This window comes from Apium graveolens, chromosome 10, assembly GCF_009905375.1.
Source record: "Apium graveolens cultivar Ventura chromosome 10, ASM990537v1, whole genome shotgun sequence".
Lineage (NCBI taxonomy): Eukaryota > Viridiplantae > Streptophyta > Magnoliopsida > Apiales > Apiaceae > Apium > Apium graveolens.
Genome location: NC_133656.1, coordinates 237,756,504 through 237,828,592, shown reverse-complemented (window position 1 = coordinate 237,828,592; position 72,089 = coordinate 237,756,504). Strand labels below are relative to the sequence as shown.

The 72,089-nt window shown below is 36.9% G+C and overlaps 3 protein-coding genes and 1 long non-coding RNA gene across 9 annotated transcripts in view; 3 read left to right on the top strand and 1 right to left on the bottom strand.

Moving 5' to 3' along the window:
• LOC141689413 (uncharacterized) overlaps positions 1-708 on the top strand; it is a 6,709-nt gene extending 6,001 nt beyond the window's left edge. Inside the window, exons 6-7 of the mRNA XM_074493694.1 lie at positions 1-37; positions 122-708. The exon at positions 1-37 is cut by the window's left edge and continues 113 nt beyond it. Coding sequence (XP_074349795.1) covers positions 1-37; positions 122-501 — 417 coding nt within the window. The 3' untranslated portion in view covers positions 502-708. The remainder of the gene's footprint in view (positions 38-121) is intronic.
• A 16,883-nt stretch (positions 709-17,591) lies between these two features.
• Positions 17,592-45,754, bottom strand: LOC141689181 (uncharacterized). 5 transcript variants are annotated; one of them, XR_012562280.1, is made up of 11 exons: positions 45,620-45,754; positions 44,512-44,600; positions 35,975-36,149; positions 32,469-32,557; positions 22,491-22,664; positions 21,056-21,913; positions 18,674-18,733; positions 18,309-18,540; positions 18,144-18,201; positions 18,004-18,053; positions 17,592-17,802 (listed from the first exon to the last, which is right to left on the bottom strand). It is a non-coding gene; the product is annotated as an uncharacterized LOC141689181 (long non-coding RNA). The 5 variants fall into 5 exon arrangements; XR_012562282.1 differs by lacking the exon at positions 21,056-21,913 and having other exon boundaries at positions 18,309-18,387; XR_012562279.1 differs by lacking the exons at positions 18,674-18,733; positions 21,056-21,913 and having other exon boundaries at positions 18,309-18,387; positions 22,487-22,664.
• Positions 25,057-30,579, top strand: LOC141689287 (protein SUPPRESSOR OF GENE SILENCING 3-like). The gene is made up of 6 exons (XM_074493535.1): positions 25,057-25,176; positions 26,994-28,098; positions 28,258-28,552; positions 28,651-28,895; positions 29,143-29,300; positions 29,930-30,579. Exons 2-6 carry the CDS (start codon positions 27,043-27,045, stop codon positions 30,129-30,131), a joined length of 1,956 nt encoding a protein of 651 aa, XP_074349636.1. The 5' UTR covers positions 25,057-25,176; positions 26,994-27,042; the 3' UTR covers positions 30,132-30,579.
• Positions 38,064-43,543, top strand: LOC141689409 (protein SUPPRESSOR OF GENE SILENCING 3-like). Of its 2 annotated transcripts, none has more exons than XM_074493690.1 (6): positions 38,064-38,241; positions 39,835-40,938; positions 41,097-41,391; positions 41,489-41,733; positions 41,989-42,146; positions 42,575-42,616. In XM_074493690.1, the coding sequence occupies exons 2-6, from the start codon at positions 39,883-39,885 to the stop codon at positions 42,591-42,593; spliced, it is 1,773 nt and encodes a 590-aa protein (XP_074349791.1). In that variant the 5' UTR covers positions 38,064-38,241; positions 39,835-39,882; the 3' UTR covers positions 42,594-42,616. The 2 variants fall into 2 exon arrangements, with proteins under 2 accessions (XP_074349791.1, XP_074349790.1); XM_074493689.1 differs by lacking the exon at positions 42,575-42,616 and adding an exon at positions 42,786-43,543 and having other exon boundaries at positions 38,070-38,241.
• Positions 45,755-72,089: the final 26,335 nt, after the last annotated feature.

Genomic DNA, 72,089 nt, shown 5'->3' with positions numbered 1-72,089 from the left:
ATCAGTGCAAAAACATTTTATGTTACTAATATGCCAAGTTAGTGAATTGAGTCTCTGATAGTTAAGCATATGTTGATTTGGATCTTTCTCAGAGTTTTAAAGTTACCGTTTTCAATTGTAGGGGACTTCAAGCTCTACCACGAGCGTAAGGACGGTGGCTTGGACCTGTTTGTCCTGTATTTCGAGTATGTTTACAACAAATCAGTGAAGGATGATTGTTACCTCGAGTTTGAGAGTAGTAAGTGTCGTAATCCAAGCAAGCTCTGCTTCTATCTGGCTGCTACTGGACTCGAATACAAAGAAGAGAACATCATGAAATTACGCAGACACGTTAAGCAATTTCGCGAGTCCGGTCAAATGGAGATGGACATGGGCATGACATCCTGTTCGGCTGCACCAGATATCAGCAATGGAGAATCAAGGAGCAAGTATGTCAGAGAATGTTATTATGTAGTTGCTCTTATACTTTTCGTATTATCGGTTAAACTCGTTATTATGTAAATACGGAGAAGAATGGGGTGACACAACGAATATATGAATATGTAACGAGTGATGGTCCAGGATATACGATTTTTATAACATGGTATATTGCGGTAAAAAATCGCATTACGTATCCCCATTTTACATGAACGGTAATAAATTACCGCAAAACAAGTTTCTCCGGACAACAAATTTAATCATTGTTTTTTCCTTTAATTTTTGTTTGATTGTATCAGTAGCTACTTGTTAAAATTACTGAAATACCGAATAATAGTAAAAATTATAACTGAATTAAAAATCGAATTATTTCAGTTATTTTAGTTTGGTATTCGGTTAACGGTACCGAATGCTCAGCCCCGGTTAAAGTACCTTCTATTGCTTCGGTTATGAAAGTTCCTGATTATGCTATGGCTGGTCTTGTTAATAAAATTCCAATCTTATTTGTGAACTCCAGTCAAAGGTTGTTAACAGATTTAGTAGTTATAATGATTAAGTTGGTTAATTACACTTATTAAACTCATTAAAAAACTTGCATTCATGGGTTGGTTGTTGGGTGGTGGGGGAACAATTATAATTGAAATTTTTATATTTTTTATGAAATCCGTAAACAAATTTTTTATACATAGAAAGTGTATCAAATTTTAAAAACTGAATTGACGAAAGATTTCACAATTGATTGTATGATTATAAGGGATATTCAATAAATACGTAAATGGAAATCCAATTCAATCCGATTTGGAAAAAGTTTGAATAATTCAATCCAGAGAAAAACCTAACTCGACTTGTATTCGAAAATCTGGATAAATGAACCTTCTTTTTTCTTGAAAATCGGGATCGGCTCATACCTAAAAATCCAAATAAAACCCAGATTTAAAAAATTAGTCTAATTTTAACAATGATTTTAAGCCCGGGTTTAAGGGTTATACAAATAGACTCTTGATCTTTTCCGCTTTGTACCTCGAATTATATATTCTTTTTTAACATTATTATTAGGTTAATATTTACATTCGTAACACGTCGAACTTATACTGATAACATTATTTTTAAAATAATCGATCAAATAACATTAGCTCTTACATACTTAAACTAAAAGATGATTGTTTTTTATTTATGAGATTCATATCCACATATAAAAACAAGATAATAACTAAGTAGTTCGAAACAATAGGGAACATTTTTGTAACCCTAGCATTTCTTGTATTATTACATCACTTAAATTAAATTTAAATTTTAAGTTGATATTCATTGTTATAAGTTGGTAAATGGGCTTCCGGTAAATGGGCTCCCTTTGGGGAGAAAGTTTATTTGAAATATCGGGGTAGAATTAGAAAACAGCTCTTGGGCCAAAATTGGTCTCCTGTTTGGGTCTTAAACAGAGAATTCCATTGGGCTGGGCTTTTGCGAACGAGGCCCAATAAATTAAACGATTTTTTTGAATTTGAGTCCAGTAGAAAAGCCAGATAGAAACATCTTGCTTGGATTACGACACTTGCGAACCTTCATCATCCTTGACGCATTTCTTGTAAAATCGCCGATGCACTCTGAAAAATTGATGATTTTGAATTTACCGACCCGGAATTTTAAATTTTGATTTGAATAATGATCACGATTTTTTCAAGAGCATCCGGGCCGCCTCCCTCCCCTCTCCTAGGATTTGTCCATTTTCAAGTAAATTGATGGTCTTCCACTATTTTTCTCCGGTGGAAAGTCCCGATCCCTTCATTTTCTTTTATTCTGGTTGTTTTCTTTTCAATAAAATCCAATTCTTTTGGGTATTTGCGTGTCTCTCCTCTTGGAGTGTGTGTTTGTCTCTCCTTTTGGAGTGTTTGTTATGTTTTTGTTTAGTCATGGTTGGGTTAATCTGGTATTGGATCTGTTGAGGACGAAATTACTGATATTTTTGGTGATCTGCAAAACCTGTATCGAATCCGGGCCGGTGATGCAAGAGCTCATCTTTTACAGCCAAAGATTGTTCATCTTTTATGGGTTTACACTTTCGGCATTTCTATAGCTGGTATCCGGCATGTAGATAGCTGGGATACCTTCGGCATGTCTATAGCTGGTATCCGACATGTAGATAGCTGGGGTGCCGCTTCTCCAATCTCATTTTATGCGATTGTTGTGTCTGAACAATGTGCTAACTGATAACTCTGGTGAGCGGGCGGCTCCGTCTGACGGCGTTCCTGGACCTTCTGTGCGGGGGTGAGGTGTAGCTGCTGGTTGGACGCCTGCAAAATAACACCGGAAGGGGGGTTTGGCTCCCACGGCGCCTCCGGTGTGAGAATAAGAACAGGCTTTGGAGAAGATGAAGGTATATATGTTTATGTAATCTGATGGCTGCTGTATGTTTTTGAGTGTATGAGAGTGTGTGAGTGTAAGAGAAAATATTTTCCAACCCCTAAACCCTTCAGTCTTGGGGGTATATATAGCCCCAAGGTAGGGTTTAGGGGTAGTTACCTCTAAATCTGGGCCGTCGGATCTTGGGAGCGGAGGACGCCTGGCTTGGGCAGATTGCTTACACGTGTCCAGGGGAGGACCACCTCCAGAGTGTCCTAACGGCCTCTGACACGCGCCGTGCTTATCTGGGGTGTTGGTTGTTGATAGCTGTCATAGTCACGTGCCCACGTACCCCTCCTTGGCGGGTTGTGGGATGTGATGTGTCTGCTGAGACCTCCCTCACTGTGGTTTTGGCCCCGATCCGGATCCAAGTATGCAGGCGGATCCGGATCCGGGAAGTAGGATAGACCCGGGCCTGGGCTCCTATGTTTGATTGGCCTGGGAGAGGGGGGTCTTAGCAGGTCGGTTGAGCCTGACCCCTTTAGTCCAGGTTGACTCCTGCCCGGGTCTCTTATGCCCTATCATTTGCCCCCCACTCCCTTATGCAGATTTTCTGGATGAGGGAGTAGAGTAGGGTTGCATATTTGGCTTAGTAAAGAAAAATTCCTGCTCCTGTTGGCTCCCAATCCGGATCTGGTGTAATGGATACCAATCCGGATTAAGGTAGAATAGTTGCTTCAGAAAAATTCCTGCTCCTGGTTGCCCTCCAATCCGGATCTGGTGTAATGGATGCCAATCCGGATTAAGGTAGAATAGTTTCTTCAGAAAAATTTGTGCTCCTGGTTGCCCCCCAACCCGGATCTGGTGTAATGGATGCCAATCCGGATTAAGGTAGAATAGTTTCTTCAGAAAAATTCCTGCTCCTGGTTGCCCCCAATCTGGATCTTGTGTAATGGATGCCAATCCGGATTAAGGTAGAATGGTTGATGCCTTAGAAAAATTCCTGCTCCTGGTTGCCCCCCAATCTGGATCTGGTGTGGTAGATGCCAATCCGGATTGAGGTAGAATAGTTGCTTAGGAAAAATTTCTGCTCCTGGTTGCCCTCCAATCCGGATCTGGTGTGGTAGATGCCAATCCGGATTAAGGTAGAATAGTAGAATAATCCTGGTTGATAATGATCCGGATTTTTGCTATTGATCCGGGTATTGGGCTGTGAAATTCGAAAAGTTTGGGATTTGTAACGTCTTTCAGTTTATTCCCTCCCACGAATTTGAATTTTTGGGCAGTTATTTCCTAAAAACTCGGCCCATAATCATTATTAGTTTAATTTGCATTTATATGTGTGTAATTACACATATATATGTATTAAATTTTTTTTTTGTAACTGCTTCTGGAACCAGTAGGATCCTGCCACGTGGCAGGGGTAGTTTTCCTCATTTATGCCTATAAAAGGCCGACCCCCTTTCTTCCTCTTTTCTTTTTTATTCACCATCAAAAGGAAAATCAACAGTCATTTAGTTCTCTCTTCATTTTCTCTCATTTTTCTACGAAGTGTCGTGCTCTTGGTTGATTCTTGTCGCCGTGTGTCGCTGGTTTCTCCGTCCATCTTCAATTGACTTGTAAGATCTCTTCTTTCTTGTTTTTTCCATTTGTTCTCCGATTTTGCTTTTCGGATTTTGATTTTGCATGCTTGAGATTCGGTTATATTTCTTCGAATGGGAAATCGAGGTTTTTGGTTGTTTTTGTTGCTTGGTTTTTTGTTTATTTGTAGATCTGTATGTGTCTTTGTGTTTTAGGCTCGATTTTTGTTGATTTGTATGGGTTTTTCATTTGATTTTTCTGGGTTTTTTCCACCGTTGTTCTTCGTGTTCTTGGGTGAAATATATGTGTGTATAGGTAAAGGGTGCTAATTTCGCTGTTTGATTCTTGGGTTCACTGTTTGTGGGTTAGGGTTTTGATTTTGATCCGGGTTGGGTGTGTAGGATTCGGATTTGGGGGAGGTTTATGGCAGGATTGTATGACTTAGGTTTTTTGATCTGTTTTTGGTTGCTTTTGATTCGGGCGTGGTTGTTTGTCGTTGGGGTCCGGGTATACGGGCTTTGCTTTAAGTTTTTTGTTGTTATGGAGCCGGATCTGGGTATTTGCCATCAAGATCCGGGTCCATGGTGGTTTACTTTTGTGGATTGTAGTTAACATGATCCGGATCGTTGATGTTTTTCCGGGTTGGACTTGCATTGGTGGTCCGGATCATTAGGTTATGGTAAAACTAACATAACGCACCTGATCCGGACCACCTAGTAAGACAAATAAAATATGTAGGGTCCAGACTAACTGACCTTCATTTTAATAGGTATATGGTCCGGATCAAAGAGCGAGCTAGGAAAGTATACAACTGCTATCCCAACTTTTCTGACGAGGAGAGTGATCCGGATTCGACTGGTAGAGAACAGATCCGGGGCGAGATGGTTAGAAAGGGGTCCGGGTCCGTGGGAATAATTACGAGCTTCCGGTTCAAGAGGCTTCCAGAGAACTCTGTTATTTTCACCCCGGATGGCCGCTGGTCCGATATTAAATATCATTTTGTTAGAAAGCCACCCGGGTTTAAAGATAGCATATACTATACCCGAGTCAGATATGAGAGGCACGAGGATGGCCACCCGGGCGTTTATGATCAGGGCGCCCTGGAGGCAGCTTTTGCTTCATTTGGGATCAGCCGGGATCACTACCAGCTGAAGGATTTTTATGCTGAAGCTGACCGGGTGATATGGACAAGGCAATTCGGGCTGCTTTTCAATTGACACCCGATATCGCTTGGAGGTGGCCCGAGCCGTATGAGAGGATCTTCCATCGTCCTGCGGATGGTTTTGTTCCGGTCTGGCCGGAGCATTTAAGGTCCGGGTGGAGCCCACACTGCCATATTTTTCTCAAGCACCTGTGCAAGTATGTCTATAGGATATCCCCCATGCAGATAACCCTAAATGGAATAAAGTCTATGACTTGGTTCATAGCTTGCTGCAACAAGGCCGGGCTCATGCCGACCTTCAAGTTGTTCCACCAGATATTCTATCTTTCTAGGTCAAGCCAGAAACCTTTTTACGAGCTGAGATTTCGGGCAGCAGAGTGCGGATTTGGCCCGGGTAGGTCCAAACCGGTTATGCACCAGACTTCTTTGAAATATTGGAATGGGGAGATATTGATGTTGAAGGGATACGATTTGGAGTATCTTCCATATTTCACAGCTGGGGAGGTTAAGGCGAAGTTCAACCCGGAGGTCTTAGAGGGGGAGGCTGTAGATCAAATTAGAAAATTTTGCGGTAGTCTCGGGTTCCAGCCAACCCGGGATACGTTTATGAACTATAAACTCATGTTCCAACTTGGCTGTAAGTTTTTCTTTAATCTGTTCTGTTAGTGATCCGGGTTCCCGTCCATACTCGGAAATCCGGATCACGTTCCTCTTTCTTTTAGCTTATTTTAGGGAACTGTTTGGTATTTGATCCGGGTCTCTCTGCTTTCCCTGATGATCCGGATCATCGTATATTTTGCTTTTTTACTTGTCGCTTATTTGCATAAATCGTCTTCCCATGATCCGGGCATGCTGCAGTATTTTACTCCCGAATTTGGTAGTATTTGTATTTTTATCAATCCTGTGCTTATAATTTTCCTTTTCCATTTTTCAGGTTTGCCGCATTACAACCCTGCATCCCGGGCCATAATGTCCTCTTCAGCTTATGCAGCAGCTTTTAACTCGTTGGGGTTGGCATACAAGACAACCAAGGGGGCGCCTGGTACCGGATCCGGATCTGCTGATATAGAAGGCGGTGTCGAATCTTCTGCTCCCCGGAATGTTGCTGATCCGGGTAATGCTCCCCTGGCTAAGGACCCTGACGTCCAGGAAATCTCTGATGAGGAACCTCCTTCGAAGAAGAGGAATTCCACCCCGGGAAAGCCTCCTCGCGGAAAAACTGTTGTTGCTGACCGGGTCATATGCGACTCATAGGGGAAGGGACCGGATGGGGAGGCCGTGAAGATAGGAACCAAAACTCTAATCGACTTAGCCGGGTTCATGTCCAGTATCCCCTCCGAGGAAGATTGGGAGGAGGTTGAGGGTTATAATATGACTGCTGCCTTGAAGAGGGTCACAGGCCAATGGGGGCAGGTAACTTCTGAATTTTTATGCCCATAGTTCCGGATTATGCCCCCCAATCCACTTTTTGCTTGTAATAATGTTCTCTCTTTTTTTTTTGTTTCTCAGCTCGGGAGTGCGATATCTGTCTGCTCCGATGTTGCCTTCACTGAGCTTAAGGAGGCTAACAATCGGACTAAAGCGGAGAAAATGCTTTCTGATTCCCTGAGGGGTGAGCTGGAGGAGGCCCGGGAGGGGTTCCGGGTTGTGGAGTCCGGGTTGAACGAGAAACTGAAGAATTCGGAGACCCGGGCTGAGGGGCTGGCCCAGGAAGTTGAGAGGTTCAAGGCCGAGCTTGCTGCTAAAGAGAATCTGAACAAGGAGGCCATCATTGCTGAGTTTAAGGCTAGCGATGTTTATGACTTCGAGGTTGCTCAGGCCGGGGTTCCCGAGGTACGCAGGTCCAGGATTGTTGTCGAGCGCCATATAAAGACTGACCCCTTTGCTTCCTGGGAGAGCTTTATTCAAGAGTTCCTTGCTGCAAAGGCTGCGGTTGAGCAGGGTCAAGGGGAGCCGGAACCCTATGATGGTCCGAGCCCCAGCTTCCTCTAGATCCGGACCAGCTTTGCAAAGCTTCTCGGGCCCAGCCCATGTAATTTCATTTCTAGGATTTCTTGATTTCGTACTTTGATTTGAACTATATGTAATATTTGGATTTGTTCCGGATTGATGTCAATCCGGATCCTGCTTTGAAATTTTCTTCCGTCGTAGAAAATGTTTGCTTTTCTTTTACCTGTTGTTTTTCCTTTTTGAGCAATCCGGATCCTTGTCATTGCCCCTAATCCGGACTGGGTTTACATCGGGTTTGGTCCGGGTATGGGACAGGGTCCGGGTTGATGTTTACTTTTTTACTTTATTTACTTGCTTTTAATTTTGCTTTCAATCCGGGTATGTTGAACCCGGATTGATGTTTGCTTTTTTGCTTTATGTACTTGGAAAATTTAAGTACATAATGTTTTTTTTGCATCCCGGATTTGAATGCTAATCCGGGTTGTTTTTTGCTTTTTTTGCTTTATGTACTTGGTAAATTTTAAGTACATAATGGTTGTTTGCCACCCGGATTTGAATGCTAATCCGGGTTGTTTTTTGCTTTTAAATTTGCTTTCAATCCGGGTATGTCTAACCCGGATTGGTGATTGCTCCATTTACTTAGAATTTTTCTAAGCAAATAGTGGTTGCTTTTATTTTTTGCTTCTAACCCGTGTATGAGAAGGTACCCAGGTTGTTTTTTGCTTCCATAACTGGTAATTTAGAAGTAATAACTTTCTAAGAATGGAAAATTCTTTTCATTGATTTGCAAATTTTTTCATACAAAATATAGGATCATAGATTGGTTGCTTGCCATAGGCTACAAGTTTTTGTTGCTTTTGGTTGTTTTTTCTACTGGTAAAATTTTCTGAGCCTGAGTCCATGCCATGTATTCGGTACGTCAGACTCATCCATGTTCATGAGCTTGTATGTTCCTGGCCTTAGAACTTCCTTGACTTTGTATGGGCCTTCCCACTTTGGCATTAGCTTTCCAGTGTTGGTGGGGTCTGAAGCTTCCGTATCTCGAAGTACCATGTCTCCAACCTGAAAGTTTTTGACCCGGGACTTCTTGCTGAAGTGCTCTCTTGTTTTCTGTTTATATTTTTCCATTCTTACCACTGCCTGGTCTCGGACTTCATCAATTAGCTCAATATTCATTCTGAGCCCCTCCTCATTTGCTATCTCATCAAAGTTGATTGCTCGATGGGAGGGGGATCCTACTTCAATTGGTAGCATGGCTTCAGTTCCATAAGCCAGCTTGAAGGGGGTTTCTCCTGTGCTTGTTCTGGGGCTTGTTCTGTATGCCCAAAGTACATTAGGCAATTCTTCTGGCCATTTGGTTTTGCTTTCCCTGAGTCTCTTCTCTATCCCCCTGAGAAGTATTCGATTAGTTACCTCAACTTGGCCATTTCCTTGAGGGTAGGCTACAGATGACTTCTTGTGTCGGATGCCCCTTTCTTGAAGGTAGGATTCAAATTCTGAACTGACGAACTGTGGACCATTATCTGAGACAAGTACTCTCAGGATCCCAAACCTCATCAATATGTTGTCCATGAACTTGATGCAGTCTTGTTGGTTTATTGTTCTCATTGCCTTCGCCTCTACCCATTTTGTCATATAGTCAATTGAGACTAGTAAGTATCTGAGGTCTCCCCTGGCTCTGGGAAAGGGTCCCATGATATCAATTCCCCATACAGCAAATGGGATTGGTGACAAGACTGAGGAGGGTAGGACCGGGCTCATCCGTGTCACATTGCTGAAGAGTTGGCATGCCTTGCATTTTTTCACAAAGTCTATTGAATCCTGGTGGATAGTAGGCCAGTAGTACCCCTGCCTTATGATTTTGTGAGCTAGTGCTTTTGCGGACATGTGGTCCCCGCAGATTCCTTCGTGAACTTCCATGAGGCAGTATTGTGCCTCTCCTGGGCCTATGCACTTGAGGGTTGGGGAGGAGAAGGTCCGGCGATAGAGTATTCCCTCTTCCATAAAGAATTTCAAAGCTTTTGCTTTTAGCCTTTGAGCCTTCCCTTTATCCTCCGGGAGCTTTCCCTTTTCCAAGTAGTTAATGAATGGAGTCATCCAATTCGGACTGTTTTCTATCTCCATGACTTCCTCAGATTCTGTGTTTGGTTTCCGCAATTCTTCGAAGTAGACGGAGCAATCCAGGTCTGACGAATTTTGAACAAGTTTAGACAATGCATCAGCTTCTGAATTCTCCTCTCTGCTGATTTGGATGACTTGGATTTTTGGTATGGAGGTTAGGCAGCTTTGGACCAGAGCCTGGTACTTGGCTAGAATTGGATCCTTGGCTATGTACTCGCCATTTGTTTTCTTTACGACGATCTGGGAGTCGCTGTAGATTTTGAGATTCTGAATCCTGAGTGTTCTTGCTAGCTTCAATCCTGCAATCAAGGCCTCGTACTCTGCCTGGTTGTTTGTTGCTGAGAATGCAAATGAGATTGTTGTTTGGATTGTGAACCCTTCTGGGCTCTTTAGGATGAGCCCGGCTCCCGATCTTTCATTTGTTGAAGAACCATCAACTTTGAGAGCCCAGGCTTCTGTTTCTTGATCTGTGTTTCTCTCAGGGTCAATGCTCATGGGCACGGGCTCTTCTTCTGGGAAATTGCATTCTATGATGAAATCAGCTAGAGCCTGGGCTTTGATTGCTGTTCTAGGAATGAAACTTAGATTGAACTGACTTAGCTCAACTGACCAATTTACCAACCTCCCTGAGACATCTGGCTTGTGTATTATCTTCCTTAATGGTTGATTTGTTACAACTCGTATCTCCCTTCCCTGGAAGTAGTGTCTGAGTTTCCTGGATGCTGTGACTAAGGCATAAGCAAACTTTTCTAGCCTCGGGTACCGGGTCTCTGCATCTTTTAGCACTTGGCTCACGTAATAAACTGGTTGCTGTTTGCCATTCTCTTCCCTGATCAAGGCTGCTCCAACTGCCAGGGCCCCTGCTGACAGGTAAAGGGATAGGGGTTCCCCGGGTTGAGCTTTTGTTAACACAGGGGGTTGAGAAAGGTACCTTTTGATTTCTTCAAATGCGCTTTGGCATTCCGGGCTCCAATTAACTTCTCTCTTATTGGTTGCTCCTTTTAATAGGTCAAAGAAGGGTAGGCATCTCTCAGCTAGCTTGGAGATGAATCTTCTGAGTGCTGCTAGTGATCCTGCTAGCTTCTGCACATCTTTTTGTGTTCTGGGAGCCTTCATCTCTTGAATTGCCTTTATCTTTTCTGGGTTGGCTTCAATTCCTCGGTTGCTTATCATGAATCCAAGGAATTTTCCTGCCCCTACTCCAAATGTGCATTTTTCTGGATTGAGCCTGAGTGAGTATTTTCTCAAGTTATCGAAGCATTCTCTCAGGTCTCCTATGTGCCCGGGGACGCTTGTGGATTTTGCAATCATATCGTCCACATAGGATTCCAGGTTCCTTCCAATCTGGTCCTTGAAGATTTTATTCATTGCCCTTTGATATGTTGTTCCCGCATTAGTCAATCCGAACGGCAGCATTACATAGGCATAGACCGCCCTGTGGGTGATGAAGGCTGTCTTTAGAATGTCTCTGGGATTCATCTTGATCTGGTTGTAACCCGAGTAGGCGTCCATGAAACTTAGCATCACATGCCCAGAGGTTGCATCGATCAATTGATCAATATTTGGCAAGGGGTAGGGGTCTTTGGGGCATGCACTGTTCAAGTCTGTGTAATCGATACACATTCTCCACTTTCCGTTTGGTTTTTTCACCATCACTACATTTGCCAGCCATTCTGGGTATTTGACTTCGCATATTATTCCAGCTTTCAGTAGTTTCTCAATTTCTTCATCGATTGCTTTCTGCCTTTCCGGGGCAAAATTTCTTCTCTTTTGTTTGACTGGCTTCCTCTCTGGGTTGACGTCCAAACTATGCATCGCTATGGATTCATCCAACCCGGGCCTTTCTTTCGGGGTCCAAGTGAATATATCAGAGTACCCTTGGAGTAGTGACACCAAGTCTTTTCTGAAATTAGCCTCGAGCCCGGATCCTATCTTTATCTTTTTTGAAGGATCGCTTGTACTGATCAGAATTGTTTCTGTTTCAATAGCGGCCTCTATCTTGGATTGATCCGTATCTGATACCATCTTCTGGATCCGAGCCTCTGTGTTCTTTTTCATATAAATCTGAGCCTGGGCTGTCATCTCTTTATTGTTTCTTTCTTCAGTCATTTCTGGGTTGCTTGCTTGCACAGTAGGGTTGGTTTGGTCAATGCCTAGGCCCAATTCAATCCCTTCTGTGACTTGGTTGCTTTTTTGTTCTTTTGAGCCTTGTTTGGTTGCTTTTGGATCTGAGAGGGTCTCTATGACCTGAACTTCTTTTCTCCCATCATCCCTTGATTGTTGGCGATGTTTCTTAATACTTTGCTGTTTCCGGAGCACGACTGCCTTTCTCTTGTTGTCTTGATGGGTCTCAGCCATTACCAGAGCTTGGCTATAACATCTTTCAGCTACCTCATAGTCTCCCTTGATTTGTCCTACCCCGGTTGGGGTTGGGAACTTGATTTTCAAATGTGATATGGAGGTGATTGCTTGGATCCTGGTCAAGGCTGAGCGCCCGATTATGCCGTTGTAAGATGAGGGAGTATTGATCACGTAGAACTTAATCACATGGGTAACTTGGTTTGGGGCCGATCCAAACATCACTGGCAAGTACAAAGTTCCTTGGATCGGGACCAAGTTATTCCCGAACCCATACAGAGGGTCCTCTCGGCATTCATTTGAGCGCACGCTCCCTAGCTTCATCCGGTCCACAGTATGCTTGAAGAGTATGTTTACTGAAGATCCATTATCAATCAGCATCCTTCTCACTTCGTTGTCAAAGATATCAAGTGTTACCACCAAGGCTTCGTTGTGATTTGGGTTGACCCCTTCATAATCCTTGCTGCTGAATGAGATCATCATCTCCGGGTAGGATTGAATTGAGAATACCTCATCTCCTGAGCCCGGGCACCTAGGGGGAGAGTGTGAGCCTCCCAGGACCACATTTACCACATTCTTACCTTTTCTTTGCCTTTCCTCTCTCTGATTTTTCTCCCTTGAGATGTATTAATTCAGGTTGCCTTTCTTGACTTGATCTTCAATGAAGTATTTTAAAGAGAGACAATTCTCAGTCTTGTGCCCATGAGTTTCATGATAGTCGCACTGTCTGTTGTAAGGCCTGCTCTCTGGGGGAGTCTGCATTGGCTTTGGAGGATAGTAGAATGGCTTTCCCTTGATCTCCTTCAATATCTCTTCCCGGGTCCTGTTTAGTTGTGTCCACTCTGGCTCTTGCCTAGGCTCTCTTTGCTGCCTAGGGGGACCGAGATCACTTTTTGACTCTATTTTAGGGCCCAAACTTTGGAATATTGGGGTATTTTGTACAACATTTGTTTGCTGGGTTTGGTTGCTTTGTTTGAACTTTTTCTCCTAATGGTAACCCCCTTTCGGTCGGTCATCAGAAGATTTGTTCCTGTTTCCTCCATTCTGAGTCATTCTCATTGTCTGAAGAACATCCGTTTCTTTTATGAACCGGGCTGCCATAGAATAAGCAGCGGCCAGGCTTTGGGGTTCCTTGTTTATCAATTCCACAATATATCTCTCGTTGTGTTCTGGATCCAGGTTTCTTCGAAATATGCTTAGAGCCTCCCTTTCATCAAGGTTCGAAACTTTGTTGATGGCTTCCTGGAACCTCCGCATGTAGGCTGAGAGTGCTTCGTTATCGTACTGGCGGATTGTCTCCAGGTGGCACATGTGCATTTCATGTATTTTATTGGCTCTGAATCTTCTAAGAAAGGCTTCTCTGAATTCTTTCCAGGAGTGGATGCTTCTTGATGGTATTCTGCTAAACCATCTTTGAGCCCCCCTTTGAGGGTCGAGGCGAAGAATCTGGATTTCGTCAAGTCATTGTAATAGTATATCTGAGCTATCTGTTCGAAGTAGTTGAGGTGCTCTTCCGGATCCCCCAGCCCATCGAAAGAATCGAAGTTGTAGTGTTTGAGATTTTTCTGTCGGGGGATGGCTTCTAGGGAGTGGCTGAAGGGCGTGAGGGTCTCCCCAACTTCCACCCCAGATTCTTTTTTCCATTTTTATCTGGAGCTCGTAGATCATTTCCTTGAGGTCTTTCTGACCCTCCTCTTCGTCATCGGAAATGAGTTCGGGGGTAGGGTCCCTCCGAGTTCTTTTTCCTTTTGTTTTAGCTAGGAGCCTTTCCTCCTCCATCTGCATTCTTTTCTGAATTTTTTGCTCCAGCTTTTTCTCCTCTTCTTTTCTTATCTTTTCTCTGATTTCTTCTAACTTTTTCTTTCTAGTTGCTTCTGTCTCCTTCTTACTAGGCTCTTTTTGATTCTTTTTTGCCTTAGCCCCAATTCGGTCGAAGACAGATCTCCTGGATTGCTGAGAGTCCCCGGACTCTTCTTGCTCATCATCTTGTTCAAATTCCATCTGAGCCCGGGCTTGTTCATCTCTGTAGAGCCTGATTGCTTCAGCAAGTTCATGGCTTGTTAAGTTAGCCATATGCTCCTCTGCAACTGGAACATTGGTGTACTTGTACTGATTTAGCTCTATGACATTTCTAGCATCCCTGATTGGGGTATGCTGTGTCAGTGGTTGCTCCTGGAAGGTCTCCCTGTCTCCCCCAGGTTCTTGAACTTGAGAGGGGTCTTGATCCTGAATATGGGTACTGGCGGAGGGCCTACCAGCTGTACTTTTTCCTGCTCTTGCCATCACCACAAATGTACAAACAACTGACCAAGATTTGAGGCTACAAATGTGGATAGGTTTGAAAGTGGACTCTCTCAAGAGTTTGCTGATGAAGATGAATCCAGGGGCACCGAGACCCAAGGATGGAGCCCCCTCCTTCTAGCGCCAAATGATAACTCCGGTGAGCGGGCGGCTCCGTCTGACGGCGTTCCTGGACCTTCTGTGCGGGGGTGAGGTGTAGCTGCTGGTTGGGCGCCTGCAAAACAACACCGGAAGGGGGGTTTGGCTCCCACGACGCCTCCGGTGTGAGAATAAGAACAGGCTTTGGATAAGATGAAGGTATATATGTTTATGTAATCTGATGGCTGTTGTATGTTTTTGAGTGTATGAGAGTGTGTGAGTGTAAGAGAAAATATTTTCCAACCCCTAAACCCTTCAGTCTTGGGGTATATATAGCCCCAAGGTAGGGTTTAGGGGTAGTTACCTCTAAATCTGGGCCGTCGGATCTTGGGAGCGGAGGACGCTTGGCTTGGGTAGATTGCTTACACGTGTCCAGGGGAGGACCACCTCCAGAGTGTCCTAACGGCCTCTGACACGCGCCGTGCTTGTCTGGGGTGTTGGTTGTTGATAGCTGTCATAGTCACGTGCCCACGTACCCCTCCTTGGCGGGTTGTGGGATGTGATGTGTCTGCTGAGACCTCCCTCACTGTGGTTTTGGCCCCGATCCGGATCCAGGTATGCAGGCGGATCCGGATCCGGGAAGTAGGATAGACCCGGGCCTGGGCTCCTATGTTTGATTGGCCTGGGAGAGGGGGGTCTTAGCAGGTCGGTTGAGCCTGACCCCTTTAGTCCAGGTTGACTCATGCCCGGGTCTCTTATGCCCTATCACTAACCATCGTTTTTATGTGATATGGTCAATTGCGATGTTGTTATCTTCAGAGATGCTGGTGCAATTTGGATCGCTTGGGATGTTTTTGATTTCGTTTTTAGCTTCAAGAATTTTTAAATTCTATGTGTTAAACGATCAGGAAACAAATCATCTAATTGATTTTAGTATGTTATTTGTTTCATCACCTGGTTGTATCGACAGTTAGAGATTTGTCCCGGCTGTATTATATTCAAGTTAATGAAAATTTTCTGCATTTGTCAAAAAAAAATGATCACGATTTTTTCTAAATTAAGTATCGTTATTATCAATATATCTTTTGTTATCCTTGTGAGAATTTATTTCGATGTTAAATGATCGAACGTGAAAATAATAGCACTCGGGAATAATAGCAAGTTACTGTTGGTTTCGTTTCGAAAGAATAATATTTTGAGAAATTATGTAAAATATTGATTTTTTTAATTTTTTTGCAATTTTACTATTTTTCGAAAAAAATTGTAAAAACAATTTGTAACTAAAAACAATCGTATATGCAATTTTTCCGAAAAAATAATGAATTTATTTTGGTTGCATCAGATTGCATTTAAGTTTGAATCTGATTGCACCGGGTTGCAAAATAGTATTTTTGCAAAAAAAATTAAAAAAATATATTTTTACAAATTAAAATTTAAAAAAATCACATTTTTGCAAAAATTTTAATCAATCATATTTTTGAAAACCCCCCTAATATTTTTGTGATTTTTTTTTCTATTTTATTGTATTATTGTCTTAGTATTATATTTATATTTTGTTTTCTCTTATTTTATGAAATAATTGGTATTAAATACTGAAAGAATATATTTATTTCAAAATATGCACAACTACAGAAAGAAAGCACTCGAGGCAAAAAGTAATTAATACAATATGTCCGGGTTTGGAAAAGAATTCTCTCAAATTTTCTAAAGAATACTACAAATTTATTGCTTAATCAACCGATAAACCAAGCCGAAAAAACCAAACTGCTAAAAAACCCGAAGAAAACCGAACCGACAAAAACCGAATTAGAAATTAACTGCACCGCTATATTATATATATGTAATATTATGTATATATACATGTATATATTATCATAACCGGGTTCTAATATTTTGTTAATTAAATATTTACTTAACATTAGTATGATAAATTGTATAATATAATAACTTAAATTAATAATGATTAATATGTAAATACTTTTAAATTATAATTTTTTTTAATATGTATATAATCAATTTTATCATATACTTTGATATATACTATTTTTTTCATTGTTATGAGCATATATTTTTATCATATTTCGTATCTATTATTTAAGATAATATGAATTATACATTCAAAACATAACTTTATGAAATATATCAATTTTATTTAACGAATTCTAAAGTGACAAATTTTTGGTGATTAATGTAATATTATCATTTAACTTGATGTTATTTCTTTATCCAACACATTACCAACAAAAAATCGTACAAATAGAAAATGTATAAAAAACCAGAATAAAAACCGAAACCGATGAATGGTTAACCGAAACCGAAAAACCGTTTTAAGCGGTTTGATGGCTGTTAATAGCAATTAACCGAACCGAACCGAACCGCATGTATTGATTTGGCTACGGTTAATGCTAAAAACCGCACCAAACCGCACCATGCACACCCCTAATCACCCTATTGTTTACACGTTCGATTTTATATAGATTAGAGATGCAAATTTTAATGGAAGATCACAATCCATATATCCATGAAGATCACAATCCAAATATACTAAAATAAGACATGCGTCTTTGAAATACTTATAAATTAGGATCAAGATTTCTTCTTCAGTCATACAAAATCTGAAAAACAAGTCTTGCATATATATGTATTTCACCTCCTTTGTCTCCATATATCCATGAAGCTTTAGCTGCAATGGTTCGTATACAAGCTTCCAATTCCTCGTTCTCATTCAATCATAAGCTCACTAGAACAAAAATTGTTATACGCGTCTCCTCATTTGCGTTTGTTGAAGGCTGAACGGGCACAAAAAATAGTTTTATACGTCTGTTCTAACCTCCACAGACGCATATAGATTATTAGTATAATCATCATAGAGTCATAGTATATTTTCAAAGGTGGACGGGAATGAGCAATTGAAAGCTTGTACACGAACCATTGCGGCTACAGCTTCTTGGACATATGGAGGCAAAAGAGGTGAAATAGAGAGATATGCAAGACTTGTTTTTCAGTTTTGTGTTGAGCACTTTAAAAACCTCCGATATAACTAGATTGAAAAAATTCAAGGTATGCAAAGGTAGCCATCTTCATCTTTGTAGTCATCGTAAATGATATCTGTTTTTTTTTTTTGCCTAATTTTGGCTTATAGCCTTACAAATGAGTATCTGTTCTCAGAAATTCTCGGGGTGAGCCAGGATCGAACCCAGGATCTGGGACGACAGAGGATAAGCCCTTTACCACTTGAGCTATCCAACCGTGCTCTGATATCTGTTTCTTTACTATAACAGCATAATTTATAAATCAGACCAGGAATCCAAAATATATTGTTCTATTTCATTTTAGCAATCACACATTTATATATAAAGGGAACTCACAGACAAGATCCTCGTGTTTCAGAATCATAAATAATGAATGTCTTCGACCTTCTTTCAACTTTAAAGATCTTATTCCAAATCTCAACAAAAAGATCCGCAAAATTGGAATGAGCTCGGATATGTAACCTATATACCAGAAATAAATTGGTGACTGATGAGCATTGACAAAAAATTGTTCAAGAGAAAAGATACTACATGATTAAGTTGAGCACTGATGTAAGAAAGCATTCATATTTGTAAGATATCCCGGAGAATTGATGTGATAAAGCTTCTTATGTTTCAGTTAACCCAAAAAGAGAAACGAAATTAGCAAGGGTATGTAGATACCTATTTCCCGCACAAGGAATTGATCTCCTATCAGCCTTTTCTACAGTCACCTGAACACAAAACTTCGATGTCAGTTAAGAAAAAATGAGTTACAGATAAACCATAATCAATGTAGCTGCAACCTACGAGTAGCTTCTTACGCGGTATTTTATCCGGACTTGTCCCTCTAATGCAAAAAAAATCTTGCTTGCCTCTCTTCTGAAATAAGTAAGATAAAGTTGATACTTAGGCACGAAGAGTAAAATTGTCATTATAGTGATTATATAATAGCAAAATCAATCTTCAATTCATGCATAAGTGTCTACCAATAAATACACCCTCCTCGCCTGCACTTGGATCTAAAATTATGCTCCCTCCGTTTTTTAGACTTGAGTCTTGACTTTCCTGCACACATTTTAAAGTGTTGTGTCCTTAAAAATTTTTGTTATGCAGTCAATGCACTTAAAACTGTGTGGAGTAAATTCAAATGCTTTCATGCCTGTGTGGAGCATTGGTGTGTATGTATATGAAACACGTAACACTTGATCACCAGACTAACTATTCAGCCACAATCGGAAGCACCAAAATTAGACAAAATACTTGATCAGACTAACTAATTCAGACAAAATACAAGAAAGACACGAGGATATACACAGAACAGAAAAGAAAAGAATAACTCATAGTCTCATACCCAATGATTTCTCTTATTTGAAGTTGCAGTTTGCTGACAAAGTCACAACTTTTCTGCAGGCTGCAGGATTATACAAGTTTTTGGTAAATCACATGCATTTGTCATTATACTCCCTACCATATAATTTCCATCAGAACTCAATCCCCCCCCCTCTTATACTTGCATATAATAGTTTTAAAAAATTTCTGTTCTCGATACAAACTTCTACACAAAAAAGAGTAATATTTTATAAATATACTATTCCAGATTTCCAGTAAAAATTAAAGTGACAAAATTATGAGTCCTTAAGCAACAGACAACAGTTAAACCCTAGAAAGATACCTATACTAGTCTTGTAGCTAGCTTGTAGTTTGTACTTGACTAGCTGTAAATTGTTATCAGTATGGATCCAACATAACAATAAAAGCAAAAAAATGTGAAGAGCTATGATGAAGATATTTCAAATTTTTATATGTACACAAAGGGTATGAAATAATTTGCATAACACTTCTTATTCCATCAATACATCAAGAACATATAAAAAAAATTAGGAAAGTTGCAATCAAATTGTATGCAAAAAACCAAAAAACTTACTGTACACGTGCAAATATATATTCTGTGTAGATATCAACAAGCCCTAGTACCTAATAAAATTATATTTTGACATGATATGATAATAAGGTCTGCTATTCCTTGTTAGTTCCTAGGTTTATATTCTGTACAGATATCAATTTCACATAATATATTACATACATATATATCTTTAATTTCGAAGCTTTCCTTTCTTTTCAAATGGTGTCAAAACATAAGATAAAGTTTATGTGAATTAACCTTACAATTTCATAACCTATTTAATAAGAAATAAATCTCATTATATGTCATAGTGTGTTCCGTATTCATTTGCACTGTCTCTGCACTAGGCCTGTATTTGTATCTCGTAGAGTTCACAGTTCAGAGTTCAAAACATACAAACCTCATTTCTCTCCTATATAGTAGAACATATCACTTAATAGTCTGTTAATTGGACAATATTCACAGCAATAACAACTTCTAAGATAGCCAGACAGACTATTAAAGGCTGGAATATTTATGTATTTATGAACCTAGATATCCAGATCTAAATCTAACAATCGGAAGCAAAACTTGCAGAGGCTAATAAACTAGACAACAACCTTGAATATAATCCACAGTTTCAAGAAACAATACAAACTCCATGACCAGAAATCAGCACGCTGAGGCACAAGGATCTCTGTTTGGGGAGGGGGCAGGGGTGAGTATCAAAATGTTTCATCAAGTTGTCATCGAAAGGAGGAATATTTCGTTATGAAAATTAGATACTAGAAAACAGCCTTGCATATATTCCATAGCTTCAAGAACAAACTCTGTGACCAAAAATTCAGCAGGCCGAGGCACAAACCGTATATATATGGATCTCTGTTTGGGGAGGGGGGAGGGATGCGTATCAGAATCTTTCATCACGTTGTTGTCAAAAGGAGGAATAATTTGGTAATGGAAATTAGACCCCTATGCATATTGTCTTAACGGAGATCCATCAAAAAGTACCTTGTCTGATATCTCTTTCAACTAGAGGAGTTAGCAAGTTGGAGACTTGTCAAAGTAAAATAGCTACATTCCCCCTTCATCACATTTACCTCAAAAATAGGATGCCCTCAGACCAACATATTTTAGGCCGATAAAACTTATCAATTGCACAATCGACTACTCCTAAATATCCTGTCTAATAGTATTATATACAGTCTTATCACTGGTTTCATCAAGAAAACAGTTTCAGAACTATATTAATCAATTTAGAAATCATCAGCGACCTTAAACATAAAAAATAAAAAGCTGGTATCATCCTCAAAAGGACCTTGGGTAGGTCTATTACAAAATCGAGTGGGGTCCTCCCCCCCCCCCCCCCCCCCCGACCACCTACAGCTATGCTGCCTAAATTAAAATGGATCATGTGAGTACAAGGATTTTTAGCAGTTTCAAAATTTCTATCTTAATCAATGGCTCGCCTACATGCTACAGATAAATTTTAAACCACTTGGAGGCCTGAGACAAGGGAACTGCTGCCCCCTCCCAACTTCTTAACATCTTAGGCTAAGTATATTGAATATGATACAAAGAGGTAATAACAAAAACCTATATAAAGATATCAGGATAGGCAAGGAAGGTTCGGGATGCATACATCTGCAGTTTGTTTGCAAATGACATTATTTAATCCTCGAGGATACAAAGTCTGTTACAGGGACTAAGAGAATCTCACACTATTTGCAACAATAATGTGGTTTGAAGATTATTTTTTCACAAGAAGTGAACTCTACACAATTAAGTATACTACTCGACAGCCAAAAGAATGGATTGATATATTGGGACACTGGGTTGTAGAATTAGTACCTGGCCACTATCATACCTTGGTATTCGGTTAAATACCTTCGTTTAATCGAAATCTTATTGTTACTCGATCTGGCCTTCAGCATAATACACTGGTTCATGAATTATTCAGGTCGGGTGAATGGCGTCTTCCACTGCCAAACTCCAGACATCACATACATCACTCATAACTACCTGGCTGGCTAAGTTTGACTATCCTGCTTTTGATTTAGAAAAGAACGACCTGTTTCTTTGAAATGGTATGTTACTATCTAAACTCAGAATCTGGAATATTTGGGACACTATCCGGTTACGTTTGCTTGAAGTTCCCTGGCATCAGTTTGTGTGGCACAGACTATCAATCAACAGGTACACACACACCATGAATGGATTCCCAGCTGGCTTCGTTTGGTCTTCAGGTAGATCAGCACTGCTATCTCTGTGTTGGGGGGTGAAAACAAAGTAAACTAAACATAAAAGAGCGTTTGCAGAGGGAAAAGTTTGCATCTATTCATTTTTCCATGATGCTTTACAATGCACCATTTCCTTTTCTTATACAGACCCTTTGCCCTGACATGATAGACAGTTGTCTCTCTTTTGGAGTGATGCTAGACCATGACAAAAATAACGACTACACCCAGGACCACTGCAGTACTACTACAGCTACACATTTATTTCTACTAAATCAAACTAGAACAATGTGCTAACATGTGCACCCTAACTGGAAAAGGCTTTAACTACTTAACTGGACTAGCTCATCAACATAGATGGATTGGGCCTTGGTCCTTAACAGGGGGCATTGAGGATTCGAGTCACTTTTTCATCACATGTCCTTATAGCAGTTTTATTCTTCAAAAGCTAGCTTCCCTCCTTGGTGTCCATCTGGTAAATACATTTTGGACAGATTTGCTAGCAGCTCAGGTTTTTTATTATCATTTGTGGAAAGAACAAAATGAAAGCTCACGATAAAGGCTGTTTAAGTCCTACTAAATTGCTAGATGGTATTATTGTGAATATTAGAACATAATTGTCTAGTTCGAATTGGTTTATTAAGCATGCCAATTCTTTTTTCTTTAGTATTTGGCTAGATGATTCTGTGTAGGGTTCTTGGGGTTTAGGGTTTTTCTTCCCATTTTTTCTTTCTATTATCAATCTTCTTGTTGTAGATTGATGATAGATAGTCCTCTCTATGGTTTGTCATAGAGCACGGGTCAACCCCTGCATATTTTTTTCTTTCTAATATACATACCATTTAGCAAAAAAAGGATGAAAATAACATATAATAAAGAAAGTAAAATTCAATCATAAACTTCAAAATTGGAATAGCAAGCAACTTTCAATGGTCGGCAGAATGGTCCAACATACAAAAATTATCATCACATGTCTCATTCGTCAATATTCAAACAGGACAAAATTCTAACTAATAGCAATTTTAACAAGGCAATATGATAATACCTACATCGAATGTGAACGGAATACTAGGGAGTTTTTCAATCCTCAGACAAAGGAACACGGAAAAATACTTTTTTGGTAGTCCTCTGCTCAAGAAGAATCTTCCACCTACTCTTGCATTTCCTGCTGCAAGTTTTTCAAAAACTCCTCTTTATGTTTAGAAAGCCAGGTAACTCCTCATCTAAAGAAAAATTAAATTTTAAAGTCAGAATTGCACTCAAAATCATAACAAAATTAATATATTTACTGCATTTAAAGAAATGAAGATGACAACTACAACATCTGACATACCATCGAGAATAGATTACAAACGTAAAGAATGATGTGTAGATCAATAGCAATCACAAAAGAACTTAATAGACATAATAATGCAACATAAAAATTATTATACATGATAATGGAGACTAAAGTACAATTAAATTTATCACCGCCCTTCGAAAAAATGAATAAGTTCCGTTCAGCATATACTATGTTACTCGAACTCTTCATTTTACCTCCGAATACCCTCGACACTTGGACATGGACACTCGGACTTGGACACTTATTTTAAGCCAAAAACATGTGTATTTTTCAAAATGTTGCCGAGTCCGATACTGGACACGTGTCCATATCGGACACTTTTAACCGAGTCCGAGTAACATAGACTTTGAGTGTAACTATATATTAGACAAAATCTCAAACATATTACCCCCACTAGTTCCTAGAATTAATTAAAGTATACACCTCACATGAAATGATGATTAGGTCTAGTAGTCCTTCTTAGTTCCAAGGTTTTTATTACATACATATATGTTTCCAGTTTTCTCTGTATATGTCCTAAATTTTCAAGAAGTTGTTTATTCTCTAATGGCTTCAACATTTTGTTATTAAGTTTATATGAATGTATCCATAAATTTAATATATACGGAGTCAATACATCTCATTATATTTCATGGTAACTCTTACACATTATTCCCATTTTAAATTTACAAAGTTGATTTTCCTAATGAAGTGTGTCACAGAATCAAGTTAATTTATCACGAAAAAGTTAAAAATAAAAGAGAAATGCATGATATTGAAAAATACCATTTAAAATTATAGCAAATTATATTTAGGGTTACAATATTCTCATACGGAGTTTTTCCAAACATAAGACAAGAAATCACTAAACTAAAATGTAAAAATATGAAAATATATTAACAATTTTTCCAAACAAACACAATAACCAAACATCACTTAATATATATTTTTTCTCAATACATCAACTAAATATATAGCGATTGATGCTCTCACTAGATCTACAATCTTCATGAGTCTGTCAAACTAGAATGTAGCTAGAATCTCGGAATTACAATCAATGAGCTTTGTATCGTTGAAAATAACCATGATCAAAACCCCATGTGCCATGATAACCAAGCTAATTAAACCAATTGTGTGAATAACATACTTTTAATTTGAATTTGTATAGATTATAAGAATATACTATCCAAAATTTTGTTTCAAATAGAATATAAAATTTAAGAATAAAAACACATATCGGCCCATTTGCTTGAAACTCAAAAATGTCAAATAAGGTAGGGAACTAAAATATTTGGATATTGATATACTCGTTGACTAAACCGTGTTTTGTCACGGCCATATAATAGTTTTTTAGAAATTTCAAATCTAGATAAAAATATTGTACAAAATAAACTATTTACATATTTGTTTTGCCAATTTTGTGTCATATATTCTTAGGATGACTCCCGATATAATAAATATATACAAAATTAATAATTTTTTGGATACATAAACAAGATTTCTAAAAGATCGTGAAATTTGGATTAAAATAGGTCATATTATGTCATGTACTACTGGTGTTCGAACATTTTCATCAAATTTTGAAGTTATTAAAATATATTTTACATTTGCATATCAAAGGGACTTATATTCTTTTATATCATGATCGTAAGAATAAGTGCTTAATCCAAGTCCTAAAATAAATTTCGGGTGTCATTCCCAACTCTGGGAAGCCTCAAGTAAATAGATCTTGTTCTGCTACTCGCGCTAATTAGCCGGGAAATCTCATTGTGGGGAAGGTCGGATCAAGCCTGAGATCTTCTTGAAAATGAGAAGATCTAGGAAAGGCGGCCAACCTCCCGGAGAGAGCGATGTGCATGGACCAACTCTTTACAAGTTGGCCCATTAAGAGTGTCTTGCGAGTGGTACTATTACCAACTAAAGTATTGTGCAACTTTTTAAAGTATGATGAATAAAATTCTTACAACTTATATGATACGATCGAATATCAACTAATAAAAAAATGGTACTTTATTTGAATTTCCTAAAAAGCTTGGAATTATGATTCCATATATAAATCTTTAGTATTCTTTTAAAGGTATACTGAGCATAAAGTAAAGAAAATGAAGAAAGAGAATAATTTCATATTTTAAAAAAATTCTTTTAATAGAAGTACTACAATAAAAAAATTAACTTTCACTGAGATAAAGAAAATACTATGAATGGGGCCCACCATATTTGAGAAGATACACCGAAATACTAAATTTTTTGAAATCTAGAGTCTTCAAGATTATAACACACGCCCCTTGTTTTCACAAAAAGTCATACTTATTTCACCCCTCTCTCTATCTCTCTCTCTAAAATATACATACAACATATTCACGCACACAACCCTTGCCAAAAAACTCTATTTCATCTCTCTCGATCACACTCAGGTATATTTCTCTATCTATTCACTCAATTTTTCTGTCGCAATCTTGTTTTAATGATCATTTTATGTATCTATTATTTGTACCTTTTTCATGTTTTTAGTGTCTTAAAGCTTAATTCATTTGTAGATTCGTGGTTTTAGTGTTTATTTGTTGTTTATATACATGTTTTGTTGATTAAAATGATCTAGCGATTATATGTTAGAGTTTTAATACTGTAAAATGTTTTTATGTGCTTTTAAAGTTATTGTTGATGCGATTGTTGTTTTCGTGTGTCTAGTGAATATATACAACGCCTAGACTTGTCTATTGTTTTTGGTATATTTGTTGTTATATTTTCGTATATTATCTTACAGTTTTCGGGCATTCCAACTATTAATTAGTCATTTTAAAGGGTTCTAATCTTAATTTATGTCCAAATTTGTGTTTATCGTGTTTATTAGTTGTTTATACACAATTTTGTTGATTAAAATAATCCAAGGTTTATATTATCCTAGGTTTAAATACTATAAGGTGTTTTTTGTGAATTTTTTATGGTTTTTTTGGTGCAAGTGTTGTTTCCGTGGGTCAAATGTATGTATACGACATCTAGACTTTTCTATTATTTTTGTTATATATATGTGATGTTATATTTCATATATTGTTTTCTTCATTTTTGTGATTTTAAGGGTTTTAAGCTTAGTTTATGAATATATTTGTGTTCTTAGTGGTGATTATTTGGTCATATACATGTTATATTGATTGCAATGATTTAGAGTACATATACATCGGGATTTTGATGTTGTAAGGTGTTTTTATGGTTTTTGTGTATTAAATGTATGCAAACACTATATAGACTTGTTTAATGTTTTAATTTTATCCTTGTTATGTTTCTATATATTATGCTATTTGTTTCTGTTATTTAAACTTGTTTTTTATTTTCACAATTTTTACGATTTTATGTGTAATTTATGTGTACTTTTGTGCATTTCACTGTCTATTAGTAGTTTATATACATTAACTGAAGATTAGAAAGTTAGTGTGTACATCATTTAGAGGTTAATACTGTCTGTAAGGTGTATGTGCTTGTGTGGTTTTTGTTGGTTTGATTGTTTATTTATCTGTCAAATGTATGTATACACCATCTAGACTTGTTTGATGTATCTGTCATATGTGTGAGTCTGTGCTGTTATACCTTTGTATGTTAACTTATTTGTTTCTGCCTTTCCGGTATCCAAACTTTCTTTAGTGATGTTATAGGTTTTAAGGTTAAAATTTCTGCACATTTGTGTTTTTTGTTTTAATTGTTGTTACTTGTTTGTGTACATGTATTGATAATAGAATTTTTTTAGAGCATGAACATAAATATATAAAAGGTTTTAGATTGTTTATTTTGTGTTTGTAATGTTGTTGTTGCTCTTGTTATATACACTGTACACCTTTGTGTATGCACCTTAAGTAATTCGTTCATATATTTGATTGAATGAGTCTTACATTGTTAGCTTCTGGGGATTTATGTTTATTTAATATACTGACTTTTTCTTGCGGTTCTATTCCCATATAAATCTGGTTATACATTGTTCGAAGGGTCTTAAATGTTTTTTTTCAAACATTTTTCTATAGGCATGGATGATCAAAATTTGGAGTATCTTTGTGTGCGGATTATTGTGCTTTGATTGTGATAGTGTTGTAATGTATAGGGTCTGAGCATGTCTGTTTTTTGTTTATGTTATTGTTATCGTTCCTTTTATGCTAAATGTTGCAGGGTATACCAAATTTTGGTGTAAATAGAAGTTTATAAAAGTCGAGACTTTCTGTCATTTAACATGTTTTTTTTATGATAGGAGTTAAAACAACTACTGTGTCAGGAACTGTGTTTTGGGCATTTAAACGATGAGTTCAAGAATAGGGGGAGGATCTGGTGCGAAACTACCTACTGCTGGTTCAACTGAATCGGCCAAAGGAAAAAATGTCGCTCAAGTTTCTGATCGCTGGGCTGATCAAGTGGTTGATAGGGTATCAGCCGTAAGTCTCGATTCTGAACAGGATGGAGGCTGGGAGGAGGTAGCTAGAAAGCCCAGAAACAGATTTGTAGAAAATGTGGGGAATCAGAACTCCAGTACGAAAGTTTCAGGCAATCCCTGGACAGGAGCTAAGGGGCTTTCTAATTCCCGGACAGGAGCCAAGGGGCCTTCTAATGCCTGGCCAAAAACTAAGCAGCCTGTCAATGCCTGGGCAGGAAAGGGTTCGGCCAATTCCTTTGCAGCACCAGCAGGCGAAAATAGAAGGCCAGCTGGCAGAGGTTGGAATCAATCTTCTAAAGAGTATGTGAACCATTATGATCAACCAGCTGTTATACCTCCTCTTGAGAAAGGGTGGCAATGGCGCAGTAACCCGTCTGAGGTAGAAAAGGTGTATAATGTACCTGCTCTCAACCCTACCGATGCTACGGATGACAAAGAGGAAGAAAAATATGTCGATAAAAGTGGTGACGAAGAGGATTTTAATACTGAAGATATTAATGATTCGGATGAATATGACTCTGATGAAAGCCAAAAGAGTCACGAGACTCTGAAGAAGAGTACATTACTTAAGATTTTCTTTGAAACCCTAGATGAGATGAAAACAGAGGAAATTAATGAACCTGATAGGCAGTGGCACTGCCCAGCATGTCATGGAGGGCCCGGTGCTATTGACTGGTATCGTGGACTGCGGCCCCTGATCACCCATGCTAAAACTAAGGGAAAAAGAAGGGCAAAGGCCCACAGGCTACTTGCTAAACTGTTGGATGAGGAGCTGCGTAGGAGGGGAAGCTCTGTAATCCCTGCTGGCGAAGCCTTCGGAAAGTGGGAGGGTTTAAACCAGAGTGAAGTCAGGGATCGAACAATAGTATGGCCGCCTATGGTCATAATTATGAACACCCAACTTGACAGAGACGAAAATGGAAAGGTAAATTTTCTCTTAACATGCTATTGGATAATGCACCCTTATGTATTGAGTGACAAATAAAGCTTCGAATGTGAAAGAGGCCTACCATGTGGTGAACAATCCTTTCTTTGTCCGTTTGTTCTTTGTGCCTTACCTTTTAACTTAATATTGCATTTTCAGTGGATTGGAATGGGAAATCCCGAGCTTCTTGAGTACTTCAATAATTATGCAGCAGTGAGATCACGGCACTCATATGGCCCGCAAGGGCATCGAGGTATGAGCGTCCTCATCTTTGAGCCCTCAGCTGTTGGTTATTTTGAGGCTGAGCGATTAAGCAAGCATTTCGAGGAACAAGGAACAAACCGTGAAGCTTGGGATCGTCGACATAAGCTGTTTCTCCCTGGCGGCCAGCGCCTGCTGTATGGTTACATGGCAGAGAGAGGAGATATCGATAAATTTAATCAGCATTCTCAAGGTGCACTATTTTACCACCATTACTTGTGTTAAGAGTACCTCTTTCCTCATTTTCCTCTTCTTTATTTAAGTAGATTTTTCTTATCTTTGATTTGCTAGGAAAATCCAAACTCAAGTTTGAGATGAGATCTTACGAGGAGATGGTAGTTAACCCAATGAAGCAGATGAACGAGGACAATCATCTCCTCCACTGGTACAAGAATGAAGCTGTGAAGGAGAAAAAACATTCAAAAACGCTTGAAGAGTCGTTTGGTGCTTTGACTGAGAAATTGGGCAAGACCCTGGAAGAGAATCGCATAGTGCGACAGAGGACCAAAATGCATCACGAGCAAATCAAGGAGGAGGTAATCAGTGATCCTTTATAACAGATAGGGAATATATTGTATGACTGTTTGGAACTCTGTGCAAGTGTATATTGTCTTCTGATGCACAATTCACTTACAATCGGTATCTCCAGTTGTCACATCTTGTTATGTCACATCTGAGTTGTATGCTTCAGTTCTCTAATTGCAGAGAGTAAATTTAATTATTTTTTAAGAAAAGCAATTGGGTGCATTTTTACCTGATGTTGGGAATTTTATTTTTCTTTAGATGGACATTCAAGAAGAATTTTATAGAGAGCAACTCAGGCTAATTAACAAAGCCAGCAATGAGAGGGCGGCGATTTTTGAGAAGATACAGCAAGAGAAGAGGGAGAAAATTAAGATCTATATGGAAAATTCTTCTTCAGCAGCCGATCGTCAATCCAGGTACAATGCAAATAGTATGTGAACAGTGTTACTTGTGTATATGCATATCTTCTTTCTATGCCATAAAAAAACCACGGTAAGATTTAGCTTATGTTTAACACGGGTATTGTAACAGTTTCTGCATGTTGGTGATGTTAATTAGCTACTAGTTGTTGGACCTTTGGCACTGTGTGGATGTTAAGTGTGAGCATGGTCATAATTTTTGTATTTTGTGAAGTATCAATCCCTTGGGTTTGTCTGCATGTCATGTTGTAGATTGATTTCATTTCTAAATTGTGTTACTGGTTTTGCTTACTATGTTTTAGTTAGTATGTAGTTATCATCTTCCTCCATTGATTCTTAATTGTATTATTTATAGATTGCCTCTTGTGTAACCTTTTCCGACTGAGCTTGTAAGCCTTTTTATGTGTCATTGTCGATGCAGTTTATATTAGTGTAACTAACTGCTAGAACTTGTGCTAAATATGTTGTCTGCTAGTTGTATCGTGTGTAATTGTGTAAATGCATTAAAAAACTAAAAAAAAGAGTCATTTTTCGCTGTTATTTACTTGTTTTCTTACTGTTTAAATTCATAGTCATAATTGGTTATTTGTGTTTACACCTCTTCTATATTTGGGTTCGTGAAATAGGATCGAGCAAGGTGCTATGTTGATTTTGTCTCAGAAAAAAGATATGGACAACTTTGCTGAGGAAAGGGACAAACTTTTCAAAGATCTGGAGGATAGGAAGGCAAAGCTAAGGAAGCAGAGATACGAAGAAGATGTAAAGCTGGAAAGAGAGTTCGATGAAAATTTGGCTCGGCTGATGGGGAGGTACAGCCGTAACAGTTGAAGGAAGAGCGCCAGATTTTTATGGGAAGAGAATGATAGTGATGAGGTGAGCAGCAGCAGCAGCGGAACATAATCTAAAATAAATGGATTTTAGAATCATGAAACTATTAAGCTTTTGATGAGAACTTATGATATGGAGCTTCAGGCTTCAAATCGCAACTGCCTAGAACTAAAAGATTACCAAAAGCAAGTTTCAATTTGCTTTTTGTGGGTTTATGATGGATTTTTTGAATGGTTCTCTTTGATTAGCCCCATTATAATATGGTTGCTGATCAATGGTAATTATAATCGTTTCTCATGGTTTTGCATTTGACCATTCTATGTATCTATAATTGGTTTCTTTTGTACGACATTTGGCTGACCCTTGTGCACTTGAGGTTATAGAGATGCCCATTGCAAGGGATTCTGCAGCCCCCACAAGTGCCGCAAACTCCTTTCTTAGGTTAGACATCTACCACATGTCATCAGCTTATGCTGATGTAGAGAACTGAAATACATGTGCTAGTCAAACGTGCCTACAGAAGATATTTCACAGCTATTATATTATGTATTTAGTTAGTTTTGCAACTAGCCAAAACTGCTCCATTGTTTAAGCATCATATTATTGCATTTAGAAGTAGCTCAGGCGGTCAGGCATCATGGTATTCCATATATAACTAGCTTCTTCGTTTTCCCAACTATTTTAAAAAAAGCATGCGAGATTTTTATTAGAATACTTGAGATGTAACATGATTGTATAAAAATAGACTCGCCTGACCATGGAAATAGCTAGTTAGAGGTCGCAGAACATTAAAAAAGTCTTAAATTACGAAGCTTAAGTTAGCTACATCAGACTTTTCACTTGGGTACATCTTCCTCATAAGCTGTTGGTGGAATAATCGAGGTTGATTATATCAAGGAGAAAAAGGCGGAATCAGAAAAGTTTTCCATGCCATGCATTATTAAGCTTAAGTTAGCTATACATCAGACTTTTCACTTCGGTACATCTTAATCATAAGCTGTTGGTGGCATTATCGAGGTTGATTATATCGAGCTCATCATTCCAAAATACTTGGTACCTCCTTCGCTTGCAAGCAAACTCTCAAAGTTATTTGCACCTGAGTTGACGTTTCCAAAGTAGAAGATTCTTAGAATCATGATTGTGGTTTATGACTTCTATAAAGCTTGGTGTCAAGGTTTCTTCAAGAAGGGAAGAACGACGGAGAACGAAATTAAAAAGGAATTTTTTATTTGTATTAGTAAATATTTTAATTATATGTAGTAGAGAAATTAGTGTATTTACTTATTTTATGTGGGGCTAGTAGTTTACTATATTTGTACCTATACATAATAATCCTAAGGCCTAGCTTTCTAGGTTCCTCCTGGTTGCTAGATGAGTGTAGGTTTTTTGTAGGCCTCATCTTTGGATACAAGAACAAGTTTTCTAAAATACATTAGATCGCGAAATTTGGATTAAGATAGGTCATGTTATGTCATCTACTACTGATTTTGGAACATTCTCATCAGATTTTTAAGTTATTAGAAGATATTTTACTATTGCATAGCAAAGGGTCTTATATTCTTTTATATTCTGATGATCTGATCATAAGAACAGGTGCTTAATCCAAGTCCTAAGAGAAATTTCAGATGTCATTCCCAACTCTGGGCAGCCTCTACTGTTCACAAGTTGGCCCATTAAGAGTCTATTGCGAGTGGTACCGTTCATACCAACTAAAGGATTGTGCAACAACAGTAAACAATTTAATCCTATACTTGCATAGATAAAGACCAATATAGTTCAGTAATAATTAATTATTTCTATACCTTTCCATACTTCCCAGCCGTGTAGACTTGCCAACCAAGTCCATACATATGTGTATAAAATGGCTGAAAGTTTTGTTTCTGATTGTTTATCCTTCAAGCCACTCAAAACAACGATTTAAATGAGAAGACATCTAATTTCCCTAAAAGTGAAATCTAAGAAACAAGAAGCGATGAAACTCTGCTCTTAAGCAGAGAAATAATCGTGAGGATTGTCAATTTAGTTCAACTTGCACAGTATGTTAAACTAGATAATTTCTAGAGTCTCGAAAGTAAACTTGTGACCTTTTATTGTGCACTGCTAAAATTTCTAGACTGAAGTGCTTATCTGGAGCATGAATGAACTTAAATAATTCCAGGCTACGAATGACAAAAAACAATGAAGAACAAAGAAAATATATTAACATGTACATGCTAATTCTGAAACTCTTAGAAAGCTGAATATAAAGGGCACACTAACATGGCTTTCATCTGGTATGATTTATATTAGAGTTGCAGCTAGGACTAGCTGAAAGATGTAGCTAATTTAACATCTAACCTCTTAAGTGTGAGCAATACTCAAGCAGCTGCGCATGTTTATGGTTGAAATTCTTAACTCTTAAGGGAGTTGGTTCCAGTACCGCGTACCTGGTAAAAACATATTAAAAAATTAGCACCTCTCAAACAGTTACCAATTTCTCTATACATATGAGGCGTTCATTAAGATTTTGTGCTCCGTGTAAACCATATAACTCTCTTGAGTGCTTCACAAACATCACCTCTTAAGCGGCAAAGCAGTAGAGTTTTTACTAAAATATAAAGCTTCCTAACACAATATTTAGGAAGACTATAACGCCAAAAACTACGAAAGAAAAGATTTATTAAAATTGGTGATACCCCTAAAAGCTTTAGAAAGATGCGCAAATCATATACTTTATAGAATTTTGAGATTTTTTTCGTTACTTAAGTTTCACCCATAAATATTAGACAGCTATAACATTAAAATAGTTAATTGTATCCATCCTTTCTTTTCAAAGATGCATCATCTCCATTCCTCCAAAATCATAGCACCTCCTCATATACTAGATTAAATAATATACTTCGTAGCACCTCCTAATACAGTCTCTCTTTTTTGTTATTTTTCCTTCATAAATCTTTTCTACTAGTCGCATTCACAATAACAGAAAAGAATTTTCAGATATCGTGGGCGATTTACTAGAAAATATTATTTAACAAAATTATCACATAATAACTACAAAATTCTCGTAAAATATTTACTTAGCTTTTAACTTTAAATCCGTAAATGGCAAGGCATCTAAATAAGGCACAATTTTTATAACCGACTTTAAAAAAATCAAACCTAATTAGCATGTTATTAAGCTACCATTATCATGAATATCCACGATGATCACCCTCGTGAATAGTAAGTTGTTCTACTTCTACAAAATATAGTCCTTGTTCCCTTATCCACTATCTTAACTAATGTACTCAGAATCACAACGACGATCACCCTCGTGAATAGTAATTTGTACTACATTTACGAAACATAGTCCTTGTTCCATTATCTACTAAAACGGCTTAATTTAAAAATTCTCAACAAACTCGAATTTTCGTATTTCACAACTAATGTACTCGGAATGACAACGATCAGCTTGTTTTAATTCTACGAGATATAGTCCTCTTTCCATTATCCACTAAACATGTTAAATTTAAATTCTCAACAAACTCGAACTTTCGAATTTCATAACTAATGCAATCAGAATTCAGAAACCGTTTAAACTTTACATTCATCGATTTTTCGATAAACAAAACACTTTAACAAACACATTATAAGCCTTTGATCAATACAACTAAACATCAGCTTACAAATAAGACATGTTTAAACAAGTGATTGATAAGTTTCATAACTGATATGTGTATATACATACAAGTGTGTGTATTGTACCGATTATCGAAGAGTTCCGGTAATTTTGGCCGTGATTATGATCGATAACTGAGGCGAATTGGCCGGAAATTGAAGCTTCATATTATATTACTCGCCGGAGATATATACAGCGAGTGTATGTATCGTGTTTACGTTTACTATCAAAAATGAACAAAGAAAGGATATATACAGCGGAAACTGTAACTATTTTTTTACAGCCTATTTTTCTCCTCGATAAAATAATAAATTTATTAATTAATATTTTTATTTGATATGAGTTCTATTACTTTAAATTTGGCAATTTATTGTTAGTTTTAATAAATATTTTCTTTTATAACAATTGTTATTTTTTTGAGGTCTTGACTTAATAACGGTTGGGAATAAAAATAAATATTATGGGAATGTGGTAAATGAAAATCATATAAAAACTCAAGTAATCGGAAAAGTATGATTTACCTCCTTAAAGAATAAGTTTCTCCTTATATATACCAAAATTACAAATTTAAATAATAATGTATGGTATTAAGGTTCATGTTAACCGAATTTATTAAACATGAACCAAAAATCCCAAATGTTTAAATTTTAATTTTATCTTATAAGCATTTTTTTTTCTTGATCTTATCAGCAGCGGCCTTAAACATAACAAATAAAATGCTGGTAAGTCATCCTCAAATGGACCTTGAGAAGGTCTTTTACAAAATTGAGTGGGGTCCCCCCGACCCACCTACAGCAATGCTACCTGAGTTAAAATGGATCATGTGGTTACAAGGATTTTTAGCAGTTTCAAAATTTCTATCTTAATAAATGGCTCGCACGCACTTCTAACACCTGTTCCACTTTTGGAAGACCCTGCGTTATATCACCAGATCGCGATTTTTCATCAAAAACCAAATCACAAGCTTCTGATAAAAAACGAGCGGTTACCAAAAGTAGTTTACTTCAAAAAAATCAGAAAATGTTACCCCCCACTTCTTAACATCGTAGGCGAAGTATTGAATATGATACATATAGGCTGTGAAGCACGGGTGCGGGTGTAGGGATTTGTGGTGCGGGGATACGGTGATTCGGTAAATTCAAAAATATGGGGATTCGGGTGCGAGGATACGGCAATTTAAAAATAAATAAAATATATATTATATATGTAAATAATTAAAAAATTCATTAACCATCAATTTTCACTATTAAATCTGTTAACTTTTCTAAAAGAATTAAATTGTTCTTATAGATAAGAATTAACCATTTAAAATTGAAATAATAAAATTAAAAATCAATTCCAAAATATAAAGTCAAAGTACAGGTCCCATGTATACAAAAAGACGGGGTTTAGATATTGGACAGTTGAAGACCTCCATCACACCTTCACTTCATCTATAACAGACATGGACATACAATACATACATACACCTATCATTCTGCATATGGATATATGGATTACCAAACAAATCGACTGAATAACCAATAAGTCAGTCTCCCTCTCCCCCTGCCACTCCCCCTCCCCTCCCCCTCCCCCTCCCCCTCCCTCTCCCTCTCCCTCTCCCTCCCTCTCCCTCTCCCTCCCTCCCTCTCTCTGGCCGCACCCCCGCCGCACCCCCGCAGCACCCGGTGCGCAGTGCAGCACCTAAGTGCCGCACCCCTGCCTTCCAGCATATAGGTAAAAGCAAAAACCCATATAAAGGGATCAAGATAGGCAAGGAAGGTTCGGGAATGCATACATTCGCAGTTTGTTTGCAAATGATATTATTATAATCCTCGAGGATACAAACTCTGTTACAGGAACTAAGAGAACGTCACACTCTTTGCAAAAATAATTTGGTTTGAAGATTAACTGTCAAAAAAAAGTGGTCTCTACACAATAAAGTATACTACTCAACAGCCAGATAAATGGATTTGATATATTGGGACACTGGCTTGTAGAATTAGTACATGGCCACTATCATACCTTGGTATCCGATCAAAAATTTCACTTTGAAAGTAAAATTCCATAATAAACTTAACAAATGGAATGGCAAGCAACTTTAAATGGTCGGCTGAATGGTCCAAATTATAAAAAATATCATCACGCATCTCATTTCGTCAATATTTAAACAAGCAAAAGTTCCAAGTAGCAACATTTTTTAACAATGAAATTTGATAATACCTACGTTGAATGTGAACTGAATACTAGGGGGATTTTCAATTCTCAGACAAAGGAACATGGCAAAAAAAAATTTGCTAGTCCCATGCTCAAGAAAAATCTTCCACCCACTCTTGCTTTTCCAGCTGCAAGTTTTTTAAAAACTCCTCTTTATGTTTTGGCAAAGCCAGGTAACTCCTCATCTAAAGAAAAATTAAAACTTAAAGTCAGAATTTCACTCCAAAAAATCATAAAAAAATATTAATATATCAAGTGCATTTAAAGAAATGAAAATGACAACTACAATGGTGACATACCATCTAGGAAAGATTACAGTCACAAAGAATGATGTGTAGACCTATAACAATCACACAAGAACTTAATCGACATAAATAATGCAACAAATATATAGTTGTTATACATTATAATGGAGACTAAAGGATAGTTAAATCTATCACCGCCTTTGAAAAAATGAATAAGTTAAGCACATACTTTGGGTGTAACTATATATTAGAGAGAATCTCAAACATATTACCTCCCCCACATTTACATACAAAATTTACAATTTAGAAAACATACACTACAAGTAGGAGATAGAGAATGAAGTAAATTGTCCACACAGCATATACTTGTACAAGCTTTTATAACATTTTACACAATTTGTCAAAAAGATCAATGATTACCTCATTCATATCTTGATCAGGTAAAGCAAAATACAATATGATATCAAGTGAGCCAAAACACATTTTTTTTTCAAATAGATGTTTAAGTGAACCAGTGCTCTCAAATAACAATGAAGAACAAAGAAACGACACCAACATAGACTAAATTCGTCGTTCGACTTAGTCGAGATGAGACAAAGACGGCACACGCATACACGACACCAACGTAGAACCCCTGTGAATTAATATTCTCTAAAGTGATAATTTTTATAAATTTATAAAAAATCGTGGTCCTAAGTTGGAACCAATAATAAATTTTAATAACCTTTCTATTGTGATAATTGTTATTTTTTCAAAAATTCTAGTGTAAAATTTCAGTCCCAATTTTAGCATAAAATGATATCTTTGGTTAAATACAATTATTTATATACTTTACCAGTATAAAAATGTTTTAAGATATTAGTTTCGGGTATAATTTTATGTCTAACTATTTCTATTAAGAAAGATGTTCACATAAAGAAATAGATGGGTTTTATTGTAATACCCCACATACATTACACTAATGCTAATGATAATTATTGTAAACAACATTATACAAAATACAATATAAACTCATTAAATTTTATTTGCTAATAATTATCGTTGTAAATAACATTAAACAAAATACAATATAAACTTACTAATTTTTATTAACTATTTACTGCGTTACAAACCCACATAACCCATTTTAATCAAGTAACGTTTCTCCTATTGTCATTAAAAATTTTCAAAACAAATATCTTAGATCCGTATACTAAAGATAAACTTTTCCCCACAAGGAAAACCTTTTAATTATTTTTTTATAGAAATTTCGGCAAAAATCTAGATCTAATTAGATTTATATTTATCATTTTCTAAAATTGTTGATGGTACGTCTTCGTTATACGTTTGAGTTTATACATGTTATTGAACTGAATCACAACCTAAGTCAAGCTAAGTAATTTTGAGCTTTGACGTCTTACTTGTTAAATTTGGAATCAAGGTAAAATTTGATGACTACTCAGACTTAACAATTTTAAAACTCGACTTGCCAAGAATTTTTTTAGCTCGAAACCAGTAATTGATAGTTTTAGTCTGAAAAATATCAAACACATGAAAACTTTAAAGAACGATGAATAAAAATCTTACAACTTATATTATATGATCGAATATCAAAAAGATAAAATATTAATCTACTAATAAGAAATATGGTACTTTGAATTTTCTAAGAAGCTCAAAATTATGATTCCATTATATTAATCTTTAGCATTTCTTTTAAAGATATCTTGAGCATAAAATAGAGAAAAAGAAAAAAGAGAATAAGTACGTATTCCCAAAATAATTTCTTCTAATAAATGCATTACACTAAAAAGAAATAATTAACTTTCACCGAGAAACTGAAAATAGTATGAACGGGGCCCACCGGATTTGAGAAGATTATACACCTACCTACTAAATTTTTGAAATCCAGAGTCCTCAAGATTATTACACAAGCCCCTTGTTTTCACCCACAGTCATACTTATTTCACCTCTCTCTACAATATACATACAACTTATACACACACACACAAAAGCCTCTCCAAAAAACTCTGTTTCATAGCTCGACCACAATCGGGTAAATTCCTCTCTCTATTCAATCGATTTTTCCGTTGCGATATTGATTTAATGCTTCATTTTATGCATCTATGTATCTTGTTTTTGCTTGTTTTCATAGGTATTTGTACTTGTTTTCCATGTTCTTAGAGTTTTAAAGGCTTATTCCTCGTGGTTTTTAGTCTTTATTTGTTGTTTATATACATGTTTTGTTCATTAAAATGATGTTAGAGTTTTATAACTATAAGATGTTTTCTTATGTGTTTTAATGGTTTTTGTTGGTGTGATTGTTGTCTTCACGTGCCTCATGTATATATACAACATCAAGATTTTTCTTTTGTTTTCGATATATCTATTGTTATGTTTTCGTAAATTATCTTATTATTTCCGCCATTTCAACTATACTTTAGTCATTTTACGGCTTTTAATCGTAATTTACGTTTACATCTGTGTTTATCGTGTGTTAATTAGTTGTTTATAAACATTTTTTTATTGATTAAAATAATCCATGGTTTTTATTTTCCAAGAATTAAATACTGTAAGGTGCTTTTACGAGTTCTAATGGGTTTTTTTTGTGCGATTGTTGTTTCGTGTGCCAAATGTATGTATTTGACATTTAGACTTTTCTATTGTTTTTTTATATTTGTGTTATGTTTTCACATACTGCATTTTTTTGTGATTTTAAGGGTTTTAAGCGTAGTTTATGGATACAGTTGTGTTTTTAGTGCTTATTATACATGTTATGTTGATTGCAATGATTTAGAGTGCATATATATTAGGGTTTTGATGTTGTAAGGTATTTTTATGATTTTTTTGTGTTAAATGTATTCAAACACTATATAGACTTGTTTAATGTTTTCATTTTATTCATATTGTTATGTTTCTGTATGTTATGTTTTTTGTTTCTGTCATTTGAACTTGTTTTTCACAATTTCAGGGATTTTTAGTGTAATGTGTACTTTGTGCATTTTACTGTCTTTTAGTTGTTTATTTGTTTATATACATGTTTTGAAGATTAGAAGGTTTAGAGTGTAGATTTTTTAGGGTTTTAATACTGTATGTAAGGTGTATGGTTTTTGTTGGTGCAATTGTTTTATTCTATCGGTCAAATGTTTGTATACACCATCTAGACTTGTTTGATGTATCTGTTATATGTGTGAGTCTCTGCTCTTATACCTTTGTATGTTAACTTATTTGTTTCTGCCTTCCCGGTCTCCAAATTTTCTTTCGTTATGTTAGAGGTTTTTAAGGTTAATCTTTGTGTACATTTGTGTTTTTTGTTTTTATTGTTATTACTTGTTTATTTACATGTATTGATAATAGAATTTTTTTAGAGCATGTATATACATATATCAGGGTTTTAGATTATTTATTATGTGTTTGTATTTTTCTATAGGCATGGGTGATCAAAATATGGAGTAATCTATGTGTGCAGATTATTGTTCTTTGATTGTGATGGTGTTGTTAGGTATAGGGTCTGAACATGTCAGTTTTTTTGTTTATGTTATTGCTATCATTCTTATTATGCTAAAACATGGTTATACCAATTTTTGTTATAAATAGACATTTATAAAACTTGAGACTTTCTGTCATTTAACATGTTTTTTTATGATAGATATTAAACAACTATTGCATCAGGATCTGTGTTTTGGGCATTTAAACGATGAGTTCAAGAATAGGGGGAGGATCTGGTGCGAAGCTACCTACTGCTGGTTCAACTGAATCGGCCAAAGGAAAAAATGTCGCTCAAGTTTCTGATCGCTGGGCTGATCAAGTGGTTGATAGGGTATCAGCCGTAAGTCTCGATTCTGAACAGGATGGAGGCTGGGAGGAGGTAGCTAGAAAGCCCAGAAATAGATTTGTACGAAATGTGGGGAATCAGAACTCCAGTACGAAAGTTTCAGGCAATCCCTGGACAGGAGCTAAGGGGCCTTCTAATGCCCGGACAGGAGCCAAGGGGCCTTCTAATGCCTGGCCAAAAACTAAGCAGCCTGTCAATGCCTGGGCAGGAAAGGGTTCGGCCAATTCCTTTGCAGCACCAGCAGGGGAAAATAGAAGGCCAGCTGGCAGAGGTTGGAATCAATCTTCTAAAGAGTATGTGAACCATTATGATCAACCAGCTGTTATACCTCCTCTTGAGAAAGGGTGGCAATGGTGCAGTAACCCGTCTGAGGTAGAAAAGGTGTATAATGTACCTGCTCTCAACCCTTCCGATGCTACGGATGACAAAGAGGACGAAAAATATGTCGATAAAATTGGTGGCGAAGAGGATTTTAATACTGAAGATATTAATGATTCGGATGAATATGACTCTGATGAAAGCCAAAAGAGTCACGAGACTCTGAAGAAGAGTACATTACTTAAGGGTTTCTTTGAAACCCTAGATGACATGAAAGCAGAGGAAATTAATGAACCTGATAGGCAGTGGCACTGCCCGGCATGTCATGGAGGGCCTGGTGCTATTGACTGGTATCGTGGACTGCAGCCCCTGATCACCCATGCTAAAACTAAAGGAAAAAGAAGGGCAAAGGCCCACAGGCTACTTGCTAAACTGTTGGATGAGGAGCTGCGTAGGAGGGGAAGCTCTGTAATCCCTGCTGGTGAAGCCTTCGGAAAGTGGAAGGGTTTAAACCAGAGTGATGTTAATGATCGGGAAATAGTATGGCCGCCTATGGTCATAATAACGAACACCCAACTCGAAAAGGATGACAAAGGAAAGGTAAGTTTTCTTTTAATATGCTATTGGATAATGCACACTTATGTATTGAGTGACAAATATAGCTTCGAATGGGAAAGAGGCCTACCGTGTGGTGATCAATCCTTTATTTGTCTGTTTGTACTGATGCCTTACCTTTTAACTTAATATTGCATTTTCAGTGGATTGGAATGGGAAATCCCGAGCTTCTTGAGTACTTCAATAATTATGCAGCAGTGAGATCACGGCACTCGTATGGCCCGCAAGGGCATCGAGGTATGAGTGTCCTCATCTTTGAGCCCTCAGCTGTTGGTTATTTTGAGGCTGAACGATTAAGCAAGCATTTCGAGGAACAAGGAACGAATCGTGAAGCTTGGGATCGTCGACAGAAGCTGTTTCTCCCTGGCGGCCAGCGCCTGCTGTATGGTTACATGGCAGAGAGAAGAGATATCGATAAATTTAATCAGCATTCTCAAGGTCCACTATTTTCTCACCTTACTTGTGTTAAGAGTACCTCTTTCGTCATTTTCCTCTTCTTTAGTTAAGTAGATTTTTCTTATCTCTGATTTGCTAGGCAAATCCAAACTCAAGTTTGAGATGAGATCTTACGAGGAGATGGTAGTTAACCCAATGAAGCAGATGAACGAGGACAATCATCTCCTCCACTGGTACAAAAACGAAGCTGTGAAGGAGAAAAAATATTCAAAAACACTTGAAGAGTCATTTGGTGCTTTGACTGAGAAACTGGGCAAGACCCTGGAAGAGAATCGCATAGTGCGACAGAGGACAAAAATGCATCACGAGCAAAACAAGGAGGAGGTAATCAGTGATCCTTTATAATAGATAGGGCAAATATTGTATGACTGTTTGGAACTCTGTGCAAGTGTATATTGTGATTGTCTTTTGCTGCACAGTTCACTTACAATCGGTATCTCCAGCTGTCACATCTTGTTATATCACATCTGTAGTTGTCAGCTTCATTTCTCTAATTGCACAGAGTAAATTTATTTATTTTTTAAAGAAAAGCATTTGGGTTCATTTTTAACTGATGTTGGGAATTTTATTTTTCTTTAGATGGACTTTCAAGAAGAATTTTATAAAGAGCAACTCAGGCTTATTCACAAATCCAGCAATGAGAGGGAGGAGATTTTTGAGAAGGTACAGCAAGAGAAGAGGGAGGAAATTAGGATCTATATGGAAAATCCTCCATCAGAAGCGGATCATCAATCCAGGTACAATGCAAATAGTATGTGAACAGTGTTACTCGTGTATATGCATATCTTCTTTTCTATGGCATAAAAAAACCACGGTAAGATTTAGCTCATGTTTAACACGGGTATTGTAACAGTTTCTGCATGTTGGTGATGTTAGTTAGCTACTAGTTGTTGGACCTTTTGGCGCTGTGTGGAAGTTAACTGTGAGCATGGTCATAATTTTTGTATTTTGTGAATTATCAATCTCTTGGGTTTGTCTGCATGTCATGTTGTTGATTTAATTTCATTTCTAAATTGTGTTACTGGTTTTGCTTACTAAGTTTTAGTTAGTATGCAGTTATCATCTTCCTCCATTGACTCTTAATTGTATTATTTATAGATTGCATCTTGTGTAACCTTTTCTGACTGAGCTTGTAAGTCTTTTTATGTGTCATTGTGGGATGCAGTTTATATCAGTGTGGCTAACTGCTAGAACTTGTGCTACATATGTTCTCTTCCAGATTTATCGTGTGTAATTGTGTAAATGTATTAAAAAACAAAAAAAAAGTGTCATGTTTTCACTATTACTTGCGTGTTTTCTTACTGTTTAAATTCGTAGTCATAATTGGTCATGGTCATTGTGTTTACACCTCTTCTGTATTTGGGTTCGTGAAATAGGATCGAGCAAGGTGCTACGTTGATTTTGTCTCACCAAAACAATATGGACAACTTTGCTGACGAAAGGGACAAACTTTTGAGAGATCTGGAAGATAGGAAGGTCAAGCTAAAGAAGGAACGGTACGAAGAGGATGTCAAACTGGAGAGAGAGTTTGATGAAAATTTGGCACGGCTGATGGAGAAGTACAGCCGTATCAGTTGAAGGAAGAGCGCCGGATTTGTCATCGTGAGAGAATGATAGTGATGAGGAGAGCAGCAGCGGCGGAACATAATCTAAGATAAATGGATTTTAGAAACATGAAATTGTTAAGCGTTTGATGAAAACTTATAATATGGAGCTTTAGGCTTCTAATCTCAACTGACTAGGACTAAGCGATTACAAGAAGCAAGTTTCAGTTTGCTCTTTGTGGGTTTTGATGATGAAGGATATTTAAATGGTTTTCTTTGATTGGCCCCATTATAATATGGTTGCTGATCAATGGTACTTTGAATCGTTTATCATGGTCTGGCACTTGACCGTTCTGTATATCTATGATTGTATGTTTGTACGACATTTGGCTGACCCTTGTGCACATGATGCTATAGGTATGCCCATTGCATGGGCTTCTGCAGCCCATCTACCACATGTCATCCGCTTATGCTGATGTAGAGAACTGAACACATGTGCTAGTCACACGTGCCTAAAGAAGGTATTAACTCTGTGCAATTCTAAAAGATTCTTCTTAGAATCATGTTTGTGTGGTTTATGACTTCTATAAAACTTGTGGGCAAGTTTTCTTCAACAAGGGAAGAATGACGAAGAACGAAAATAAAAAGAATCTTTTATTTGTATTAGTAAATATTTCAATTAAATGTAGTAGAGAAATTAGTGTATTTACTTATTTTGTGGGGCTAGTAGTTTACGTATTTTATGTGGGCTAGTAGTTAACTATATTCGTACTTATACACAATAATCCTAAGTCCTAGCTTAGCTTTCTAGGTTCCTGGTTTCTATATAGTTTCTATTGGTAATAGGGTATGTGGCGGTGTTTCACGGAGAGGTATTTCGTCGCTGTCTGCCGAACGCCTCTCTTAGTCTTCTAATGTTGCTGGGGCAACCAGACCGGGGCTACCTGTGATGGGTAATGCCGTAATGGCACAACCAGAAGAGGGACTTGTTTATAATATTTTTGATATCCAACTAAATTAGGAGTTGGTTGGAATTATAGGTATGGGAAATTTTAGGGGCTGTTGTGCTATATTATAATACAGCTCAGAAGTCCAGATTACGTATTTTTAGCTACGACGTCTGACATGATATGAATGAATATTATAGTAATAGTCCTAGGAGTAACTTTAAGCTTAAGCTACTTATACCCCTGCCCGTGGCATGCATATCTACCAGAGTACCGAAACTACAAACCTTTGCATGAGTAACTAAAAACCTCACTCTCTTTCAGTTACTTGATCGAATATCCCCCAAGTGAAATATATGCAGGCATGTACGTTATTTTAACTTTTAAGTATATAAACTCTAAGTCTAACCTAATTATATGATAGAAAAATATGAACTACATATGATGTAGACAGAGTTACTTGGAAAACCATGTACATGGTAAATTTTTTTGTATGAGCATAAAATTCAAAGAAATCATGATAAGAAAATTCTAGGAATACAAAAAATTACCACATTGCAGCATATGCTTAAAAAAAATATTACACATACTAGCACAATTTATCATCTAACCTCTTAAGTGTGAGCAATACTCAAACAGCTGCGCATGTTTATGGTTGAATATCTTAACTCTTAAGGGAGTTGGTTCCAGTACCGCATACCTGGTAATAATGTATTAAAAATTAACACATCTCAAACAATTACCAATTTCTCAATACTTGTTGGTTAAACATAAATATGAGGCGTTCATTAAGATATCATTAAGATATTATGCTCTGTGTTAACCATATAACTCTCTTAAGTGCTTCACAAACATCACCTCTTAAGCGCCAAATCGGTAGAGTTTCTACTAAAATTTATAATGTTTCCTAACACGATATTTAGGAAGAATATAACGCCGAAAACTATGAAAGAAAAAATTAAATAAAATTGGTAATACTACAAAAGGGATGTGCAAATCATATTAATCATATTACACGATATTTTAAGGGATGTGCCTCATCTCCCTTCCTCCAAAATCATAGCACCTCCTCATACAGTCTCTCTTTGTTATTACTTTTCCTTCATAAATCTTCTCCGACTAGTCACATTCCCAATAACAGATTAGCATTTTCTGATATCTTGTGTCATTTACTAGTTAACAAAATTATCACATTATAACTAGAAACTTATAGTCATCGGAGTTATTAAAACTTAATATCACTTCAAGCCTTCATCATAGTTCTTGTAAAATATTTACTCAGCTATAAACTTTAAATCCGTAAATAGCAAGGCATCTAAATAAGGCACAATTTTTATGACCAACTTTAAAAAACAATCAAACCTAATTAGCATGTTATTAAACTACCATTATCACGAATATCCACGACGATCACCCTCGCGAATAGTACGTTGTTCTACTTCTATGAAATATAGTCCTTGTTCCATTATCCACTAAACAGGCTTAATTTAAAAAATTCTCAACAAACTCGAACTTTCGTATTTCATAACTAATGCAATCAAAATTCGGAAAACCTTTTACACTCTACATACATTTATCGATTTCTTCGATGAACAAAACACTTTAACAAACACAATTTAAGCTATATACAATTAAATAATCGACAAATAAAACAAGTGAATGATAAAATACATACAAGAATAACTGATGTGTGTATAAACATACAAGTGTGTATTGTACCAATTAGCGAAGAGTTCCGGCGAGTTTGGCCACCGATAACTGAGTCGAATTAGCCGGAAATTGGAGCTTCATATCATAGTACTCGCCGGAGATATATACAGCGAGTTGTATGTATTGCCGGAGATAAGTTCAAAATCAACTAATTAGTCAAACAATTAGTTTAAATAAAACTAATATTAATACAAAATCTAGGAAAATTAAATAGTTTACAAATTGAGAAATTATCAAAAAATGCCAACAAAGTCGTTTTTTAAATATGTTGTGCATGTCTAATTAATTAGAAAAGAAAAAAGATAAAAATATTAAATTTTCTAATTTTGCTTGCGATTTTTATAATGTTTTGAAAATATTTGTAAAAATACAGTTCGTAAATAAAATCATTTATATGTATAGCTTATTTTAAGTTTTCTTAAAAATAATAGTAACTTTTTTCGGTTGCATTTGAAATTGAATCGAGTCATAAAATCGTATTTTTCAAAAAAATTTACAAAATCGTATTTCAGAAATAAAAATTTAAAGAAAAAACGTACTTAAAAAACCTCTTAAATTTTTTTTTGAAAATGAAGTGATAATTTGTGTAAGACAATAAAGCCATCAAACATATATATTATTGGCATCAATAAGTGAAAATATATAATGACTCAATTCCTAAACATACATAAAATAAAATATAATAGTAGAAGCTATTTTTTATTATATTTTGATGTTTAGCGACTATATTTACATAAAAAGGGGCGGTATCCCTTCGAATAATCTCTATTATTTGCCATTTTTCATACTCTTTAATATCATTGCACATTATTCCTGATGCACATACTCATACTTACAGACACAATTTTGAATGAGTTTAATGAACTCTTATTTGTAAATGTAGCACAATGCATCAACAGTCACATTGTGCATCGTCTACGTGCAGTGAGGTTAATGTAATGTACGAGAAATTTTTAAAACGGAGTCTCAGACACTGTTGTGTGTAGGTTGGATCTATCCACGGAACACATAAAACAGAGTCTCCGCTTTATTTGCTAATACACCTTCTTCACCACTTTATCTCGCTATCCAGCGTGGCAGTTGAGCAGTTCACATGGAAATGCTGGTGGCACTGCTCAAAAACAGTTTTCATCGTAGGTGCAACAAACAGACCAACATTATCATTCATCCAGCACTGCTGATCAGGCCAGGATGACAGGACCGATTAACATACATCCGCCTTCCAGATGATGCTTCTCACTTTCAGATTTTCAAAGCATGCCTACGGAAGTCCCCTGTCTCCAATAATGTTGTCCTTCTTGCACTTGCACGTTATACTTTGCCAGTGATCCTGCAAGTATGCCATTCAAGGAAATATTGAGAAGGTAAGATTCTAGTATAGCCTAGTTAAACTTTAAAGTGCATTGCGATACATGCATTGCATGATATTTGTACACCATAATTATGTTTGAGATCTATTAGTCAACCGGTGCTTTCATTTTAGTCACGGTTTGAAGGGTTACAAGCTCCTCTGGTATATCGGAAACCTTTATTATTATTTCATTGGGTATGTATGTATCTCGTAAAGTTCAGAGTTCATAACATAAAAACCTCATTTCTCTACCATACAGTAGAACATATCACTTAATAGTCTGTTAACTGGGACTATTCACAGCAATACGGAAATACCAAACTTCTAAGCTAGCCATACAGACTATTAAACGCTGGAATATTAAAGTATTTGAGGACATAGACATCCAGATCCAAATCTAGCAGGCGGAAGCAAACTTTACAGAGACTAATAAACTAGACAACAACCTTGATATGATCCACAATTTCTACAAACAATACAAACTCTATGGCAAAAAAATTAGCAATCCGAGGCACACACATAGATATATAGATCTCTGTTTGGGGAGGGGGGGTATCAAAATGTTTCATGGGGAGGGGGGTATCAAAATGTTTCATCGAGTTGTCGTCAAAAGGGGGAATAATTAGGTTATGGAAATTAGATACTACTAGGCAACAGCCTTGAATAAATTCCACAGCTTAAAGTAACATACAAACTCTATGACCAATAATTCAGCTTGCCGAGGCACAAACCAAAGATTTATGGATCTCTGTTATGGGAGGGGAATGGGGTGAGTTTCAGAGTGTTTCATCACATTGTCAAAAGGAGGAATAATTCGGTTATGGAAATTAGATCCCAATGCCTATTGTCTTAAAGCGGATCTACCTAAAAGGAAAACTCGTATGATTTCTCTTTCAAGTAGAGGAGTTAGCAAGTTGAAGACTTGTCAAAGTAAAATAGCTACATCCCCCCTTAATCACATTTACCTCAAAAATATGATTATGGATAGTCTTATCTGGAGAAAAGACTGGTTCCATCAAAGGGAAGACAGTTTCAGAACTATTTTATCAATTCAGAAATCATCAGCGGCCTTAATATAACAAATAAAATGCTGGTATAATCCTCAAATGGACATTGAGAAGGCCTTTTACAAAATCGAGTGAGGGTCTCCTTTAGACCGACCTACAACTATGCTACCTGAATTAAAATGGATCATGTGGTTGAAAGGATTTTTAACAGTTTCAAAAGTTCAATCTTTCGCCTACAGATAAAATTAAACCACTGGGAGGGCTGAGACAAGAATACTGCTGCCCACCGTACTTCTTATCATCATAGGCGAAGTATAGAATATGATACAAATAGGTAAAAACAAAAACCTATCTTAAAGGATCAGGATAGGCAAGGAAGGTTCGCAATGCATACATCAGCAGTTTGTTTGCAAATGACAATATTTTAATCCTAGAAGATACAAACTCTGTAACAGGGACTAAGAGAATCTTACACTCTTGCAAGAAATATGTGGTTCGAAGATTAATTTTCACAAAAGGTGGACTCTACCCAATTAAGTACACTACTCAACAACCAGAAGAATGGATTGATATATTGGGACATAGGGTTGTAGAATTAGTACCTGGCCACTATCATACCTTGGTATCCCATCGAAAATTACACATAAAAATGAAAAGCAAAAATTCCATCATATACTTAACAAATGCAATAGCAAGCAACTCAGCACACAATTTAGGTTCAGGACTTTAGGTAAAGCAGGACACAATTTGATTTCAGTTGGTTAACGACAAATACCAACAGTATGGAGACTTGTCAAACTAAAATACAGGCCCGACTCAATAAATAAAGAGGCCCCTACTAAATTTGACTATTTGGTCCCCTTAATTGAAAAAAGTACACAGTCTATATATAATTTCAGTACTTTCTTAACAGATTACTTTTCGCAGTTCCCGAGAAAGAGCAAGTAGGAGAAAATTACCAAACTCTTTTTCTATGACCTTGTATTTTGGACCCTGTGTAGTTGGGCTGACTGCACAGGTTAATCGTCGGCCCTGCTAATTAGTTGTATTCCCCCTTTATCACATTTACCTCCAAAACAGGATGCCCTTGAACCAATATATTAGCCTTCCCTTTGAAGAACAGACTAGTTTTATCAAAGGAAAGACATTTTCAGAAATATATTAATCAATTCAAAAATCATCACCGGGCTTGAACCCCGGTATCATCCTCCTAAGTTACCCGGACTCGGGTTCGGGTGTCGGAAACGGGTGCAGATCCAAGTGTCGGACTCTTAGTTTTTAAAAAATTAGGATCCTTGGATATGGATCCAAAATTGGACACGGGTGCGGGGATTCGGCATACAACCTTCACATAAGGGAAATTATACCTATTTTTTATACATTATATTTGTAAATTCGTGTCTTTTACCACATAAAGTAAACATATACATAATTGTTTATGTCATATTTATAACATAAATCAAAAGGATAATATGAAAATAGTAATCCAATGACATCCCTCCCTAGAATTAAGAGAATTAAGTTGTTGTGAGACCTTGTAAATCATATTGAACTATATTTTATAAGGTCCAAGTGTCTGTTTTCCATCTGAAGGATCCGATTCAGTTCCCATACCCACACCCATGTCATGTCCGACGGACACGGGTATGAGGGCAAAATTGAAGGGTCCGGGTAACTTAGTCATCCTCAAATGGACCTTAAGAAGGTTTATTACAAAATCGAGTGGGGAATCCCCATTGACACACTTACAACCATGCTACCTGAATCAAAATGGATCATGTGGTTACAAGGATAATTAGCAGTATTTGAATTTCTATCTTAATCAATGGCTTACCTACATATAAATTTCAAACCACTTGGAGGCCCAAGACAAGGAGACTGCAGTCCGCCTACCCCATAAAAACTTTCATATAAACTTTCCTAAAATCGGATTGAGCAAGGTGTTGCATTGATATTGTCTCGACAAAGAGATATATGGACAAATTTGCGGAATGAAGGGATAAACTTCTAAAAGATCAAGAGGATAAGAAGGCGGGGCTTTAATGGCAGCGCTACGATGAGGACGTCAAGCTAGAGGATTATGATGAAGAGTTGGCTCGACTGATAGAGAAGTACAGCCGTATCGATTAAGAAGAAGAGCGTCATCTCTGTCTCGAGGAGAGTAGTATGGAAGAGAGCAGCATATAAACAAAATCTCAATTGAAGTGCATTTAAGGATCATGAAAATGGTTAAACTTTTGATAAAACTCGCGATAGGATGCTTAAGGCTGTAAATCAACACTGCTTAGTATATACTTGAGATGAATCCTAGAACAAAGTGATTACAAAAGGCAAGTTTCAATTTGATTTTTGTTGGTCTCTGTGATAAAGGTTTTTTATGTGGTTTTCTTTCGTTTTTATGATGAGGGATTTTTAAATGGTTTTCTCCAAAACGCTCATTTTGTCTCTCTTGCATCATGGTTTCTTAGACAAGATTGGCATACATGAGAGTTTGATATGTGTATATTAAAACTTTCTTCAAAAAGTTATTATAATATTTTTTTATTCAGTTTTTTACAAAATACTTCACATTATATATAATTTTACATTATTAGACACATATCACACATACATGTCATGCCAATCTTGCTAAGAAACTATGACACAAGATAGACAAAAAGGATGCTTTAAAGAAAACCATTTAAAAAAACCTTCATTACAAAAATGGTCTTTTAGAGAAACCCGCATAAAAAAAAAACTTTCATCACAAAGACGCGGAAAATACAAATTGAAACTTGTCTTTTCTTATCACTTAGTTCTAGGTTTCATCTCAAGTATGTGCTAACTGCTAATCAGTTATGATTTAAAGCCTAAACTGTCCTATTACGAGTTTCATTAAAAGTTTATCACGTATTATAATTCTTGAATGCAATTATTTTTAAGATCTAGTTACGTTGCAGGTCTCATCCATACTCCTCTCCTCATGACATATTAGACGCTCTTCTTCTTTATAAGAGAGGAAGGAAAATTGTATTACTTTCTGTAGTACAACTATAAGGATTTATACAAATGTATAATATCAGTTACATATCAATCATAGCAGCAATTCTAGCCTAGTTAATAATCTGTATATTTGAATTAAAACTATAATCATAATTGTACATGTAATATTTGACTAATCATTTCATTATAGTTGTATTAAGGATGTGCAGCCATGATTTTAGCCATTACTTGAATTATGTGTGGAATTATCTTTAACATGCCCCGCAAGATGGACGATCTTTCAATGAGGCCAATCTTGGACAATAATGTTTGAAATCTTACACGCGCAAGAGGCTTCGTTAAAGCATCAGCTAATTGATCATTACCAGAGATGTAAGAAACACGAATAACACCACTTTGAACATGTTCACGAACAAAATGATAGTCTAGACCAAGGTGCTTCATCTTTGAGTGAAATTTCGGATTGGCAGCAACATATGTTGCTCCCATATTGTCACAATAGATGGCAGGTGGACTATTTGGTGGATGTCCAAGTTCTGTGAGAAGATTCAGGACCCATAAAATTTCAGCAGTTGTGCTAGCAATGGCATGATACTCTGCTTCAGTGGAAGAACGTGCTAATGTTTTTTATTTTCGAGAGCTCCATGAAATGGGATTCCGACCAAGGTATACAATATAGCCAGTAGTAGATATATAATCATCTTTGTCGTCGGCCCAGTCAGCATCCGAAAAGGCATGTAAACAAGTAGGAGAGTTACGGTGGAGAAGGAGACCATGATGAAGAGTGCCTGCAAGATATCTCAGTAATCTTTTTAGAGCAACAAAATGATGATCAGTGGGCTTGTGCATGTATTGATACAACCTGTTCACAGTAAAAGCAACATCAGGACGAGTTAGTGATAAATATTATAAGCTGCCAACAATCGCCCGGAATTCAGTTGGATTTGAAATTGATGTGCCCGAGTCAAGTGATAGAGGTGGATGAGAAATCATAGGTGTTGGAGTAGGCTTAGCACTGGACATATTTATTTTCGAAAGTATGTCTTGAATATATTTTTGTTGGCTGAGAAATAAACCTTGCGAGTGTGGTACTACTTCAACACCGAGAAAATAAGAAAGAACACCAAGATCTTTTAATGAGAAACGATGAGAGAGTTGAGATATTATAGAATTAAGGAGGGAACTATTAGAACCTGTGAGAATTATATCATCAACATACACTAAAACATAGAATATGTCTTGACCACGACGCAGAATAAATAAAGAAGAGTCTGAGATAGAATTGCGAAAACCAAGGCTTAAAAGATAGGTTTTTAGCTCATTGTACTAGGCTCGGGGAGATTGTTTGAGACCGTATATAGGTTTACGTAATTTACATACGTAAGTAGGATGTGTAGAATCAACAAATCCAGGGGGTTGGATCATGTAAACATCTTCTTTGAGGGTGCCTTGGAGAAAAGCATTATTAATATCTATTTGCCGGAGAGGCCAATTTGAGTCACAGCAAGTGAAAGCACAGTTCTTACAGTTGTGGGTTTGACAACAGGGTTAAAGGTTTCTGTATAGTCAAGACCAGGGCGTTGATGAAACCCCTTAGCTACTAGACGAGCCTTGTGTCGCTCAATCGAACCATCAGGATTATATTTGGTACGATAAACCCATTTACAACCGATGAGATTTTGTGTAGGAGATGGAGGGACTAAATCCCAAACTCAACTTGCATGGCATTCCTCCATAGAGGATTACGAAGAGCTTGACTGATATTAGTGGGTTCTTGTGAAGTATCTTGGACGGTAGCAGTGAGATTGAGTTTATTTATGGGTTTGCGGATTTCATTTTGTAATCTAGTGGTATAAGCAGGTGGAGGAGGGGGTGGGGGTGGAGTAGTTTGAGTAAAATTAGTAGAAGATGAAGTTGAGTGAGGTGAGAGGGATGAAGATGGTGAAGGTGATGTCAAAGGTGTATCGTCATCAACATTAGTGGATTCATTACGAGAAGAAGTGCTTGAGAGTGTTTGGGGTAATAAGGGAAGTGAGATTGCGCACCAGTGATCAATATTTTCTGTAGTGGGTGAAGAGTAAGATATGTTTAATGAGGCAAACGGAAATTTCTGTTCCACAAACTTAACATGGCGAGACACATATATTTTATTTGTGTTTGGATTTAAACAAAAATAAGCACTTTGGGTAATTGAGTACCCAACAAATACACATGGAATAGATCGTGGATCAAGTTTATTAGAAGTATATGGACGCAACCATGGATAACAAAGACACCCAAAACTTCGTAGTTTTTGATAATTTAGTGGATGGCCATATATTTTATGAAATGGAGATGTGTAGTGGAGAGTAGAAGTAGGCATTCTATTTATAAGGTACACTGCAGTATTAAAGGCTAGTGTCCAATATTTCGAGGCATGGAAGCATGAGATAGAAGTGAGAGTCCCGTCTCGACAATATGACGATGACGTCTTTCAGAATAACCATTGTGTTCAGGGGTGTGTGGAGGCGAAGTAAGATGAGTAATACCAGAAGCATCAAAAAGAGGATCAAGACCTTTATATTCACCCCCGTTGTCACTGAAAATGGTAATAATTGACTTTTGAAAAAATTTCTCCACTTTTAATTTAAATTAAATGAAAATTTCCTTAGCTTCAGATTTTTTTTGAGGGGATAGTACCACATATATTTGGTAAATTGATCAACAAAAATAATATAGTACTTGTAGCCATCATATGAGAGAGTGGGTGAGGTCCAAACATCAGTATAAATAACATCAAGAGGGCCATTAGAGGAAATCGAGTTTTGATAAAATGGCATCTTATGACTTTTATTATAATCACAAGAATTACAATGAAAACCAGTACATTTAGGAATGGAGAGATTAAAATTTGAACTGATGAACTGTTAAATAGCATGCGACGGATGGCCTAAACGATGATGCCAATTATTGGTGGAGAGAGAGCTAGTGGAAGTGTGAATGGTAGGTGAGGTGGATACCATTCATAGATGCCATATTTAGTTGGTCCGCAGAGAAGCGATACTCCTGTTCGAAGATCCTTCACATGAAAAGAATTAGGTGAAAAAGTAATCGATGAGTTATTATCACGACAAAATTTAGATATAGAGATTATGTTATGAGATACAGAGGGAACATGAAGAATATGTTTAAGATGAAAATTAGAAGAGGGAGTTAAAAAATATGTAGAACCAGTATTGGCTATGGCTAAGCCTGAACCATCTCCGATGATGAGTTCTTCAGTACCATCATAGGGAGAGTGAAGGGCAAGATTGTCAAGATCATTTGTCACATGGTTCGTCGCCCCGCTATCAAGTAACCAACCATTTTGAGAATTGTTTGAAGATGTTGCAGCATATGCTCGAGGGTGATTGGAGGGCTGATATGACTTGAATGCGAATCGATTTTGTGGTGGTGGTTGTATAGGTGATGCATTAAACTGATTTGTAGGTGGGATTGCATTAGGAAATTGTTGTCGAAAAATGGGACAATGAGTAACATAATGTCCTTGAGCACGACACCATTGACAACGTCCGTTGTAGGGACGAGAAGCACGAATCGGAGATAGTGAAGATTGTGTGGGAGTAGGGAGAATGCCATTGGAATTATGAGCAGAATGGTTTGGACGATTATTCTTGAAAGTGTTCTTGGCAGCATAGTTGACAGTAGCAGGAAAAGGATTTACCGAGGAAACTTTATGTTTGATAGAGAGTTCTCGATTAATGAGTTTTTCATGTAATTCATCAAATGAGATGGGAGTATCACGGCTATAAACAGCATTGACAACATTTTCGTAATCTGGATCATTTAGTTGTTCAAGAATTATATCCACAATATCACCAGACTCCAAGGGACGACCAAGAGAGGCAAGCTGGTCTGCACAATTTTTTAAATTCCTGCATATATTCAGTTATTGACTTGTTTTCTTTGGTGATGTTGCGAAGGCGTTCCTTAATCTGTTTGAGATATCCTTTAGACGGGTTAGCATAAGTTTTTGCAAGAGTTTGCCATGCCTCATGGGTGGTATGATATTGAGAGATGAGAGGGACAAGAGATGGTGATAAAGTTCCAACAAGAGCTCCAAGAATAAGTTTGTATTGACGAAACCATGTTGTATAAGCAGGGTTTGGGGATGAGGATTGGTCACTGGTGACTGTTTTGGGAGGTGCAAGAAAAGAGCCATCGATGAATTTGTATAAATCATATCCAAGAAGTGTTGCCTCTAGTTGAGTTTTCCATGAGATATAGTTAGTGGATGTGAGTTTGATTATGTGATGAAGAGAAATGAGGATGAAGGGTTTTGTAGGATCAGAATTGTTGGGAATAGTGGATTGGGAATCGGCATAAGCCATTGATAGTATAGAAGAGAAGAAGCAGATGAAAAAAATGGATCTAAGCTCTGATACCATATAAGAGAGGACGGAAAATTGTATTACTTTCTGTAGTACAACTATAAGGATTTATACAAATATATAATATTAGTTACATATCAATCATAGCAGCAATTCTAGCCTAGTTAATAATCTGTATATTTGAATTAAAACTATAATCATAACTGTACATGTAATATTTGACTAATCCCTTCATTGTAGCTGTATTAAGGATGTGTAGCCATGATTTTAGCCATTACTTGAATTATGTGTGGAATTATCTTTAACATTCTTAACCGATACGACTATACTTCTCCATCAAATGAGCCAGGTCTTTATCAAAAACCTTTTCTAGCTTGAGGTCCTCTCCATAGTGATGCCATTTCAACTCGATCCTTCCTATCTTCAAGACCTTTTGGAAGCAAATTCTCGAAATTTATTTTCACCTATTTTGACCTTTCCCAAGTAGAAGATTCTTCTTGCCTTCTTGGTATCATATTTGTGTGCTTTATGAATTCTACAAAACTTGGGGTCAACTTTTCTTCTACAAGGGAACACCGAGAAACATAGCAGACAAAGTCTCCACAAAGAGAGATATATGGACAACTTTGCGGAATGAAGGGATAAACTTCTAAAAGATCAAGAGGATAAGAAGGTGGGGCTATAATGGCAACGCTACGATGAGTACGCGCGTCAAGCTAGAGTATTTTGATGAAGAGTTGGCTCGTCTGATGGAGAAGTACAGCCGTATCGATTAAGAAGAAGAGCGTCATATCTGTTTCGAGGAGAAGAGTATGGAAGAGAGCAGCATCAATGATTAAACTTTTGATGAAACTCATGATCAGGATGCTTAAGGGTGTATATCAACACTGCTTAGTATATACTTGAAATGAATCCTAGTACTAAGTGATTGCAAAAGGCAAGTTTCATAAATTTTTCTGGGTCTCTGTGATAAAAGTTTTCTATGTGGTTTGATTTGAAAGACCATTTTTATAATGAAGGAATGTTTTAAATGATTTTCCCCAGAACACTCATTGTGTTTATCTTGCATCATGGTTTCTTGGTTAAGATTGGCATGACATGATAGTTTGATATGTATATATTAAAACTTTCTTCACAAAATTATTATTGTATTTTTTTTTCAGTTTTTTACCAAATACTTCACATTATCTTTAATTTTACATTATTAAGTACATATCACACATCATGTCATGCCAATCTTGTCTAAGAAACCATGACACAAGATAAACGAACAAAAGGGAGCTTTAAAAAAATTATTTAAAAAAACCTTCATCACAAAAACGGTCTTTCAAAGAAAACCGGATAAAAAAAACTTTCATCACAATGACGCGGGAAAAAAAATTGAAACTTGTCTTTCGTTATGACTTAGTTCTAAGTTTCATTTCAAGTATTTTCTAACTGCTAAGCAGTTGTGATTTAAATCCTAAACATTCCTATCATGAGTTACATTAAAATTTTATATGTTTTCATAATTCTTCAATGCATTTAGCTTTTAGATCTAGTTGTATTGCAGCTCTCTTCCGACCTCCTCTTCGTAGGATACATCTGACATTGTACTTCTTTATCAAATAAACCAGGTTTTCATTAAAAACCTTTTCTAGCTTGAGGTCCTCTCCATAGCGCTGCCATTTAAACTCGACCCTTCCTATCTTCAAGACCCTTTTGGAAGCAAATTCTCGAAAGTTATTTTCACATAAGTTGACCTTTCCCAAGTAGAAGATTCTTCTTGCCTTCTCGGTATCATGCTTGTGTAGTTTATGACTTTTATAAAACTTGGGATCGATTTTTCTTCAACAAGGGAAGAACAGAGGACAATGAAATTAAAATGAATTTTTATTTGTATTAGTAAATATTTTAATTATATGTAGTAAAAAAATTAGTGTATTTACTTGCTTATTTTATATGGGTTAGTAGTTTACTATTTTTGTCATTGTACATATTAATCTCAAGGCATAGCTTTCTAGGTTCCTCCTACATATTTATGTATTGTTTGTTTTTTAATTTCATTTTCATGGACCAATAAAAAAGCAAGTTTTTGAACTTGATTTTTTCTGCATTTAATTAAATGCTGCATTATTTAATTCAATGGAGTTGGAACTGATATGCGAATCTATTACGATGTAGGTGATCATCAGTTCATGTCGTATTATAATAATCATTTTTTCAGGCTAGATTGCTTGGGGAAAATATTGTATGAGAATTATGTGACACCAACTTATATTTGTATCAGCAATTTGGGTTTTAAATTTTATATATTTGACTTTCTCTCTGTGTTTTATGTAAATTTCTATTAGAATATCTCATGATATATTAATTTTCGTTCGTAACACACTTCATCATGGAAATTAATTTTGTTACTTTCGGAAATGAGCACGATCCATAGGAGGTAAAACATTACAAAATAAACAGATTTATTTCTAAAAAAATCTATCCCATTTAAAGAACGAAATTCAGGATAAAAATTCTTATAATCTATAAAAAATTCTAAATTAGAGCTTCGTATCCCCACTGTTGATTAAATGATTATCGTGCTATTAGAATTAACGATTCACCAAAATATTCTTCAAAAAGAAAAATATGTCTTTTTCTTTGCTTCTGTCTGTAAATTTTTAGTTTTTCCTAATACGACACATCAAATACAATTATAGAAGGGCTTCACTTTTACAAACTTATTCACATATGACCCACCATTTTATATACTAGTGTTTACCTTCAAAAGATGAAATTTTGGACACTCTTCCTACTTGTCAAGTACATGCGTGACAACTATTACGCATATGCCATCACTCCTTCGCTTACACCAAAGGTATTATTTTAGGAAAAACCTCAACCATTGCATTCTTGAAATCCCATTAGGGGTCACCATGCTATAAATAAAGGCAAAAAGTCAAAGACCTACATGGTACTTGCTCAATTGTTGGATGAGGAGCTGCGTAGGAGGTGAACCTTCTGTAATCCGTGCGGAAGAAGTCCTCGGACAGAAAGAGGAAGGGTATAAATCAAAGTGCTATTAGGGAACGTAAAATAGTATGGCCGCCTATGGTCACAATCATGAATAAACAACTAGACAAAGATGACAATGGAAAGGTAGATTTTCTTTTAATATGATATTGGATAATACATCATTAATTTATAGAGTGACAAATGTAGATCATTCTTATATTTGTCTATTTGTTCCTTGTGTCTTTCCTTCTTAAAAGAGAGACTCGGGCTTATTCACGAATCCCTCGCAATGAAAGGAAAGAAAACATTGAGAAGATATAGAAAGATAAAAAAGAGAATATGATAATCTATATAAAAAATCCTTTCTCCGGCAGCCGATCGTCAATTCTAGTAAAATGCAAATAGTATGTGAATGGCGTTACTCATGTTTATGCATTCTTTTCTGTCAAAATATAATAAGCCTACCGTTCCACTATTTTACATGCAAAAACATGAGCAACGCTGTTCACATACTATTTTCCTTTTACCTGAATTGACAATCCGCTGCCGAGGAGGATTTTCCATATAGATAATAATGTTCTCTCTTTTGTCTTTCGGTATCTTCTCAAAGTTTTCTTCCCTTTCATTACGGACTTCGTAAATAAGCCCGAGTCTCTCTTGCATAAGGAACAAACAAATAGAGATAGAACTGATCATCCCAATGTATGTCGCTCCCCATTCGAAGCTGTATTTGTCACTCGGTAAACGAAGGGTGCATTGTCCAATATTATATTAAATAAAAATTTACATTTCCATTGTTATCCTTGTCGAGTTGTTTATTCATGATTGTCATCATAGGCGGCCACACTATTTTCGTATCCCTAACAACTGTTTGGTGTATACCTTACCACTTTCTTTCTAAGGGCTAGAAAATTATCACTTATAAACTAAGAGTTTACTCCTTACAAGTTTGACCACACTCTGGAGGCCTCTACTCCTTACAAGTTGGCCAACTAAGAGTCTCTTGCGAGTGGTACCATTTGTTCCCACTAAAGAATTACTCAACAACAGTAGATAGTTTATTCCTATACTAATATATCTAAATACCAAATATAGTATAGAAAAAAATAAATATTTCTACTCCTTCCATAATTTCCACCGAAGACTTGCCTACCAAGTCCATAGGGTCGTGTTTATAATTGCTGAAATAGATCAATTTTGTTCCGATAGTTTATCCTTTAAACCACTGCAAAATGCGAAGACATTTAATTTTCCTAGCATTAAGTCTAAGAAACAAGAAGCAATGTAAGTTTGCTCTTAAGAAGAGCAACAATTGTGAGGATTTTCAATTTAGTTCAACTTGGACCGTACTTAAACTAGATAATTTCTTGAGTATCCAAAGTAATCTTGTGACCTTTTCTTTTGCACAACTTAAATTTCTCGAATGAACTGCTGATCTGGAGTATGATCACTCCTTCGCTAACGCCAAAGGTATTGTTTTAGGAAAAACCTCAACCATTGCATTCTTGAAATCCCATTAGGGGTCACCATGCTATAAATAAAGGCAAAGAGTCAAAGACCCACATGGTACTTGCTCAATTGTTGGATGAGGAGCTGCGTAGGAGGTGAACCTATTTAATCCGTGCGGAAGAAGTCCTCGGACGGAAAATGGAAGGGTATAAATCAAAGTGCTATTAGGGAACGGGAAATAGTATGACCGCCTATGGTCACAATCATGAATAAACAACTAGACAAGGATGACATTAGAAAGGTAAATTTTCTTTTAATATGATATTGAATAATACATTAATTTATAGAGTTACAAATGTAGCTTCCAATAGGGAAGCGGCCTATAGTGTGATGATCATTCTTATATTTGTCTATTTGTTCTTTGTGTCTTTCCTTTTTAAAGGAGAGACCCGGGCTTATTCACGAATCCCCCGCAATGAAAGGGAAGAAAACTTTAAGAAGATATAGAAAGATAAAAAAGAGAATATGATAATCTATATAGAAAATCCTTTCTCCGGCAGCCGATCGTCAATTCTAGTAAAATGCAAATAGTATGTGAACGGCGTTACTCATGTTTATGCATTCTTTTCTGTCAAAATATAATAAGCCTCCCGTTCCACTATTTTACATGCAAAAACATGAGCAACGTTGTTCACATACTATTTGCCTTTTACCTGAATTGACAATCCGCTCCCAAGGAGGATTTTCCATATAGATTATCATGTTCTCTCTTTTATTTTTCGGTATCTTCTTAAAGTTTTCTTCCCTTTCATTACGGACTTCATAAATAAGCCCGAGTCTCTCTTGCACAAGGAACAAACGAACAGAGACAGAATTGATCATCCCAATGTAGGTCATTTCCCCATTCGAAGCTATATTTGTCACTCAGTATATTAAGGGTGCATTGTCAAATATTATATTAAATAAAAATTTACCTTTCCATTGTTATCCTTGTCGAGTTGTTTATTCATGATTGTCATCATAGGCGGCCACACTATTTCCGTATCCCTAACGACTGTTTGGTGTATACCCTACCAATTTCTTTCTAAGGGCTAGAAAATTATCACTTATAAACTAAGAGTTTACTCCTTACAAGTTTGACCACACTCTGGAGGCCTCTACTCCTTACAAGTTGGCCAACTAAGAGTCTCTTGCGAGTAGTACCATTTGTTCCCACTAAAGAATTACTCAACAACAGTAGATAGTTTATTCCTATACTAATATATCTAAATACCAAATATAGAATAGAAAAAAAATAAATGTTTCTTTTCCTTCCATAATTTCCACCGAAGACTTGCCTACCAAGTCCATAGGGTCGTGTTTAAAATTGCTAAAATAGATCAATTTTGTTCTGATAGTTAGCAAAGACATTTAATTTTCCTAGCAGCAAGTCTAAGAAACAAGAAGCAATGTAAGTTTGCTCTTAAGAAGAGCAACAATTGTGAGGATTTTCAATTTAGATCAACTTGGACCGTACTTAAAACTAGATAATTTCTTGAGTCTCCAAAGTAAACTTGTGACCTTTTCTTCTGCACAGCTTAAATTTCTCGAATGAACTGCTGATCTGGAGTATGAATGAACTGAAATAATCTCAGACTTTGAACGACAAATCACAATGAAGAACAAAGAAAAGTTATGAACATGTAAAGGCTAATTATGCAACTCTAGTAAAGTGGTATTAGAGGGAAGACTTATCAGCCTTCTATCTGGTATGATTTCTTTTTGCAGGGACCAAATGAAATATGGGACTGCATTAGCCAGATCGAATAGAATGTCAACGTCAAAACAAGAGAAATAAACAACTAATGTTAGGCCACCTTCAAAAATTCTGCAATAGGATACATATATGGCATGGTTTTGTAAATGGCGATGTCACTGGAAATGGTGAAAGACATGAAGTTCGTTTACTATATAGCTCCTTTGGTACTCGGGTATGCGGAGGTGTTTTGCAGCAAGTGTTTAGTAGTTGTCTGTCAAAGGCCTCTCTTAGACTCTGTTTGGGAGTGCTGTTGAAAACTGCTGTGCTGTGAGAAAAAGTGCTGGTGGAAAAAGTGATGTCAGGAAAATTAGATGACTGTTTGGTAATTTTTTTTAATTTATGCATATTTTGAGATATAATATATGAAAATAATATTTTTGAGAAGGTCCGATGATGAAACTGATAGCTAGTTCCTGCAAAAGTTGAAAACATTTTTTTCCAAAAGCATGGGGGGACATGTTTTTGCTAACAGCAGCTTTTATACCAAAAGCGCTTTTCCAGATAGCAAGTTTTAGAATTTACCAAACAACTTTCTAACAACTTTGCTAGGAATATGTGTATTAGTTTGATGATAAGTTAAATAAAACACTTAAGTAGAAATCTAGTGTTTGTAGCCTCAACGGATAAGACCATCTTGGCTATCCGTTGAAGGAGTAGCTTTACTTAGCAATAAGTTTAGTAATGTAGCACATTTCATTCTCTGGATTCAAGTTATAATTCTTAGATGTTGTAGGAAAGTATCAGTCATGTTGACTACTAGTGGATATGCAAATAGGAGGGCTAATTGTAAATATTTCATGCCTTGTAATTTTGTATAAGTGAAGAAGTATCAACTGATATTGAAGACCTTCAACGGATAAGAAACAAAGCTTCAACGGATGTCTCTAATGCTTCAACGGATAATATCCATTAACGGATAAGTGCTTCAACGGATAAAGACTTCAACTGATAATGCATCAACGGATAAAGCTTCAACGGATAAGGCATCAACGGATGAAAGCTTCAACGGATGCTTAGTTCATTAGCAGTTGATAGTGACAATTCATAAGCTGACAGAGGCACATGGGTTTACAGAGACAAACTGGAATGTGGAAGCCTCTTGGAGGAATCAAGAAAATGCAGCATTTCCATTCTGGTGCAAACAAGGAAGTGTTCAAAGATTCACAGATTATCCTAGATTGCATTGGATAGAGAAATGAAGAAGAAACATGTGAAGAGCCTTTTTAATTGTATTTTACAGTTTTGTCTTCACTTGTAAACTTGGTGATATATAAACCAAGTAGCAGCTAGTAATTAGATATGAATTTTCCAGAGCTGTTTAGAAAAATCCAGAGAGAAAATCATCTAGTTTGTACTAGGAAGCAGCTGTGATTTAATTCTTTGAATCACAGATTTTCTGAAATAACACATCTAAATCCACCAGAAAAGTTTTTAAGTTCTCTGTGTTCTTAACATTTGTGTTTGAATATATATCTGTCTGCATTGGCTTCAAGCAATTCACACACACTTGTTCTCAGAAACACTTAGCCTTAGAAACTGCTCAAAACTTGAAAAAGTTTTGAGATTTACATTCAACCCCCCTTCTGTAAATCTCATTGTTAGTCCACTGGGAATAACAATTGGTATCAGAGCTTGCTCTTAACATACAAAGAGTTTAAAGATCTATTCTGCTAGCATCATGAGTAAGAAGGATATTGGTGTAAAGATTCCAATCCTGGAAAGAGATAACTATCATCACTGGAAGGTGAAGATGCATTTACATCTTCTCTCTCAAGATGAAAGCTACATCAACTGCATTGAAAATGGTCCTCACATCCCACACAAGGTGGCCACAGCTGCTACTGCAACATTTGCTGTTGGACAGTCTATTCCCAAGCCAAAGGTAGAATGGACTGTTGAAGATATTGAAGAGGTCCACAAGGACAAGAAAGCCATGAACATTCTGTTTAATGGCCTGGATCAAGATATGTTTGACAATGTCATCAACAGCCAAACTGCTAAGGAAATTTGGGATACTGTGCAGCTTATCTGTGAAGGCACTGAGCAAGTTAGAGAAAACAAAATGCAGCTTCTCATTCAACAGTATGAATATTTTCACTTTGAAGAAGGAGAATCATTGAATGATACCTTCAACAGATTTCAGAAACTGTTGAATGGATTGAAGCTGTATGGGAGAGTGTACCAAGTCAAGGACTCCAATTTAAAATTTCTAAGGTCTCTACCAAAGGAATGGAAGCCTATGACTGTTTCTCTCAGAAATTCTCAAGATTATAAGGATTTCACACTTGAAAGATTATATGGAATTTTGAAGACATATGAACTTGAGATGGAGCAAGATGAGCTGTTGGAAAAGGGAAAGAGAAAAGGAGGATCAGTTGCACTTGTAGCTAACAGTGAGAAGGTTGAAGCCAGGAATGAGGAAAAGACAATGCCAAGTCTCAAAATTGGCACAAGCAAATCAGAATCAAGCAAGGGTAAAAAGCAAGTAGCTGAGGATGAAGACAATTCCAATCAGGATGACTCTGATGATATTGATGAATATCTGGCTTTTCTGTCTAGGAGGTTTGCAAAGATGAAGTTCAGGAAAAATACAAAATTCACTAAGCCAAACAAAAACATGGTGGACAAATCCAAGTTTAAATGTTATAACTGTGGCATGAGTGGACACTTTGCAAGTGAGTGTAGGAAGCCAACCTCTGATAAAAAGAAATTTGAGCAAGTTGATTACAAAAAGAAGTATTTTGATTTGCTCAAACAAAAGGAAAGAGCTTTTCTCACTCAAGATGATTGGGCAGCAGATGGGGTCAATGAAGATGATGATATGGAATATGTCAACCTAGACCAGATGGCTAATTCTGATGAAAATGAAACTAGTTCATCAAGCAACCAGGTAATTACTACTGATCTCTCTCAGCTTTCTAAACATGAATGCAATGAAGCCATAAATGATATGTCCAATGAATTATATCATTTGCGTGTTTCCCTGAAATCACTAGCTAAAGAAAACACTAGGATCAAAGAGAATAATGTATTTTTAAGTGATAGGAATGCTGTGTTATAGGATCAGGTAATTGAGCTTGAAAAGATAAAGCTTAAATGCTTGACTGTTGAGAGTGAACTAGAAGAAGCTGTTAAGAAAGTAGGAATTCTTTCTAAACAGTTAGAAAGTGAGCAAGAGGTAATCAAGGCCTGGAAAACATCTAGGGATGTTAGTGTTCAGATTGCCAAGGTTCAGGGAATTGAATCATTCTGTGAGAATGCCTGGAAGAAAAACAAAAAGGAGTTAGAATTAATTGATGGATTGTCAACGGATGTGGAATCAACGGATGATGAAAGTTATCCGTTGAAGGAAGAAAAGGAGCATCCGTTGAAGGCTCATCAATTAAAACAGGCAAGTAATTTTAAAAATAAAAATCTCAATAAGAAGGATGATTCAACTTTCAAGAACTTTGTCAAAGAAGGAGCCAGCACATCCAAAGATGCCAGTAAGGTGAATATAGGACACATGACTTTAGATCAGCTAAAAAATAGGCTTAAGTTGGTTGAGGATAAGAAGGAAACTAAAAGAAAATCTAAAAGAAATGGGAAGGTAGGGATTAATAAATATAACAATTACACACCTGATAGGTATGCTCCTAGAAAAAGCTGTGTGCATTGTAAAAGTGTTAATTACCTATCTGATAATTGTAAATCTGTTAAAAATACTCCCATGCCTTCAAATCCCTCCATGCCTAACATGTCTATGTCACCTCTGCATGCCATGCCTGTTATGTCTCATCAGAATCCCCATGCACATTTTGCAAACATGCCATATATTAATAATCCTTATTTTACTGCATTTAGTATGCCTCAAATGCCATATAATATGCCTATGTGGAATAACATGTTTGCACAATCTATGCCTTATCAAATTCAATCAAATGTGCTAAATGATTCTGTGACTAACCCTACACTTCAACCAACCACATCTGAGATCAAGGTTGACCCAAAGTTACCTAAGTCAAAAGATGCAGGAGGAATGAAGTCTAGAAAAAAGACTAACAAGGCTGGACCCAAGGAAACTTGGGTACCAAAATCAACTTGATTGATTTTGTTGTGTGCAGGGAAAAAGAAGGAATCTATGGTACTTGGACAGTGGTTGTTCAAGACACATGACAGGAGATTTCACCCTGCTCACAGAGTTTAAGGAGAGAGTTGGCCCTAGCATAACCTTTGGAGATGACAGCAAATGATTCACTATGGGATATGGCTTGATTTCAAAAGAAAATGTCATCATTGATGAAGTTGCATTGGTTGATGGTCTCAAACACAACTTATTGAGCATCAGTCAACTATGTGACAGAGGGAATACTGTTTCCTTCAATTCTGAAGCCTGTATTGTCACAAGTAAAAAGGACAATAAAGTGGTTCTAACTGGAGTTAGAAAAGGGAATGTGTACTTAGCTGACTTCAACTCTACAGATGCAGAATCCATTACTTGTCTTTTTAGCAAAGCAAGTGTAGTTGAAAGTTGGCTATGGCACAAGAAGCTGTCTCATTTGAATTTCAAGACAATGAATGATCTAGTCAAAAAGGACTTAGTTAGAGGAATGCCTCTAGTTGAATTCACAAGGGATGGACTGTGTGATGCTTGTCAGAAAGGAAAGCAAAAGAAAGTATCATTCAGTAAGAAGCTTGAATCTGTAATTGATGAACCATTACAACTGCTACACATGGATCTCTTTGGACCAGTCAATGTATTGTCAATTTCAAGAAAAACATATTGCCTAGTGATTGTAGATGATTTCTCAAAGTTTTCTTGGGTTTATTTTCTTGGATCAAAGGATGAAGCCAGTGAAATCATTATCAATCATATCAAGCAAGTCAACAATCATCCTGATTTCAAAGTAAGGAATATTAGGAGTGACAATGGAACTGAGTTCAAAAATTCAACCATGAAGTTGTTCTGTGAAGAAAATGGGATCATGCATGAGTTCTCAGCTCCAAGGACCCCACAACAAAATGGTGTGGTGGAAAGGAAGAACAGATCACTAATTGAAGCTGCAAGGACAATGCTTGAAGAGTCAAAACTCCCAACTTACTTTTGGGCTGAGGCTGTTAACTGTGCATGTTACACTCAGAATATTTCTCTAATCAATCAGGCAAAAGGCATGACTCCCTATCAATTATTCAAGAGAAGAAAACCAACTTTAAACTTTCTGCATGTCTTTGGTTGCAAATGTTACATCTTAAGGAATCAATCTGATCACAAAGGAAAGTTTGATGCAAAGGCTGATGAAGGAATATTTGTTGGTTATTCTGCTGGAAAATCATATAGGGTCTACAATCTAAGAACCAACATTGTCATGGAATCTGTGCATGTTGTGTTTGATGATAAAAAGATTGATGGACTAACAGATGAGGGACATCATGAAGGACTCAAATTTGATAACATTGAGATATATTGTGATGATAGTGAAGATGAGAATGATGAAGAAGGCATCTCAAGAAGAATTCAAAATCTGCCTTTGGATAATGCACAGAATGCTGCATCCGTTGAAAGTCATAATTCAGCTTCCGTTGAAAGAAGCAATGCAGCATCCGTTGAAAGACAAAGTGCATCATCCGTTGAAGTTCATAATAAAGCATCCGTTGATCATAGTCTGTCAACGGATAATCAATTCAATTCATCAGTTGATAGAGCTCCCAATTCCTTTCAAAGGATCAACAACTCAGGGGGAGTTTCAACCAATCAACATTCTATCTCACATCATGACAATACTGAGGCAACCTCATCTAGAGCTAATCTACCACCTCAAAGGAAATGGACCAAGAATCACCCTTTTGAACTGATCATTGGTGATGCTACATCTAAAGTACAAACTAGAAGGGCTACTCAAGATGAATGTTTGTATAGTAGCTTTCTATCACAGGAGGAACCTAAGAGAGTGGAAGAAGCTCTATTGGATCCAGATTGGATTTTAGCAATGCAAGAGGAGCTAAACCAATTTGAGAGGAACAAAGTATGGAAGCTGGTACCCAAGCCAAAGAACAAGAGTTCTATTGACACAAAATGGGTATTCAGAAATAAGATGGATGAAAATGGCATTGTCATAAGGAATAAAGCCAGATTGGTTGCTAAAGGCTATTCTCAACAAGAAGGAATATATTTTGATGAAACATTTGCTCCAGTTGCCAGACTTGAGGCCATCAGAATCTTTCTAGCCTATGCAACCCATGCCAATTTCAAAGTCTATCAAATGGATGTCAAGAGTGCATTTCTAAATGGGGAATTGGAGGAAGAAGTTTATGTAAGCCAACCTCCAGGATTTGAAGATCCAAACTTTCCAGACTATGTGTATTATCTGTTGAAAGCACTCTATGGACTAAAGCAAGCACCTAGAGCCTGGTATGAGACTTTGTCAAAATTCCTTCTAGATAATCACTTCACAAGAGGTACTGTTGACAAAACTCTCTTCTTTAGAAATGTTAATGGCTCTAAAATACTTGTTCAAATTTATGTAGATGATATTATATTTGGATCTACAGATGATAAGCTTTGTAAAAAGTTTGCTAAGTTAATGCAAAGTAAATATGAAATGAGCATGATGGGAGAGCTAACTTATTTTCTTGGTTTACAAGTTAAACAAGTTGGTGGTGGAATTTTCATTAGTCAAACTAAATACATTTATGATCTTTTAAAGAAGTTTGACTTAATGGATTGTTCATCTGCAAAAACTCCCATGGCCACTGCCACCAAGCTTGAATTAAACAAGGCTGAAAAGTCTGTGGATATTTCAAGTTATAGAGGCATGGTTGGCTCACTATTATATTTAACTGCTAGTAGACCTGATATAATGTTTTCTACATGTCTTTGTGCTAGATTTCAAGCTGACCCTAAAGAATCTCACTTAGTGGCTATTAAAAGATTCTTCAGATATCTCAAAGGGACTCCAAATCTAGGAATTTGGTACCCTAGAGAGTCTGGTTTTGATCTAATTGGCTACTCAGATGCATATTATGCAGGCTGTAAAATAGACAGGAAAAGCACAACTGGCACCTGTCAATTTCTAGGGAACAAGCTTGTGTCATGGTTCAGCAAGAAGCAAAATTCGGTTTCTACATCAACAGCTGAAGCTGAGTACATTGCTGCTGGTAGTTGCTATGCACAAATACTATGGATGAGGAATCAACTATTTGACTATGGTTTGACTGTTGACAAAATTCCTATATTCTGTGACAACACAAGTGCCATTGCCATTACTGAAAATCCAGTGCAGCACTCAAGAACCAAGCACATTGACATCAAGTACCATTTCATTAGGGAACATGTGATGAAAGGTACAGTGGAACTACATTTTGTTCCAAGTGAAAAGCAGATTGCAGACATATTTACCAAGCCACTTGATGAATCATCATTCACAAGATTAGTAAGTGAGCTAGGTATGCTTAATTATTCATAAATTTATGTCCTCTATATAATCTATCTTAAAGCCTGAAATGAATTTGTTGCAAGAACAAAGTTGGCTTTTAGTAAAACTTATTCTATCAACGGATATTCCCTATCCGTTGAAAGCCAAAATTGTTCTATCAACGGATGATCATTATCCGTTGAAAGACAAATACATTTCTGGTAATTTTATCCCTCAACGGATAAAATGGTGTTGATCATCAACGGATAACTATTTACCTTATCCGTTGAAGTGTCACATCAGTTACTTTAATTGAGTCACAGCCGTTGATTCTTTTACTTAACCGTTGATACAAATATACACTATTGTATATATTTGCATTAAAGGCAGTTTTCAGAATTTCTACTATTTTCTTTATTCTTAAACGACTGTAATTTGCTTGAAAGTATCATTTAATCATTTTATTTTACGTTTTAATTCAAGAAAGTATAAAAGCCCATTGAATTCTAATTTTCACTTTACGCTTTCTTGCAATTTTTATTCTCCTTCTCTCCCAAAATTCTCAAGTTTTTCTCTGCAACCTCTACTCACAACAATGGCACCAGTAGTCAAAATTATGTCTCAAACAGGATTTGTTTATGAAAAGAATAATTTCGTAGCCTTGGTTGAAAAGAATGAAGCCCATTCTGATTATCACAAGATGATGGACTTCATCAAAGACTGCAAACTAAGCTATGCAATGCTGGAAGCCCCAACCATCTACTGTGAGGTGATTGAGGAGATTTGGACAACTGCAGAGTTCAACTCCACAGATATGACTATTGCCTTCTCTCTCAAAGGTAAGGATTATTGCATTAACTGTGATGATATACAGTCTTGCTTTAAGTTGCCTGAGAATAATGCCATGACACCACACACTGATAAAGATGAATCTGCTATGTTAGATTCCATAGGCTATGCTTTTGATTGTGCTAGTTTAGGTAGTATTAGAAGGAAAGGGCTTAGGAAAGAATGGAGTTTTCTTGGAGATGCCTTTATTAAGGTTTTCTCTGGGAAGATTAGCAATTTTGATGCCATAACTTCATGTCTTGTTAATATGCTTTATATGCTAGTTTCTGATAGGTACTTTAATTTTAGCAACTGTGTCATGCTAGAATTAGGTTCCAGATTAGGTAACAAAGCTAATAGACCACATAACATCTACTATGCTAGATTCTTTATGTTATTGGCTAACCATGTTGCTGAAGGATTGGTTATATCAAATGAGAATAATAAACTCAAATGCTGGGCACAAGAGAAAAGGGTCCTTGCAGACCTTTTGAGAATGAACCTCAACAGCCAGGTGTCATTGGTATATTTGCCAATCATGAATGCACCACAGGTAAGTGAGGTAAACACTTCTATAACTCCCACTATTTCCAACCCCATTGTTTCTTTATCTTCCAGTGTGGCAATGGAATCTGTGTCTTTGTCCAAACAGGTTCCTACCAAAGCCACCAAAACTAAAGTTTCAAAACTCAAGTCAAAGAAAACTACCTCTGTTGTTTCTCAAAAGACAGCAGTTGTAACAACTACCATAAACCCTGAAGGGAGTGAACAGGGTGTGAGTGGTGAGGGGAGGGGTGAACATCAAGAAACCCCCCAGGATAAGGTGGGAGAGGTGAGTGGTACCCAAGCCAGCCAAGCCACAGTCTCTCAAAAGACTGTGGTGGTTCAAAAGGAGTCAAACACATCCCTAGTTGCATCCTCCCAAAAGGGTGCAACTATTGAAAATAGTCCCCAACCAGGGACACAGACCAAAAGAGGGAGGGATACTGAAACCACACATTCACCAATTAAAGCCTTTTCAAGGAAGAAGAAGGCCAAGACCCTAGTTTCCACACAAGGGGCACACACAGCACATATACATCCACCTGTATCTGTGCCTTCTCAAATTCAGCTTGATGTGATTCCAACAAATGTGGAGTCACAGCCCCATTCTCTCATAATAGAAACACACCAATCATCAAACTCTTCATCACCCTCTCTAGATGTGGATATGATATTCACATCAATTCCTGATTCTCCCTCATTAAAACTCAGGGAGGAGCCCCACTCAAAACCTGATGATCATCATCTTTTATATGATTTGTTGGATCATCAGCCAATTCTTTCAGATGTAGTTGAAGAATCTGTGTCACCTCACTTAAAATCAATTCACACAGATTCAACAATTATGTCACTTTCTATATCTACATCTTTTCCTTCTTCAACGGATATCTCTCATCCGTTGACAAATGGTTGTTCTTCAACGGATAAGCTTAACTGCAGTTATCCGTTGATACCATCAGTTTCCACATCAACGGATACTCCCTATCCGTTGATGGTCTCTACACACATAACAGAAACAATTCCAACTGTAGAGGGCATGGTTATTGTACAATCACTTTTAGGTTTGAGGGAAGGGAGTGATCTTTTGAGTGAGAGGCTGGGTTTCTCCCAGGCAAAAGGAGAGGTTGAGAGTCACCATATGCATGCTATTTCTTCCAGCATGGCAAAAGTAAGTGAGAGGAGTTCCACCTTAGCAGGTGAGTGTGAGGGTGTGTGTGAGCCAGGGGGAGCCCCTGATGCAAGAAAATAGAGAAAATGAGAGAAAGGCAGGTACAGAAGCTATAAGGGTGGATCCAGCCATTACTAGTGAGTCAATGAAAGTGGATGATGCAGAAAAGGAAAGACAATTTCAGTAACATTATAAAGCTGTAATTGATAATATTTCCTTGGATGCTGACACTTTTACTCATCCTGTTTCAACCTATCAATTATTGGCTGCTCAGGGCAATGTGGAGGCAGAACATACTTTAAACATTGTACACACTTCAGAATCTCTTCTCAGAGACAAAGCTGCTGTTAACAGGCTGCCTTCTCAAGCTGGTGAGCCATCTGAAGAATTTGGAGTAAATTCTAATGATGATAACTCTGATTCTTTGGATGAGAGCATGAACTTAGGGGGAGTAGCAGGCCCACGTTCTGTTCCAGATCTTCCTGAATGGGCATGGGCAAAAGTATCAACACCAGGAGAGTTTGGTGTCACTTTGGTCAGACAAGTCATGACAATTCAGAAGGCCCTTCAGGAGACTACAGATGCTGGTACCAAGGCAATTCTTCAAGCT

What these genes read in the sequence shown, in the direction of transcription:
- LOC141689287 (XM_074493535.1), top strand. Translation starts at nt 27,043, where the DNA reads ATGAGTTCAAGAATAGGGGGAGGATCTGGTGCGAAACTACCTACTGCT. An exon ending in ACAGAGACGAAAATGGAAAG is followed by an intron (nt 28,099 to 28,257) that starts GTAAATTTTCTC and finishes TTGCATTTTCAG; the next exon opens with TGGATTGGAATGGGAAATCC. An exon ending in ATTTAATCAGCATTCTCAAG is followed by an intron (nt 28,553 to 28,650) that starts GTGCACTATTTT and finishes TTGATTTGCTAG; the next exon opens with GAAAATCCAAACTCAAGTTT.
- LOC141689409 (XM_074493689.1), top strand. Translation starts at nt 39,883, where the DNA reads ATGAGTTCAAGAATAGGGGGAGGATCTGGTGCGAAGCTACCTACTGCT. An exon ending in ATTTAATCAGCATTCTCAAG is followed by an intron (nt 41,392 to 41,488) that starts GTCCACTATTTT and finishes CTGATTTGCTAG; the next exon opens with GCAAATCCAAACTCAAGTTT. An exon ending in GAAGCGGATCATCAATCCAG is followed by an intron (nt 42,147 to 42,785) that starts GTACAATGCAAA and finishes TTCGTGAAATAG; the next exon opens with GATCGAGCAAGGTGCTACGT.